The sequence below is a fragment of the Perissodus microlepis genome, chromosome 2, assembly GCF_051167445.1.
Source record: "Perissodus microlepis isolate ML-2025 ecotype Zambia chromosome 2, ASM5116744v1, whole genome shotgun sequence".
NCBI lineage: Eukaryota > Metazoa > Chordata > Actinopteri > Cichliformes > Cichlidae > Perissodus > Perissodus microlepis.
Window position 1 is genome coordinate 31,919,140 of NC_140462.1, and position 71,746 is coordinate 31,990,885.

At 38.9% G+C, this 71,746-nt stretch overlaps 5 protein-coding genes across 5 annotated transcripts; 2 read left to right on the forward strand and 3 right to left on the reverse strand.

The window, feature by feature from the left end:
• Nucleotides 1–5,594: 5,594 nt before the first annotated feature.
• LOC146392962 (uncharacterized) lies at nucleotides 5,595–6,997 on the forward strand. The gene is made up of 5 exons (XM_084939107.1): nucleotides 5,595–5,760; nucleotides 5,850–6,209; nucleotides 6,308–6,424; nucleotides 6,713–6,762; nucleotides 6,865–6,997. The coding sequence occupies exons 1-5, from the start codon at nucleotides 5,694–5,696 to the stop codon at nucleotides 6,967–6,969; spliced, it is 699 nt and encodes a 232-aa protein (XP_084795233.1). The 5' UTR covers nucleotides 5,595–5,693; the 3' UTR covers nucleotides 6,970–6,997.
• Nucleotides 6,998–15,326: 8,329 nt separating this feature from the next.
• Nucleotides 15,327–17,018, forward strand: LOC146392963 (signal-regulatory protein beta-2-like). The gene is made up of 6 exons (XM_084938426.1): nucleotides 15,327–15,354; nucleotides 15,557–15,880; nucleotides 15,965–16,315; nucleotides 16,402–16,524; nucleotides 16,764–16,807; nucleotides 16,908–17,018. Exons 1-6 carry the CDS (start codon nucleotides 15,327–15,329, stop codon nucleotides 17,016–17,018), a joined length of 981 nt encoding a protein of 326 aa, XP_084794552.1.
• Nucleotides 17,019–17,504: 486 nt separating this feature from the next.
• LOC146392964 (uncharacterized) lies at nucleotides 17,505–23,543 on the reverse strand. Its single transcript, XM_084908113.1, has 6 exons — nucleotides 23,462–23,543; nucleotides 22,968–23,312; nucleotides 22,533–22,871; nucleotides 21,020–21,136; nucleotides 18,328–18,401; nucleotides 17,505–17,840 (listed from the first exon to the last, which is right to left on the reverse strand). Exons 1-6 carry the CDS (start codon nucleotides 23,502–23,504, stop codon nucleotides 17,775–17,777), a joined length of 984 nt encoding a protein of 327 aa, XP_084764239.1. The 5' UTR covers nucleotides 23,505–23,543; the 3' UTR covers nucleotides 17,505–17,774.
• An 18,778-nt stretch (nucleotides 23,544–42,321) lies between these two features.
• LOC146392965 (uncharacterized) lies at nucleotides 42,322–45,770 on the reverse strand. The gene is made up of 6 exons (XM_084938437.1): nucleotides 45,728–45,770; nucleotides 45,271–45,609; nucleotides 44,841–45,179; nucleotides 44,389–44,499; nucleotides 43,054–43,118; nucleotides 42,322–42,447 (listed from the first exon to the last, which is right to left on the reverse strand). The coding sequence occupies exons 1-6, from the start codon at nucleotides 45,768–45,770 to the stop codon at nucleotides 42,322–42,324; spliced, it is 1,023 nt and encodes a 340-aa protein (XP_084794563.1).
• A 4,646-nt stretch (nucleotides 45,771–50,416) lies between these two features.
• LOC146392966 (uncharacterized) lies at nucleotides 50,417–51,859 on the reverse strand. Its single transcript, XM_084939121.1, has one exon. The coding sequence runs from the start codon at nucleotides 51,857–51,859 to the stop codon at nucleotides 50,417–50,419; it is 1,443 nt and encodes a 480-aa protein (XP_084795247.1).
• Between the last annotated feature and the right edge of the window lie 19,887 nt (nucleotides 51,860–71,746).

The window sequence follows — 71,746 nt, forward strand, 5'->3', positions numbered from 1 at the left end:
TGACTTAAAATAGTTCTTAGCTCATTTTAAGCTCAGAAGTAACTATTTGATTTGATATCACCTGGCACTTTCCCATTAAATTGATAAAATCTTCCACTACTGGTGCACACCAGTTCATGTTTGCAGAATTTGACTTGACCCAGCAAGTTTGATAAACTACCAGGTCCCAGTCACTCCTGTCCATGTGTACAGGGACAATTTTGATCCCTCATTCTGAATCATTCATTTACTCACATGTGTGGACAAAATATAACTCCAAACTTAAAGTCTTTCCAGTTCTGAAAAAATTGGGACACTGTGTAAAAAGTAAATAACATGTAAATAACACTTCATGCAATGCTTTCCAAACCTCATACACTCAGGGCCATGAGTACACCACTGAGTAGCATCCCCTGTTCTTTTAAGTTTGTAAACATCTGGCCTTAACATGTTGGCCTTTGTTTGTCCGATATAGGATTTTAGCTGTTCAACAGTCCGTTGTCATCTCTTTCAGAGCCAAAGGTGTCATAGTCCTGACTCAGTTTACCCAGTGTTTTGAGTTTTCTTGTGTCTTTTGTCATTTTGTATTACTTTATGTTTAGGTCCGCTGTGTTAGTCTGGGGTTTATTCTATAAGACCTGGGTTGGTCTGTTTAGATTTGTTTATTAGATTTCCCCTTGTGTCCTTACCCTCGGTCTCCCGCTGTGTGTCTGTTTACAGTTGTATGAGTTCTTGTGTCTTGTTTCACCTCCCCGTGTTTTATTCCATCATGTTGATGTATGTTTCCCCGGCCCGTCATGTCTGCTCTCTCCCTCGTACTCCCTCACTCCCTCTCATCTGCCTCTCCTCCACTCGTGCATCATGTTCCTCTGTTTCCTGTTTTATCCTTTTTCCTGTGAAGGTCTCGTGTTTCCATGTTTGTTCTGTTCAGTTTTGCTTCCCCTGTCTCATTATGATTATTCATGTCAGCTGTGCTCCTCGTATGTTCTCATTTTTTCGTTATCTTTCTGTGTATTTATGTCAGCATCTCCCTCAGTCCCTGATAGTTGCGTGTGATTCTCCATCTATTTCCTAGTGTGATCAGTTCTTTAGATTTCCCAGTTTAGTGTTGAACTGTTTATTCATTCAGCAAATAAAGCTGTGGGCTTTTTTGTTTTGTTTTTTTGAGTTTTTGTTTCACCTCAGTAAGTCTGTGTTTCTGTCACGGTTTGCGAGGCAAGCCGTGTGGAAACACGGGATGATAAACAGGGAAACGCAGACGGACCAACGACGAGCACAGGAGGAAACTGCACACAGAAGGGAGAGATGGCTGAACCTAATTAACCACGACGAGCCGGGGAGGAAACAAAACAAAATACAAGATATGGACATTCAAAGTAAAACAGTAAACACAGAACACGGGAAGCCAGATAACAAAACCTAAAACTAGAACTCAGGAAATGCTAAAGAGCTAAGGAGCTAGACATACTGATAAAGAAACCAAAACACTACCATGATCAACCATGGTGGAATCAAAAACTAAAAGTACAAAAAAACACTGGGTCACCAACCTAGCACCATCACAGTTTTGGTCCTATCCTGCCTGCACACAGCTGTTTTATGACAAAAGGTAGTTTTACTACCACCCAAATCTTTTGTCAGTCACCTGTCAAAATGCACTGTGTTATCAAAAATGTAAGTGCAAATGCCTGTCAGCTTATCAAGCTCTAACCTTTGGTAATGAGACATGAAAATCCCCATTAAAATCCCAGAAAATATAGATCCCAGTGGATTGGGGCCAAACTGACTTTCAAAGACAATAAGCAGCTGTCACCAAAAGATGTCAGTAATATACAGGAAGGTTGCAAACAGGCTACATGCAATTCTTTAAAGAACAGAAAGGCATTCTGGTAGAGATTCTGAGATTGTGTTCACTTTGATATGTTTTATCAATGTATATTTTTAGGTTGCACTTTGCTTTAACTGACCAAACACTCATAAAGAACTGGTACCCCCAAGTTTGAGGCCCTGCTTTTCAGCTGAAAAGGGGTCAAATGCTGACTCTGTCATGAACCGAAGTTCAGTACACAAGCTGGACCCAGAAGCAGAGACAACACGCACAGGAGTACGAAAAATAAACTTTATTTCAACTAAAGGTGTCCCGGAAGGGTCAAAGGAAAACACGCGAGAAACTAGAAAAACCAAGGGACCGGGGGATGAGTTACGCAGGAACGCCGTAATCGGGACTGTGGGAGGCTGCAACAGAAAGAGGAAGAGAGTTACTGGGGAGCGGGGAAATAGCAGCATACGTGGGGGAGAGTATGAGTCTTACAGTCAAAGCGGGGCCGTGGGAGCCAGAGGGAGGGGTGAGGGTCCGCGGGGGAGCTCCAGGAAAGTAGAGGTGATTGGTACCGGAGGCGATCCAAACTCCAGACGGGCAGGTGGCTCAAAAACACGTTACCTGAGCGCAAAGGAAAAGATTAGCATTTGTTCAGGTAAATGAGGGTTTTCACAACCGCCTTCCCGTGGGTGTACGTTACCGCTGTGAGACGACTAACGGACTGGTGTGGAGCAGCTGGCTGGGCTGGATCAAATAGTCCACCTGATAATCGCCTGAGATGGGATGCAGGTGTGGAGTTAACAGCCACACCCGTGGGCGTGGGCATCCCATCAGCTCCTCGGACACCGGGCCGCGGACCATGACAGTCTCCAGGTTGGAGAACCGTTTGTTCACAAGTGTGTGGAAGACTGGAGGAGAGACTAACAAATGGATTGGAGTAGAGTCGTATGCTTTACTGGACTGCTATGTTGAAGAGGGAAATTAGCTGTCCTGCAAAGCTGTTAATTTAGTAACTGACAGACTGAGGTGACTGTATAGATAGATTATCATGAGAAATCATTGTCTGCTGCTCATAATTTACAGTTACACTGTTTGCAGTAAGTCCAGGTTGTTTGGAAGAAAATTTAAACTATTTCTCAGTCGCTTACTTGGTGTTTGCACAGAACCTGGCCTTAAAACTACAGTAAGCAAATTTGTTTTAGGTTATTTAAAGAATAAAAGAATATCATACTTATGAATATACATTGATCAGTGTGTAATTATGTCTTCCAACAAATTGTATTCTTATAAATTAAGAATGAATACATTAAAAATCCATAGGACTGGGTGTTGATTTCTGGAAACCGCCATGTTGCCCCCCATCATGAATACAATGGCCGAGATGGCCTTTGCCACTCCTCCTAATCACATTTTAACTATGTGGCTAGAAACAAGCATCATATGTAGTACACCTATAAGTTACTTTTCATTTTAAAATCATAAATACTGCTTTTAAATTCAACAAGTGCCTTGAGGCAGCTGTTGTTGTTATTTGGCGCTGTATAAATAAAATTGATTTGAATTAAATTATGTATGACTATCTAACATTTGTACATGTATATTATCATGGCTGAGATGGTTTAACTGGAAAACTCCAAGTTGATCAGTGTTACAGCCCCTGGCCTCGGGGGAAGTGAGCTGGCCTTCAAGGAAATCCAAGCGTGCCAGGACCCACAGACGATTGGCTGGCTGGGGACCCTTGGGTGGCACCTCCGGGGAAAGGTGGCTCAAGAGTTGACAGTTCATCTTGTAATTGGAAGGTTGCCGGTTCGAGCCCCGGCTCGGACAGTCTCGGTCATTGTGTCCTTGGGCAAGACACTTCACCTACCGCCTATAGGCGGTATACTGGTGATGGCCAGAGGGGCCGATGGCGTGATATGGCAGCCTCGTTTCTGTCAGTCTGCCCCAGGGCAGCTGTGGCTACAACTGTACGTGCCTCCACCAGTGTTGAGAGTGGATAGTGGAATTGTAAAGTGCTTTAAGGGTCTTGAAAAGCGCTATATAAATGCACTCCATTATTATTATAAAGGGACCAATCAGCCACTGATTGTACTCGCCTGTGCTCTACAAATGGCTGTTGAGAATTTATTCGGGGGCTGCTTTGAACTGAATGTGCAGTTTACCTCACATGCTTCTGTCTGTGAGACTTTCTTGTGAAACTCTGTTTGAGGTGTGGAATTTGTTTGAATAGCGTCTAGTTCTACTGCCCTTGAGGCTAGTTTTATTTTCTACTCGTACGTGAACCTGTTATTTTTGTGTTGGGTATTTGCCGGTTTTTTAGTTCTAAGTTCTTTTTCTGTGAATAAAACTGTGCCTTAACTGGTCTCCTTCGTGTGGGGATCCCCTGTCCCATAGCAGAGCCGAGTCTTAACAATCAGTAGTTCCTGAAATACTCAAATCAAAGTATCTAATCTGATTTCCTGACTAGATACTTTGGTTAAGGAGCTACACATGCACATACACGCACGCATATAAAATGCTAACAATAACTTGAATTAAACAGGTGCAACTGATAATATGAGCAGTGACTGTAGTGTATTGTGCTATTACTTTAGCTTAAAAATGTTTTCCATTAGTAAATAAAGATGATCCTATGCAGTTACACATTACACAAAATGTTGTATAATGTGCAAAACGTACATGTTGAATTGCCATGGAAACCTAAATGTATTCAGTTCATGATGCAGAAATACCAAATGTGCTTTAGGGATTTGTCCTAATTTTCTTTAAAGTTCTTTTTGTACTGCTGATATTAAAAAGTGAAAGAAGAGAGAAAGAAGGAAAACTGATTAGACTGTCGGTTCTGCAGATAATAGTAGATAAAAGTATCAAATCATTCATGTTTAAGTCGAGTGGGCTAAACATGAATGATTGAATGAGACAATAGAAAGTGTTAAAAAGTGGGTAATTGAGTTCTGTTGAATGGTTTTGCTCCACAAATTACACATTAGTTTTGTTTTTTCAAGAAGCTAAACCATGCATATGCATCGCTGTTCAGTCTGCTTTTCAGCTCTTCTGAAGAACAAAATGTCATGGCGCCTCATCAATGAAACATACAGCTTGCAAATTTCTTTTGAAGTGCTGAGTTTGATGTATTTTAGGTATTTCTTGCAGTACACACCACAACCAGTCGTAGAAGTCATGCATTATATGTTTTCTGTTCTGAACATTTGAGAACGTGAATTATAATCAGACAGAAATAGTCAAAAATTAACAGTAAATAATAAGACAAATTGCAACGGGAGATTAAACAGAGATAATATGTGTTAGAAAATGCTGAAGAGAGACCAATGTGACAGGAAGTGTATTTTAAGTCTTTTCTGTGTTAACCAATCGGATGCATTTTATGGTCTGACCCAGTGTGCTCATTTCCCCTTTGTAACTTACTGAAAAACCCTAAGGTGCATTCTCAAGATGGTCGTCTTATGGATTACATTGCTTTTTCTTCATCAAGGAAGTAAGGGGGGATTTGTTTCTGTTTGTTTTTGTTTTATCTGACCATCTGACCAAACTGAACGTATTATTTATGTTGAATAGATTCATATATAGATAGACATAGAGATAATAAGAGAGATAATAACATAAAAACTGAACGTTTTCTTTTACCGCAGATTCTCTGGTTCCAGTGAAAATAGCTCATGTTGGTGAAACAGCAACATTAACATGTGTTTTACTAAATGAAGAGCTCGGAAGCAGAAAGGTTCAGTGGTACAAGCAGAGAGTCGGGGATACTCTTAAATTATTAGTGTCACTTTCTGGAAAACCTTCAGTGTTTCTTCAGTCAAGATTTTCTGCACATAATAGTAAAGATTTTAGCAACCTGACCATTTGGAATGTAGTCCAAGAGGATGAGGGAATGTATCACTGTGGAATAGACACCTGGATTAAACTTGAATGGAGTGGGACATATTTGTTAGTAAAAGGTAATGAACTGACCAACTTTTACAAAATTTTTAAATGCCTCTGAGAATGTGGTGAATAATTTACTTGTATTACATTTTGTATTACACAGGAAACACTGAAAGGACATCAAACTATATTGTTGTACAGCAGCTGACAGAATCAAATCCACTCCGTCCAGGAGACACAGCAACTCTTCAGTGTTCAGTTCTGACAAATTCTGAGAAAAACACATGTTCAGGACATCATAATGTTTTCTGGTTCAGAGATGGATCTAATAAATCTCTTCCAAACATCATCTACACTCATGGAAATAGAACTGATCAGTGTGAGAAAAGATCTGACCCTCAGGATGGATGTGTTTATCGCTTCTCTAAGAACGTCAGCTCCTCTGATGCTGGGACTTACTACTGTGCTGTGGCCACATGTGGGGAGATATTATTTGGAAATGGAACTACACTGGATGTTCAAGGTATCTGTGCCTGATTTTGTCTAAAGTACTTTTCAGTTTGTACTTAAAACATGCTCATATCAAGATCAGCAATAAAACCTTTTTTGTTTGTTTTGTAGAGAAAACAACACGACTGGTATTTATTGGAATGGTAATATTAATAACCTGTTTTGCCATTTCGGTCACTGGAAATCTTTTCTTCATCTGCAACCGAAGAGTATGCAAAAAATGTAAAGGTAAGTGTTGTCAGTAGCTTAACATTTATGTATAAAATCATAAAAACAAATTTGCTGTAAAACTGTAAGGAGGCATGTTTAAGCGCTCCATAATGGTTGTTATTTCTTTGTGTACCTCATTAAACAATCTAACTTCTCATTAACTTAACTTATCACTTCACTTGAATGATACATTTATGTAAGTAAGACTTTTGTAAAAAAAAAAAAAAAAAAAACATCAGAGGAGAAATGTCACATTAAGTGCATTTCACTATCATATATTTATTGTTATTATTTTGTTTATCTTAGAAATAAAAAGTGATACAACAGAAGTACAAACTGACAACTTGTACCAACCAGTAAGTAATCAAACAGATTTTGTGTAGGTTAAATATGTATGCACAGTTCCACATCCTCTTCTACATGTTTGTGTACTGTATACTCTTTCTGTTATTACACAGACTGAAGCTGATGATGATATAAACTACGCTGCACTCAGTTTCTCTGAAAGAAAAACACGAGGAAGAAGGACAAGAGAGCATACCGAGGACGCTGTTTTCTCTTAAATGTTGAGTTAAATGAATATGACATTGTTGAGCATCTCCTTAATATTAAAATAAACCTTAAATTAAGTTTGGGCCTTTTATTTGTCACTCTTTGGCACCCTTTGTTTTCTTATTTCTTTTCGAATTTTTCCATCTTTGTTAAAAACTAACCCCCACAGCCCCCCACTCCAAGAAAAACAAATCTAGTGTTTATTTGTACGACAGTGCAGGAAAGGAAAGCATGTTACTTAATTTGCTTTGAAATTGTCTTAATGTAAGTGCATTTTCAATCTTTAATTATAATTGAACCTTTTTTCATACAGGTAGTCCTATTGAGACTCGGTGTCTCATTTACAACAGGGGCTTGTTTCAGACAAACAAAGACTGATATCTAATCCTACATTTTTACCAAGTAATGTCACTCCGCAGATCAGTTGCAAATGTAAACATTTGACCCAAAAACTTCTTTTTATAAGAAACTTGTTTTTTTCTGGTTCTGTATGCTGTGTTGTATTATTTTAAGAGTGAAACACAGTCATTCTTGTAATGTTGAAAAAGAAATATTACCATACCTCCACAGAGACTATAATACAACTTTTATCCAAAACTTTGTCCTCCAAATTATCATAACAATCCAGGCAGTTTGAATGTATAGGATTCACCTGTTGTTCAATTCAGTTTATTTTTTATTTTATTTTTTATAATATCTTGAACTGCAAGATATTAGCTGTAGTTAGAAGAAGATATTTAGCTCTGGTGACTACAAATAGAAAAACGTAATAAGTTCCGTAGTGATAAAATATATATCATTGTGCATTGCTAAACAGATTGTGCAACAAACATGCACTGCATGTGCATATAACACTATCTATTAATCAGGAGAGAGACTGAAAATGAGAATCCTGTCAAAATAATAATTAAGGACCTTGCAAAAATCACTGCAGAATCGGAATTTTGCTTGTGTTTTGAAACCTTCTTTGCACCAGACTAAGCACAAAATCTTAATATGTTACCATTTTTCCATGTTGTGACAAAGCTCCAAATCATTTTAAGGATACTTTAGAGTTTAATAGCACTTCAAAATCAATTTCAAAGTATAGGTTCAGAAACTCAAGACAGTAGAAAGAACAGTGAAACATCTGTCATCATCATACTGGAGAATCCCACAAGTAACACCCTGCAAGTTCTTACAATTCACACCATGTAGCTAAGTTTTCGCTTTATTCTAAAGTAAACAATTTGTCAAGCTGAAATAATTAACACATTAAATTGTGTCTTTTGGATTGATTATCAAACACCTATATACATAAAGTGGTTCGTGCTGTCATGGTCCGTGCGAGTATCCGGTGTATTTTTCCACTGTGGTTCTGCCACCCTCACCTCTTGCTCCACCGCTCTCCTGTCACCGGTTCCATCTCCCTGGCAAATAAGCATTCACTTTGATTCATCGCCTGTCAGTTACTCTCTGCCTTACACTAACCCCTCTTTCCCTGTGTTTGCAGTGGCTTCAACACCTGACTGACTCTCACTCAGATGTCCCTAAATTAAATAAACTTTTCTTGATCAGTAAATCAGTCTGTTTACTGATTCTGCTTCTGGGTCCAATCCACGTACAGCACATACAGCACAAAGGGGAATAAAAGATTCTCTTTTGAATGATAGTAAATTGGTGTTGACATTTACTTCTGGTCTGCCTGACCAGCACAGACCAGGTCAGTGTCATATATTTGGACAGTTTTCAGCATACGGAAGCATTTTTAAGTTTGTTCTTAGGAAGTAAGGAATCTTTTCAGCAAAAGCTCAAATCAAAAACATTCAGGACTGCAACAACTCCATCTCCTAGATGTGCTTTATCTTTGTGATAAAGTTTGCTATTTTTTTATGGATCCATGAATCTTTTACTAAGCACAACTTTAAAAAACTTTTTAAAAAAAATGTAAAAAACTGTGCTGCATACTGCAGCTTATGACAAAAAGCCTGCAGTCGGCATGTTTCTCCATCAACCTCACAACAAAAATCAGCATGTAACCTGCGTAAGACAACGCGAGCAGCTGAAACTCAGGTGCCTTTATGTAACAGAGAACACCACAGGAAATGAGAAGAAAACAGAGAAAGAACAAAGAGGGCAAATGTCACAGACTCAGCCAAATGCCACCTGTGAAATCATCAACTCATGTAGGCTAAAAATCAAAAGCAGTTTATATAAGATCAGTCTAACTTGAATGATCTGGGTATAATTTACTGTGACAGTAAAACAACAAGAAAACAACTTCTTTGCTTACATCTCTTATAGTCAGAGAATACATCTTACCCACTTTTGTGGCTTTGAACCTTTGAACCTTTTGTCTTTTTTTAAACCTTCCCTGAAGTGATATTTAGTCAAACTTTCCTCAAACAATTATTTGAGTAATATTTTGAAGATTCAATTTATACCAGTAAGCAGCACATCATCCCTAAAGACATTATATGATAGAGTCACACCATCTCTAAGGTTAGCCTCAGTCAAAGACATTTAATACAGAACCTCATTCATTTTGCTCAAAGCTGAAGAAAAAATAAAGGCAAAAAAGGCAACATAGTGTCTTGAGTTAACTGTTGGTGTGATTTGGTGCTGTAGAAAGAAAATTCAAATGAATTAAACTGAGTTGAAGACAAAGCAATTTAAAGAGGTATAATCATCACACAGTCTAAAATGTTACATAACATTGAAATGTTCAGTTTTACATTGTATACAATCGTACATCCTACAGTGCGGAAGAAGAAAACTCACACAATGTACTTTGAGAGATCAAAGAAACTAATAGTTGTGGTACCTCAACCTTCTCTTGCACAACTGAGCTATTAGCTCTATCTATCTATCTGGAGCTGTTACCTTTATTAATCATGAAGACAAAACAGTAACTTGTAGTAAGATAGTCCTGCACTAAAGTAGTTAAGCCATCTAAAGGATATGTGTAAAATACGAGATTAAAACTAGTGCTCAAGAGAGTCATGTTTAGACGATAATGTAGTGGACATCCAGTGGTGCATGAGTCAGTTGTTGTAGTTTGATTCTGAGTGTGTTGAAACTGATTTGTGTCCTTTAATTCATGCCAATTAAACTGATAATAGAGCTAGAACCGTACTTGGAAGAAAACTTTATCTGACTTATACTTCTGCTGAGCTACATTTCAGTAAGATCTGATTGCAATGCATGGTTTTCACTTCTATCTAACTTTTCATTATTATCACATTTCATTGTTTTATTGAGAAATTGTCTGAGAGGTGAGATATAATGTGGGAAATTGTAAACAATGGCCACAACAGACATATGCTGACTGGCTTGATAAGAAAATCTGAATGCAGCAAGATGGTGCAGTCTGAAACTATGATACATGTTAGTTTTTTTGTTTTCTTTTAGTGCCATAACTATGTTTTGCAATTCTTGCACCCCAAATTGGAATCACATTTTCCATAATTTATGTTTTATGCAAGCAAATCCCACTTCATGTCACATACTTAGACTTTTCATACTTGAATTTGTTGTCAGGACTGATTCTGATTGACTGTGATTCACAAACTCATGGCTATATCAGGAAACACCTATACAGTTGAGTTTGTGAATCACAATGAATCAGAATTAAAGCCTGAGCTGTCCCTCTGTAATTAAAAAACAAAACAAAACATCAGCACTCATCTCATGGAGTAAAACCGTAGTAAAACAGCTCTGTAATGCTTTGCTTTTGTTTCTTCGGGGATCAAAATGAGTGTAAGAACAGCTCATTTGACCTTTTCGGCTACTGGTGGCTTCCTGCAACTCTGTGTCTCACACAGACAAGCCCAGCTGTTTCTGTCCCTTCTTTATGTAATTTATTAGCCATGCTATCAACTGGATCGAAAAAAATGTAGTGGATACAAATATGTGCACTGACACAAATTAATATGTTAAAGTTTATGTTCACAAAAAAGGGAACAAAAATCATTGGATTAAACTTTGTTTTGCACTACCAGTCTCAAGATTGTGTCGTAACTCCAGATGTACTAAATCAAAAGCTTAGTAGACTCCCACTCACAAACAAATACGTAGTGAACTGAAACCTATTGAACAAGAGTCTTTGTTGTGGTGGGGGCAATGTTTTAGCACACTTTCAGTATTTTCGAGAAATCTGTTTTAACTTAGATCGGGGGTCTCAAACTCGCGGCCCACGCACCACTTACGGCCCACGTCACCTCTGTTTGTGGCCCGCATATTGAAGTGAGGAAATATTTTTAAAAATTATTATTGAAAAGATGATTTAATGTTAGTCGATATGAGCAGAGTGCTACAGGCATAGCCCTTTAAGAATGTAGCCTCATGGGCAGTGTATTCTGTGCTGCAGGGAGAATATGTGGGACTGCCCCTCCCATTGTGTGTGGGTGTGTGTGTGTGTGTGTGTGTGTGTGTGTGTGTGTGTGTGTGTGTGTGGGCGGGAGGGAGGGAGGGAGAAAAAGGAGATTCAAAAAGTATGAGTTGCTACTGACAAGAAACAGAAGATGAAAGCCTGTAAATATAATAATAACCACTGCAGCCAAAAAGAGTGCCTGACCAGCCCAGTTGTAAGTAAGCTGTTAAGACTCGACTGTACACTGTGTTCGCCGCCTCCGAAACAATAAAGTTCAGTTGGAGCAGCCTTTAAACGCCTCTCTCTGTCTCTCGCTAGCAAAGTTGACCCAGACAGTAAAGCTATTTACTGTCTACAAGCCAGACACGGAAAGCGCAGTATTAGTCAGAGGTCCTGTTACCACGGACAGAGCTGCGGACATGGCCCAGGTAACAAGAGAGTACAAACATGTTGATATTTTGGCTGTGTTAGTTCAATGATAGATTTAATTAGGTAAGAAAACACTTTTGCTAGGGGTCAAAAACTAATGTCTACACTTATGTCTGCATTTTGATTTTGTTAAATACAAACTGAATTATAGTAGAAGAGCTGCCACGTGTCTGGCCAGAAAGAGAGTACCAATATGTTTATTGAAAGCCTTCAGTTAGTTAAGCGTGAGAGAAAAAAATGCATTCATGTTTGCAGTTTTGTCTTGTCATACAATATTTGAAATTTTAAAAAACAAACAAAATACTACATTTTAGTGGGTGTTTTCTTGTTTTTGTTTGTTTTTTGTACTTGTTGAACCCTAAAGTGGCCCACCAATGAGATGAAAGTGCCAGCATTGGCCCATGGCTCAGTTGAGTTTGAGACCCCTGACTTAGATGCTTTAAATTAAGTTATCCTTTTCTCTTGCAAGCTATGTGTGAATTTTCAGGGAGACTGTTAAGAAAACTTTTTAAAAAATTCAAAAACTCATTTTGAGTAATTGCAAAAATGCCATTGTACAAATCAATCACTTTACATCCAAACAACAGAAAAGATTAAACTTTCTGAAAAACAGAGTGAAAAATTAACATATGAATTGGGGGGTAGGCCTCACCACTTCAGACCAGCCAGGGGTGTGAAACATAAGCCTGGAGGAAAGCCAACCCTGCAAAGACTCTAAATGACCCATTGGATGGCAAACAACGAGTGTTTGCTGTGTAGCAAACACAACAAATAAATCATAAATAAATACAGTTTTAAACAGTGGTTAACACAGTAAACTGAACCTGTCGCATAGCCTGTGGCGTTGCTGCTTTGACAGTGACCAGTCATATAGTATAATGACTTTATTTTCTTGTTCATATTTTGTATTAACTAATTAAGTATTTAATTAAGTTTACACATTTGACTACAAAAATCCCAAAACTACATTTCCTTTTCTTAGAAATAATGTCTGTTTCTACCATTTAGTTTCTTTTTTTATCATAAAAGATATGTGATAGTGTTAAAGTGCAGAGGCTTCACCCTTTTATGGAAGCCCGTTTTTCCTGTAGCTGTAGCTAGCAACCAGAAAACTCATGCCCCCCCCCCCACACACACACACACACACACACATACACACAGACTATGGCATTTACATACAACAAGACTACTAAATCAGTTGCACAGACAAAGGAAGTCACTCAGATCTGGATCTATTGTTCCATATGTGTTATCATTGCTTAATCAAGACAGTAAAGGACTTCTAAGAGTTAAAGAAATTTCCACGACAGCTGCATAAACAAGAGCTGTTTATGTGTGAAAAAAATAAGCGTTGCACTACTTAGGTGCATGTAAACTAGTTAACACTGGCTAGTGAGCATGCAACAGCGCAGAAATAGTTTGCCTGAATCAACAAGTCTTGTACTTTTTTATTTCAAAGAATTGTGGTATGTGTATGGTGACGGTGTCTGTAAAAGAATACTCAAAGCCACATGTGGCAGCTGAAGTGTGAGATTCAGGCTGTGGCTGGCCACGTCTCTGTTTCCGACATCCCCTCAAACCTGTTTACTTTTGTTGTACAAAACTAATTATTTTCAGTCACACAAACGCCACACACCTGTGCTTACATTTTAAAATGTAATAGTCGACTTTCGTCAGGTAAAATCTTTCATGCACTCATGATGTTAAATATGTAGCACTTAAGGCTTATTTGATCAGAGGTCAAATTAAATCTCATCGGTATCTCAGAACGAAGTTTGCCGACCACCAGGTGATTTGCATGTGACTGAAAAGAAAGACATGACAGATATTAGAAGCCTGACCTCAATTCAGTTTCAAATGCAACACTGGAAGCATTGCATTGTATCAGTGTAGTTTTGTTGAAATCCAAATATCAACAGATGTTGTTTTGTTTTCTTAAGCATACTTGTGTTTTTAGCTATTGTGTTGAGAACTATATTGAGTCACAGACTGCTTTAAGGTCAGAAAAAGAAGTGCGTGAGGGGAAGATCAGCTGTTTCAGCCCCCGAGACTTTCTACAAACATTAAAGCGAGACCAGTGACTAATTAAGGAAATCACATTGTTGAAATGGAAATTCTCATTGAACAATTGTTCTTATCAAGTGCTTGATATGCTGCAAACTGCTATTGTTTAAAACCTTCTTATTTTTATCTGGCATGTCCTGTGAAAAAGGATAGAAAAACATTAGCCCCCTACACAGAAACTAAAAATAAAAAAGCAAGAGAGAGAAAAAATCCCCCCTGTGGATTCACACCAGATAACCACCGCTGAATTTTCCATGCATCGTTCGTTTCTCACTGCTTGTGAAACATGAACCGAAGAGTTTTTACAAGAAGCTGATCAGAGAGTGGATGTGACAGCAGAACGCATGAGCCAAAACTGTTTAGCCCTTTGTTTCATTATGAATGGTCGACGTTATTAAGGTCAACAGACAACACGTACAAAATCGAATTTAAGTTTGCCACGCAAGTACTACAAAAACTGTTGAAGTGCTAAAGTTAAAATTCATAAAAGTAATGATGACTGGTGTTATTGCCTGAGATTAATTAATTTAGTTTCAGATGCACTGATAGGAGGAGCAGGAACCTTGCAGGCCCCACATGTTAATGATGTGATGACAAATACTCTGTTGCCACCTGCTGATGAGTTCTTAAATCCTTTAAATGTAATTCCCCGGTGATTATTAAAGAAAAAAGTTAATGGGGTTAAAAAAAATTATAAAAAATATTGAATTGCATGTCAGTCTTAATGGAAAATTTGCACAGAGCCTGATTAAGAAAAACTGTCTTTGACAATAGAAAACTTAATTTCATCTCTACTGACCCCAGAACATACTGATGTTCTAGGGTCTGTTGTTAAAGAGGTCTGGTATCCTAGTGCAAAGCGAGGTGCTGAGGCCCAGGTTGCTCTGCTTTGAAACCACTCTGTGTGGCAATACTGTATTAAGGGGAGAGCATCCTCACATGGGTGTTGCTGTTGTCCAGGCATGTGATGGTTGAGATCTTGCACTTGGCATGATTCTGGCTTTACCTATAGCTCCACCATAGGGATAATTTATATGATATTAACCAAAATATCTGCTGCTGCTTTTCGTGTAATTTCGTCCACAAATTGCACATTAACTGTGTTTTTTGAAGAAGCTAAACCGTATAGTATTTGTTCATCCTGCTCTTCAGATCTTATGACGAACAAAATGTTATTGAAAAAATACAGATAGTAAACTTCCTCTGTAGTGCAGAGTTTGATGTATTTGAGGTATTTCTTGCAGCACGTATTACAACCCGGAGTAGAATTGCCATTTGCTTTTCCTGTGCTTAACATCTGACAACATGAACTACTATCAGACAGACATCTGAAACACTGCAGAAGAAGATGAAAAAGAGGCAAAAAATGTTAAGATCAGTGTGACAGGAAGTGTACTTTTAAGTCTGTTCTGTGTTAACCAATCAGATGCTTCAACCAATCAGATGGTCTAACAAACAAGCACATGTCACCTCTTAAACCTACTGAAATGCCTCAACAAGGAGCAGTGTCAAGATGGTCATATGATGGTATTGGTTTTTCTCCATGAAGGCTGTAAGGGCTTTTTTATTTTTTACTCTGATCATGTCTGAAATATAATTATTTATGGTGAATAGATGTGTGTGTGTGTGTGTGTGTGTGTGTGTGTGTGTGTGTGTGTGTGTGTGTGTGTGTGTGATAACACACATTGGAATATTGGAATATTTTGGAATATTTCCCCTCATGATTCTTTTTCCTATGTTTTGTTTTCACTCAGATTCTCTGGTTCCAGTGAAAACCGCTCATCTTGGTGAAGCAGCAACTTTAACATGTGCTAGAACTACTAAAGAGATCAGCAGTAGAGTCCAGTGGTACAAGCAGAGTGTCGGAGATACTCTTAAATTAGTTGTTACATTTTATGGAACTACACAACCTGTTTATACTCCAGAGTTTTCTGAATCAAGATTTGAGGCAAAAATTGATAAAAATTTTGTCAACCTGACTATTGTGAAGACAGTCCAAGAAGATGAGGCCTACTATCACTGTGAGCAAGGCAGTTGTGTTTGTAGTGAATGGAGCGGGATGTATTTGTTAGTAAAAGGTATGCAACTGTTCTACTTTTACAAACATTTTGAACTTCTCTGAGCATGTTTTGAAGAATGTCTTTGTGTTTTGTATTACACAGGAAACACTCCGAGGTCATCAAACTATATCGTTGTCCAAAAGCAGATGGAATCAAATCCAGTCTATTCAGGAGACACAGCGACTCTCGAGTGTTCAGTCTTCTCTGATTCTGAGAACAAGACGTGTCCAGGAGATCATAATGTTTTCTGGTTCAGAGCGGGATCTCATCCAAACATCATCTACACTGACGGGAAAAGACATAATGAATATGAGAACAGATCTAACCCTCAGAAAAGATGTGTTTATCGCTTTTCTAAGAACGTCAGCTCCTCTGATGCTGGGACTTACTACTGCGCTGTGGCCGCATGTGGGGAAATAATATCTGGAAATGGAACTATACTTGATATTCAAGGTACCTGTACCTGATTTTGTCTCCCGTACTGGAAGTTATACTCAAAACATGTTTTTAAGAACTGATTTTTTTTGTTTGTTTTGTAGAGCAAACAACACAACCAGTATTTATTCAAATGACAATATTAATAGCCTGTTTGGCCGTTTCTGTTATTGGAAACGTTTTCTTCATCTGCAACCGAAGGATATGTAAAAAATGTAAAGGTAAGCGTTAACAGTGGTTTAACATTCATGCATTTTAAAAACATAAAACCAATTCAACTTTAAAATTATAAGGAAAAAATTATTGAACCGATTGATGATAATTTTTTTATGGATTATGCTCCAGAGTGGGTATCATATCTTTGTGAAACTTCAGTAACTGCAGTAAATTGAGAAGGCAATGTCTCATTAAGTGTATTTCACTATCATATATTTATCATGATACTATTTTTTTATTTCAGGAATAGGAAATGCTGTATCGAAAGTACAAACTGACAACTTACACCAACCAGTAAGTAATGAAAATGATGCTATAATTTAGTTTAAATATGTCCAAAGATTTTTGTATCTTCATCTAAACTACTTTTTATATGCTTTTTGTTACTACGCAGACTGACACTGGTGATGATATAAACTATGCTGCACTGAATTTTTCTGCTAGAGAAACAAGAGTAAGAAGGGCAGAGTTTGCTGAGAACCGTGTGCTCTCTATGTTGAGTTGAATGCTAAAGGAAATGTTGAGCATGTCCTGAATTTTAAAATAAACCTCACATTGTGTTACAGATCCCATGCCTGTGACTGCTTTCTGTTTTGTTTTTTTATAAATTAACATAATTAGTAATATGATTACGTGTTTATGTGTATTATGTGTATTGTTAAACGTAAATTTAAAAGTATAGGTTCAGGAAACATGAGCTTTGTTTTACTCTAAAGCAGGGGTCTCAAACTCGCGGCCCACGTGCCATTTGCAGCCCACGTCACCTCTACTTGCGGCCCGCATATTGATGTGAAGAAATTATTATTTTTTTAATTATTATACGAAAAATGATTTAATATGACGGCAGAGTGTAACAGGCATGGCCCTTTAAGTGGCCACTTTAAAGTGGCCCTCCAATGAGATGACAGTGCCAGAAGTGGCCCACGGCTCATTTGAGTTTGAGACCCCTGCTCTAAAGGATAATTTCTGTGAAGTTGAAATAAGGAATAAAAACAATATACTGTGACTTGTCTTTGTCAAATACATGAATCATGAACACATGAGGTACATATAACATAGTTTTAATGACAGCAGATTATTTATTGGTATTTATCCATTTGAGTGGTTAATCAATATTGCATGCATACAATATTAACACAGTAAATATGTAATATATATATATATATATATATATATTCTTCTTCAAAGGGGAAAGAGATTTACTAGTAGTCTCTTATTCCAGAGTACATGCTGTGTCATCCGGTAACTCCCTGTTATTCTTTCATCTTTTAGCTGTTCTTGAGGGAAAATCAAGTGCCGCATAGTTTACTCCCGCTTCTTCACCCTCCTGCAAATTAGTAAGAGCAAACTGTAATTGAACAATCAATTTCAAGCCTGGTTACGATTTACATTATACGGTTAAAAACACACAGAACATAGTCACAATTAACTGCAAATACCTCACAAACGCTGCTTCCTATAAGAATAACCATATAAATTAATAACCATAACCAAAGTATGTTTTTAGTGTTAAATTTTTTTTAAAAAATGGAAAATGAAAAAAAACAAAGAGTATAGTTGAAAATTGAAAATTAACGAGTGTCTCTCTGTGTCAAAGTTCAATTTTTGTTGACTCATCAGTCCAATCCAACCCCCTCTCTTACAGCTTTTGTTGGGATGCCAGTGGTGATCGATGACTACACTGTAATTTTACACTTCAGCTTCAGATTCATTTGACAATTTTCATGTATTTCACATGATAAAAGTGTTTTTCTTAAAGAAAATTTTGAGCTTACTGGTTCTGTGTTCGTCTGAAAATCTAATATTTTATATACCACATTATTCAGCTGATCCACAGTCGATCTCTCCTGTTGACTGACTGGAGATTGATTGGAGGCTGTAACTTTTCCTGTTAATAAAAAGAAGACATTACCATTGGCAGAAGACCTAAAAAGGAGATGTTAACAGTGATAAAAATATATGGTATTTGATGTAAATGTTTACCAGGTCGGAACCAAGAATCTAATCATCGAGACTAAATTAATACTGCATAGGGACTCAGTTAGCTGTCATGTTAGCTTCAGTTCTTTTTACTATAAATATTATGATGGATACATTCATTTCATAGTTTAGTCTACTCTAGCTGTCACCAGAAGATTCATACTCTGAACACCCTGTTTTTTTTACATCAAGAAATAAAATCTGTCTACCACAATGGCTGCATTAGTCTATGGAGTCACTATCATGGTCATAAAACGAAGCGTGATATGACTTCTGCTTTGCTTTCTGTATCCGTGACTCATCCAGGAAGTGGGCTTCTGAGGTTTGGTGTTTGAAAATGCACAAGACAGATTTGATAGATCTATAGTGTTTATGTCTAATTCTGACTGAAATCTATCACATCATGCATTATTAGTGAGGATTTCCCCAATGTCACCTCAAATTTTTGTCATTGCTATAAAAGGCTCAGCTGAAGCTCTTCTGTTTATGTACTCTATGGGAAGTTGGGACATAATTCATTTCTGACATTCATAATTTGTAAAAAACTATGGTGGTGAAAATACAAACAACATGTTTGGGGTATACTGCCGAGAAAACTTGAACTAATAGTACCTGATATGACATTTGAATTTCTACTAGTTCAGAAACTTCGCAGTTCATGAACTGGCAACTTTGTTCTCCTTCTTTTTTTTCCCCTCAGAGGACCATCCACTAAATAAACCAAAACTGGAACCTTTCCAGGGCTCTAGAGTGCGACCAATTTGGTCGCAAATACGACCAAATTTTTCAGTGGTGCAACTAAAAAAAAATATTTGGTTGCACCTGTGCGACCAACTGTTCGGGTAGCGAAAAAAAAAAAATCTGCAACCTTCCCTGTGGTCAACAACAGACACACATTATGCCCCTATCGTGGACTAAACCAATCAGAGATAGTAAGGGGCGGGACCTCTCTGATTGGCCGTGGTCCAGTTGAAAGTGCAGGTGGAAGTGGGAGGTGAGTAGCTTGAATAAAGCGATATCAATTCATTAAATCCTGAATCGACTTTTAAATATAACTGCGTTTTGCCAGAAACGCCAGATTCTCAGATTAAAGCTCACAAAACCATTTCAACAACAACCAAACAGCAAATGAGAGCAGGCACACGGATTCCACACAAAGACGTAAACACGGAGCGGAACCGACGCATCAGAATCAACTTTGTCTTTCTCGGCTTTCTCACCCGACGGCCCGTAGACGGACACGCTGTCGGAGCTTAGCGATTCTGATGCGTCCGGTCCGCGCTGTGTTTACGTCTTTTTGCGCTGATTCTGAGCTGCAGGTTTTGTCTCTCTCCAACCAAAATTCACCGAGCCAGCAGCAAAAGAAGCAGCAAACTGCGCTTCACATTTGATCAATGTCGTCATGAATTTTGCTGTTTTGCTTCCACAACTATTAAAATCACACTTCATGCACAGCTAGCTCTCTCTATCTCTCTCTGTACTTCAAGAACAGTTTCCCGTCTCCAATCTCTGTTTTCTGTATTATTCATTCGCTTATTACCCACCAGTCTACCGTTGTTTACAGCGCTGTCGGCTGCTGTCTTTTTCTTTTCTTTTTCTTTTTTCACTTAAATGACCTCGGACAAGAAAGCCTATTTTTTCTGTTGTTCAATACTGAAGAAATTTAAACTTTATATGCAGAACATTGTAGAATATTTTTAAGGTTATCTGCTATAAAAAGCCAGACCAGGAAAATCTCCTTCATGTTTTTCTGTGTTTTATTCTCAGTTACTTTCACACAAAGGCATCTGCTGTGATGTTCACAATTCTGATGAAGTCTCACATGTATCAGTACTGATAAATGATCAGAATTATAATATTTCTGACTGTCTGAGGCTAAGTTGAATCGAATCGGGACTTTGAAAACCGGAATCGAACGGATTATAGAAATCAGTGATGATACCCAGCCCTAGTGAGCAGCCTAGGCATGACAGAAGTGGATGTAGCTGTAATAGGAAAAGAACTATTGCTAACTTTTCTGTTAAGTTAAGGCCTGATCCTTCTGAAATTCATAGCCAGTGCTCTGACACGGTGTCATCAATCTTTGAATGCTGAAAAAGCACAGTGTATCCAGAAAAACACATTATATTATATAAATTATTATAAAATTTGTGTGCGCCTAACTTTTGTGCCGGTACGCCTAACTTTAAAAAGTTAGGCGTACCGGCACGCCCATGGCAAAAAGTTAGTCTAGAGCCCTGCTTTCACGCAAAGTGCTGAAAGATGTAATTTTGTAGACATGGCCAATCACGAGCATGACCAAACAGCAGTGAAAACAGTAACTCAAAAAAACACTCATTATAATCAAGGGATCTGGAAGAGAATCTCTGAATTTTGAGCAGAACCTTGAAGCAGATGAGCAAGAGCAGCAGAAGGCGACACCCGATGTTACTCGCGCGCGTGTGTGTGTACGTGTGTGTACGTGTGTGCGTACGTGTGTGTGTGTGCACATGCGTACATATGTGTATGCATGTGTCAGTAACCTACCTCTGCTGTGTTTCCAATCTGGTTTTTGTTTTTGTTTTCTGGTGAGAATCAGTGCAATATTCACAACCACAGAGCAGGTCAGCAGTATCACAAGCACAGTAACCAGCGGGAACCCCTCTGGAATGAGAAAACATCCCAGACATTTAACATCTCATTTACAAGTCTGTGTAACAGTGCACGTCTACATACAGATCAGTTCTATGTTAAGTACGTATAATAATTATTTTCACATTTAGGACTTTAAGACTCTTTTCACAAAAGCTAGAAACAAAAAACATTCTGGACTCCAACCACTTTATTGACTCATTTTCCTACATGTGCAGTAATAAATTATCATAATAGTTCAGACATTCATTCATGATTTTTATGTATATGTTCAACTTTTACCAAGCACTACTTCAGAACAATTATATTAAAAAAAACTTGCCCCATCCTGAAGTTCATGACATGCCTGCAGACAACCTTTTTCTCCTCAACCTCAAGAGCACTTTTTGTTCCCTACATTACAAAGTAACAGCTGTACAACAAAGCCAGATTAATGGGCTAGTGAACTATGTTTAGCTTAGTTCAATTTTCACTTTCACAAAGGTGACACTCTTTGAATCTGGCAAAATGAATGTTGTACCTCGTGTTGAATGCATTCATTTATTCACTCATTGCATTTACTCACCATTGGATTGTACAATATAAATAAAAAATAATACAGATAAATTACTATTTCATGGAAATTTGTCCATATACGGGAAAGAAAAGAGAGTGGTGCAGAAAGAGTTCACAAATACAGTTGTAGCCTTTTTTAATATGAATAACTGTTCAAGTTTTCCCTTAATTTTTTTGTACAGATATATTTATCTTACTCATCAGTGGGTTTGTCATGATCAAATCACAAGATTAATGATTTTCTGCAGCGAAAGATGAAAATGAGACCAATCATCTCTTACTGCATTTTAGATTTTGTCACAAAGAGCCCAGCTATGCTCTGCTAAACATCAGCACATTCATATTTGGGAGAGTTTAAACACAGTTGAAAAAATAAAACAAAACTAATTCATTAACATGCCTGTAAACTTCATGTGACATATTCTTATTATAAAATTTTCTTATTGGATTGTGGTGTATTTTAAGTGTTCATATTAACAACACTGATCTAACATAGTCACAACAAAAATCATCATGTGAAGTACACAAGACAACATGAGCAGCTGAAATAGAGGGGCCTTTACGAGAACACTGCAGGAAATGGGGATAAAACACATACACAGAAAAGTACAGAGAAAAAAGAAGCAAAGGTCACAGAGGCAGCTAAATGCCACCTGTGAATTTATCAACTCATGTGGGCTGCAAACTGAAAAACTACTTCATAGGTGGCATTGAAACCAGTGAGGCTTAAGAACATTATAATGTTTATATAAGATCGATCAAACTTAAATTGCTCTCTTACATGCTCACAAAATCAGTGCAGCAACAACTAGTACAGATAAGCAAATATTAAAATAATACTTCAAAAACATACCTATCTCCACTTCAGTTCCTTCACCAAACAGGATCTGTCCACATGTCACCACAGCACAGTAGTACGTCCCAGCATCAGATGAGTTTGTTACAGTTTTGGACAGACTGTAGTCACATCTCCCTTCCTCTTTATTTCTGAGACTGCCGCGGTAAATGACGCCTGGATGGGATTCTGATGCACCTTTAAACCAGTGCACTTTGTCTTCATCTGGACACTGATCTGTGTCATTTTTGCTCTCAGAGAGGAGCAAACACTGCAGAGTCATTGTATCTCCCAAATGTACTGACTCCACGTCTGAAGTTTGTTTCACGGTGACAGATTTCTGCAGCGTTTTTGTATCTGTGTGAATCATAAAAAGTCATGAAATAGCATTAACTGTAATTATTTGGGTTTAGAAGCAGATATGACAAAAACAGTCAAATTAAAATACGTTACCATCCACGACCAAAAGCGTGCTATTAAAAAATTCCATTATGTATGCCGTTCCTCCTTGGCATAAGTATGTTGCTTCATCTTCTTTGGTTGCATTTGTTATGGTAAGAGAATGCATATTACCCACTTTTGTGGCATTGAATCTTGAGTTGGTAAATTGTCCCTTAAGTGATATTTTGTCAAAACTTCCTGAGGCAATTGTTTCAATCATGTTTCCAAAATTCAGCTTATACCAGTAAGACAACCCAACATCATCGCTAGGGATTTTACATGTCAGAGTCACATTATCTCCAAGTTTAGTCACAGTTATAGAGCTCTGGAAAGGACCCTCATTCCCTTCGGTCAAAGCTAAAAACAAAACAAAACAAAAATTGGTTAGAACATGACAGGACAAAGCACCTTAAAAAGGTATCATCTATGTATAAACATTACTCAACCTTACAGATTTTTGTTTTATATTGTTTACAATGTCAGATGTTTCAGTGAAGTCAACTTACACAATGTACTTAGAAGAATCAAAGAAAGCAGTCTTCTGATCATTGTGGTACCTCAGCCTTCTCTCGCACAACTGATGTCTTCCCACTCAAAGGAAGATTTAGTCACAAGATGATCAAGGTTTACCAAGTGGAAATCACTGTGATTGGCTGAAGCACAGAAAATGTACTTCCTGTAAAATTCAAACCATTTACAGTGAATCTACACTGTACAGGTTGTTGTCGCTGCTGATTCTGCAGGAATAACTTTGATTGGTCATTGCTTTTATTAATCTTGTATAACTGAAGAATAACAATAACAACTAATTCCTACAGTTATAACCAGGCAGCATAGGTCAAAGTATGAATTAAAAGAATAAAATTTTCAGTGTTCACAAACTGCACACTTATTTATGAGATGGCCAGTACAATCCAGTGGTGCACGACTCAAGTGCTGCAGTTTTGTTTTGACTGCACACAAACTGATTTGTGTCTTTTTTTTTCCAGTCAAAGTCGTAATCAAGCTAGCAAGGAATTTGGAAGAAAAACATTCTGATATTTAGAAGAAAATCGTTACAAACATAGATAGATAGATCAAAGCACATTTTAATACAACAGGGATCAGCTCTTAGCCCTTTCTTGTTTTTAATGGTGATTGACTGGTGGACAGATAAAATCAGGCAGGAGTCTCCATAGACTGTGATATTTAAACATTATTTACCGTGAAGGTAGGGAGGCAGTGGAAGACAGCCTGGAGACTAAAGGTACTGGAGAGAAAAAAATGAAAGTCAAAAGAAGCAAAACAGAATTTCTCGGGATTGTACTTGTATCAGGATTTTACTGATTTACAAGTTACAGAATAATACTTTATGCATCTAAATCCCAACATTTTGGTAAAAGGTTTCAAATAATTATTTTAAATGCAATGCACAGATCAATGCATGTTTAATCTATTGGGTTTTTCTGGTTATCTTCAGTTATTAAAGAATGTGTGAGTTTAAAAAAAAAACAATCATACTTTTACAGTGTGGTAAAATTTCAAATGGGACCAGAAAACTTTCAGCATTGCTAAAAGCATGAATGTATTCTGATCACTGTTAAAAGTCTTGCTCATGATTCTAAAAACAAAACAGCAGCAACAACAAAAACCTGTATTCTGATTCTATTTCTGGTCAAAGTGAAAGTGTGAAAGTAAAACTATACAGCAAATTATATCAATACTGTGAACAGTTATTTCAGAGGCTAGAATTATCCTGACAGCCTTAAATGTCAGTGACCAAAATTGTTTTTTGTTAATCTGACATGATATAATAAGAAACTACTTACAGTTGAAGAAGCCACAGCACATTGAGCAATTCTCTGCGAGGTGAGAAATGATTGTGGGGGGGAGTTTAAAAGAGGCCACCACACAAGTACTTGACTGCAGCAAGTGCATGGTGCAACTCATATTTTCCATAATACAAGCAAAGCAATCCCCATTTCACATAGCTACAACGTATGTACTTAAAATTTGGTGTTGTGACTTTAAAATGATAATCTGAAGAAAGTTACAGAAAACAAATAGATAATAAGTAAAAGTATATTAAAACAAAGTTAATAATAATATGTTCATTGGTCATTGCCCAAAAAAGCAGAAAAAACAGAGTCTTCTTTTTCTGTATGTAAATAGTCTGCAAACTAACAAACCCTCTGCAACCTGTAAATCTGTGGTTCTTTGAATTCACTATACAAGCAGCTATCCACTCATCTGGATAGCTGCTTTCTGAGGCATCCAAAATACTACACATAGTTGAACAAAACATTAAAGTAGCTCTTTATTAGGCAGTTTCTTCCCCCACTGAAGAACAAATTTGGTTTTAGTCTTTTTTTTTTATTGAATTTTTTTTACATGCATACTTGAAACAGCCAAACATGAGCTGAAACAGAAGGATATCAGTACTCCTTTTATACAATAACGCAATAAGAGGGCTTTTTAATGGTTACTTTTGTTTCTTTTGGGATCAAAAATGTATGTACGCACTTTCTCAACTTATCTCTGTAGATCTACTGGATGCTTCCTGCAACTATGTGTCTCATTCACATGGTCCAGCCTAGTTTAGTGTGTCCCCTATATGTGTGAATTATTAATCTTTCTATCAACTGGACAGGAAGAATTTTATGTTCTAGCAAACCCAGATTTTATTTCCCTCCATGCTGCCTTAGTCTATTGGCAAACCATGAAATAGTAATTTATCTGTATATTTACATGGACATAAATTGTCCTTTTGTTTCTCTCAAGTTAGAATGACTTTTACTTAGCTTAAGTCTCAAGAACAGACATGACTTCTCATATATCACAAGTTATGATCTTTCTATAACACTAGCAAGTTATAGGGTTAGGTTATTCTTGCATAAACCCACCCAAACACTCATGAAAAAAACAAGTATAAAAGTAGTATAAAAAGGCATTGCATGGTGTCTCCATAGTTAAGTTTAACTGCTGTTTCTGAATGAATTACATCTCTACCAACCCTCCAACCTATGGAATTTTTCTCTTTTAAAAACTGGAAACACATGTATCACTGGATTCAAATTTGTTTACAATAACTATCTTGAAACTGTTGTCAGTGCAGATGCACTAAATTAGCTGCCTTGTGCAACCAAAGTTTACTGGACTCCCACTAACAAATATGTAGTGAACTGAAACCTACTGAACAGGAGTCTTTGTTGTGGTGAGGGGTTCTGTTATGACATACTTTCAGTATTTTCAAGGCTTCTGTTTTAACTTAGTTGCAATTATGTACACTGTAAAGAATGAATTGAAATTGTTTTTTAAATATATTGGTTATTTTCTGCCATCACATTATTTGTTTTACACACATATCTCTGAATGGTAAATGGTAAAATCCAATTGGTGGTTAAAAGACAGAAAGATATCCTTAAAACAATGCTGTATTTCTAAAGCTTATATTTTACAGTGTATGTATAATGACTGAATTTTGTTCTTTTGGTCAAAAACAAATAAATAAACAAACAAACAAACAAATAAGAATTGCTTCTACAAGCGTTTATAAAAGAATAGCTTGCTTTGAACAGCTCAGTGAACTCCAGCGTGGTATCCTGATAGGCAATGTTCCCTCTAAGCTGCGCACGTGTGCAATTGCGCACTGCTGGCACGGTCTCTGCGCAGAAAAAAACTGCGTTGCACACAAAAAAAATCTAACCTGAATTGAAATTAAAGTAAATATGTTAATAATTCTGTTTTGCGGTGTTAGTCAGTAAGTGACTGGCTGCTCCCGTATGGGATTAGAACGATGCCACCTTATCCCATAGTCCAGCCAATGATGCGATTCACATTCGTATATACGCAGCCAATCAACGTCATTGACAGTCTATGACAGCGTCCTTATGTGCCGACACCGGTGTTTTAGCGAGCAAAGCGGCTGATGTGGAGTGAAGCCACGTTAATGACAACGTGTACAACCATTGGAGATGTGAGCAGGACAGACAGAAAAAGTGTGAACTTTATACCAGTTTTTAAATTGTGTTGATCGGCCACGTAAAACCAGAGTTATGATAAAAAAAAATATGCAATGTTTGGTTTTCTTCCTGAATACTGTCGTTGTTTATATTTACTGCGGGGAGAAACGGTGAAAACAGCGTTTTATAAGGAAAGCGCTGGAAAGTCTGTGAGAAAAAACAAAACCAAAAAACCCCGCCCTTTCCTATTGGTCGAAAAATGTACCATGTCGACCAATCAAAACATGGCATTTGTTGTTTAGGGAGGGGGAAGTGAGAGATTTGCGACGTTTAGCGCAAATCTTGTGTAGTTAGTGTGTAGCGTAGTCAATAGTTTCGTTGTGTGTGTCAGAACAATGAGGCGACTGCTGAATGTTACAGGTGTTACAGCAGTGACACATCTGCTGTTGTCAGGCCTGCAGGTATCAGGCTGTTGTTCTCCTTCATCTCATAGTGGACAGAAATTATTTTTTGGAGTGGCACAAATAATTTGTGTGGCATCAGATTTGATGCAGAACAGCTGATTGTTCTGTAAATAGTTTGAAATGTTTATTTAAAAAAACGCCTTGGCTGCACTTTGTTGTTTGCATAAGTCAGTTACTTTTTTCAAGAAGTAACTATATAATTAATTGCCCAACATTGGTCATTATATACTGTATTTTGCAGAAGAGTTACAGGACTCTCTCCCAGACCACAGACTCAGACTCATAATACAAGTCAGAGCTTTATTTTAAAAAAAGAAAAGAAAGAAAGTTGTGTTTTCAAAAGTTATTTTTACTTCCAATAGTGTTAACATACTACACAGGTCATGAACAAGATTTTTGTTTTAATTTTCATTGTAAGTGGGCTAATTAAAAGTAGTCTAACATAAATGTAAATGTTGTAATTTGATTATTTTAATAAACATGTAACTTGGATGGATTCGATGCTGGCGTGACCACAGTGCACACGTCTGCGGTCGCTCACAGTGGTCCAAGGGATCGCTCCGGAGGTTTGTGCGTTCGCTCAGACACATGAAAAATTAGAGGGAACATTGGTGGTAGGATGTCACATTTGTTACTAAATGGTTCACAGTCAACTGTGAGTGGTATTATAACAAAGCGGAAGCAAATAGGAATGACAGCAACTCCACCATGAAGTGGTAGGCCATGTAAGGGGGAGTTATGGTATGGCATTATTTTTCAGGAAGTAAGCCTGGCCCTTTAGTTCCAGTGGAAGAAATTCTTAATACTTCAGCATAAAAAGACATTTTGGGCAATTTCATGCTGCCAACTTTGTGAGAACAGTTTGGGGATGGCCCCTTTCCTGTTCCTATATGACAGAGCAAGGTCCATAAAGACAGATGAGTGAGTTTGGTGTGAAAGACGTTGACTGGCCTGCAAAGAGTCCTGACTTCAACGTCATGGAGTAACTTTAGGATACAGGGCAGAGTCTAACGTAACATATGGAAGAATGGTCAAAAATTCCCATAAACACATTCCTAAACCTTGTGAAAACCCTTCCCGGAAGAACTGAAGCTGTGACAGCTCTGAACACATCAGAATTCATTTGGCTGCTTCTGCCCTGTGTCTCATCATCAATCCTGGGAGCCATGCATGCTCAAGCCATGTTTTATAAATGATGTGCTATGCTTTGGATCATTCTTCTGGATCAGCCCTATCCATACTTTTTCCTTACCAACATTCTGGTAGCTGATTGTGGTTTCAACTGTCCAAAGAATGTTTTTACAGAAGTAACTATCTTGAGACTATTGTCAGATGCACTAAATTAGCTGTCTCGTGCAAAGTTTACTGGACTCCCACTCACAAATAACTATGTAGTGAACTGAAACCTACTGAACAAGAGTCTTTGTTGTGGTGCATAAGATAAGATAAGATAAGATCAGATAAGATAAGATAAGATAAGATAAGATAAGATGACCTTTATTAGTCCCACAGGTGGGAAATTTGTTTTGTTACAGCAAAAGTGCAAAGTTATGTAGCAGAAATTAGAAAACACTGGAATGCAATAAAATAAAATACAATAAAATACTATATACAATAGAATAAAATAGAATAGAATAGAATAATATATACAATATAATAAAATAGAAATACAAATGTATATACAACTGAGTAAGAAAATACAAAAGTACAACTTCGTCAGAAGAAGAATTGTACAAGAACTGCACATATAGCAGTCTTATTGCACGTGTGAGGGTTTGATCAGCTGCATCTTTGTATTAGTACACTTTCAGTATTTTCAAGACTTCTGTTTTAACTTAGATGCTTTTTTTTAACACTAAAAATATAATTAAAAAATTAAAACAGGAAAAAAGAGATTAGTGGTGATTTTCTCCCATTAAATTAACTTTTTGTTTTGTTTGTTTTGTTTTTTGTACCTAAATTTCAGGAAATGGTAAGATTTTAAATTGTGTGGTAAAGTGCGGTTAAATATTTTTGTTTGTATTTTTGTTTGGGGTTTTTTTTTTCACCATATATATATAAAATATTTCAAATTCTTTTCTCTTTTGCAAGCTATGTGTTAATTTTTTTGTAGTGTGTAATTTGTAATCTGATCATTCAAAAGCTGCACCACATAGTGACTAAATAAAAAATCAACAGATCAACACAATTACCATATGATACAATAGTTCTTCCTTGGTGCAAAAAGCAGATCAGGTGCTTTGATGATTAAAGGTCACTGTACGTTTGCTGGTTGGTGAGCCTTGCCACTTCAGAGCAGACTTGTAATCCTCTTATCTCATGAACTGTGATATGACACTTTCTCTGAGTGCTATGCAAACAGAGATGGGCTAAACACTTTATTTGTTGTTGTATGTATTGTTATGTAAACCAAAACAAAATATACAACAAAATTATTCCCCCTGACTCTTTTACATTATCAAAGCAACATAATGTAAAATAAGATAAATATTAGGATTCCCTAATTAGGGAATATTCGGATTCCCTAATCCTAATATTAATATATTAGGATAATACTGCACAATTAGTGAGATAACTCCATTACATTTCAGAAATCCTGTTTTTCGTGGATGCCTGGATGTTAAACTTAATTGTAGAGCAGCCACACTGATCATGAAATAATTTAGACAGTTTTTAAACTCTCACTGACGCCGCAGTGTGTCTTTGACTTTGCGACCTGAAGCGGAGTTTGGACCCGGACCCAGCTAATGACGTCAGACTTAAAGACCGGATAGCAATAGCGCCAGGCGGCCCATGATGTAATCAGTATGCTACAAAAACCCCACAACAAAGGAGGATGTGAAGTCAGTGATATACCTGCTGCTTGGTCTGTGGCTTTTTCTCAAGCTTGCAGTTGTTTGTAGCCTTTCTCCTCGTTGCCAGGTTTAAAAAAATAGCGGCTGATTGTCACAACTCATTGAGTGACATTGGGTGATCTGCCAGTCAATTGCATGCAGTCTGTGGATGTCACATTATCGAATTTCTTGAAACCCCAGTGGAGTAGATACTAAAAAAGTACCTGTTACAGCTACAATTGCCTAATAGACTAGGCAATACTACTGCTAATGCCGCTGTACTTTAACTGATGTTAGGAAAGCATGTTAGGTTAAAGACTATTACGGTTCAAAAGCAAATTAACACTACACTCTGCCAGATAACTAAATTATCTTTACTGTCTCTGTCTCATTTCCCTCCCTGGGTATCAGACAGTTTTGGTTTTAATGTTTTTTGGGGGTTTTTTTTCGTTGTCTCTTTTTCCTGTCCTGCAGTATCACGGTCTGAAAGCTTTGTTGTGCCAAACACATTTTCTTTCCTAAGAGGAGCACCTTGGACTCTCTGTAGGATCAACTTTATATCTTTGATTTTATTATTCATATTATTATCTGTGTGGCTATTATGATGACGCAGACAGGGGGTGAACAGCATGAGAACAAAGCAGAGGACAAGAAAAGAAAGGGGGTGCGATGAAACAGGTAGGTATGCTGGGTCTCCAACTGCTGCAACTGTAACAGCTGTAACAAACTCAAACAATACACAGCACCTGAAAGACAAGACAAAGGGAGGTACACAAATTAACATTGCATTTGCTCTTTGTGTGTGTGTGTGTGTGTGTGTGCGCGTGTGTGTGCACGTGTGTGCGTGTGTGTGTATCCGTCCATGTGAAAGAGATGTTAGCACAGGCAGTGGGGGGGGCAACAACCAGTGAGGAGCAGCAGGGAGGGGAATCCTAGTACTCTTACAATTTCCCAGAGGGACTAAGGCTCAGTAAGCCCCAGAACCAGGCCTAGCCACACACACACAAACACACAAACTATGCCACCCTCTGAAGTACTGACGGATTGGTGTCCCCTAGAGTCAGCAGTGTCCCCGGGATGTAGTTAAAATCCCTCCAAATCAACAGCCAACCCCAGCCATACTTGCCAACCTTGACACCTCAGAATTAGGGGGACATTCAAATATACATATACATATACAAAAAAAACTTCAATTTCACAGTGTTTAATTATTTAAAATTATTTATTTAAAGTAATTAAATTGTCACCGTTATTACTGTCCCCCAGCCGGGGCTGTCGAAATTCAGACACTGCATCCACCTGAGGACCTCCGAAAGCCAGGTAGGCCGGAAGTGAGTGATTGTACATCACGAGCTCTCTCGGTGGAGGGAAACTCTGCCGCCTGCTCCTTGCTATCTAAAATATAACAGGACACTGGCGTAAATTCTCAACCATCTCACACTTCTGTTTAATCAGTTTTCTGTTTGACGTTTATTCAGCTGTGTGAAAACCCTCCCGAGGGATTAATAAAGTTTTATTTAATCTAATCTAATCTAATAACTTTGATCTCAGCCAAAACGATTTACTCAGTAACAAATAAAACACGGAAAAAAGTCAAACAATCACGTTTTAGATTATCTAAGTTACTTATATATCATGTTTAACCTGAGTAGCGAAAGACCGCAGGGGTTTGAAAACGATGTGTCGGTAGGCTCAGATATTTGAAGTTTACACAGGTTCATTCTCGCCTGAAAATCTGCTAAAAGTTTATTTTGTGACACAGAAAGAGCAATAAGAGCAATATTAAAACTAAGTAGCTGCCGCCATTGTTGGAAACTGGAATTGGCTGGGCCGCGCTATGAATTCTGGGATATGGTTTTTCAATTTTGTTGTCCGGGTGGAAAATCGGGAGAAATCTGGGAGAATAGTGGCTCCCAGAGATTTTCGGGAGGGGCACTGAAATTCGTGATTCTCCCGGAAAAATCGGGAGGGTTGGCATGTATGACCCCAGCCCCAGATAGGTGTAGGATATTGTGGTGTAAAAAAATCCGCCGGCCCCCCTCCCTACTTATCTGTGTGAAAAGTGGTCTGCTGGATGCGTGTATGGGTGCAGCTCAGTGCATTAGGGGTAAATAGTGAGAGTGACTGTGTGAAAACTAAGCACTATTAAAATTGAGGGGACAAATGCAGCATGAGATTGCTGCAGAGGAAAGTATTATTATAACAATTTAATAGAGACTTTACTAGACAGTTAAATTAATATTTATGCACATTCTAATACTTTTACAGAGAAGTTCTTAAAAGTATTGCTGCATACTTCTGATAACTGAAAGATTTTGGTGCAACAGCGCCAAAACCAGAAATATTTATGTATGGAAACAATGAACATTGCACTCATTAGATGCACATGTTTTAGCACCAGTGCACCTGCACCTGTGCCAAATCACAACAAAAGTTTTGCATGTTTGTCTTTCAAAGAATGTTGCTACGTATTCGTCAGTGGCTGTGAAAGAACAAGCAAAGCCACATGTGGCAGGCGAACTGTGAGATGCAAGCTGTGGCTGGCTACTTCTCTGCTGCCGACACCCCGCCAATCCTGTTTACTCAGAATGCACATGATATTTGGTATCGACAGGATATGTAGCTCGTTGACAAGAAGCCTCCCCAGGCTATTTTTAGCTTAAACCGTTAGACAGATTTCAGTTTTCAGCCTTCCTGGATATGGCCTTGATTATTATAAGGCCAAAACGAATTACTCTAAACACCGAACAACTGCAAGTGTGCTTAAGTTAAAAAAAATTAATTTCGGTAAACTTCTGAGAGTTAAACTCTTTCATTAGTTAATGAGGTTTGCGGACCTTGTTGTGACCTTGACTTGCGTAAAATTGTGGAGAGAGGAAAAAAGAAAAGACATATATTAGAAACGAGGATGAATATTGTCTGGTTTCTTATGAGGCAGGGGGACTAAAAACAATCTTAAGAGCCATCACATAACACCCAGTCCACATTGTGTAATGTTGCTTTGTCAGCATTATTTGCTGTATTCCTGTTGCATGTCTTTCAGTGCTAGTACACTGACTCTCCTGTCAGAGATTTGCTGGCCCCTGACAACACCCACATTTAACAAATCTGTAGAGTCCTCATTAGAAGGCTGGAGGGGTGATAGTCAGGATTGGTTCAATTTGGACAGGGGTGGCTAACTCCAGGCCTGGAGAGTCAGTTAGATGTGTCATTGAGCCATCACTAGATTACCTTCTCAATATTTCTTGAAGTTCTCCCGAGGCCTGGTAATGAACTAATCATTTGATTAAGGTGTGGTGACCTAGAAGTTTGTGTTTTTCACTTTTTTCTTCTCCCTTTTCATCTTCATTTCTACTCAGTTTGGTTTAGGAACTACATTAATATATGTGTGACTGACCTCTCAATTATGGCCTGACAAATATTCATTGCAGCACACACGTCAAAGGACACGTTGTATGTAAATTAGCCACATTAGTAGCTTCGAAAAAGTGATACTTATTGGATAGTCTGGGGATGAGAATGAGCTGCACTAAATGAAAACTCAGACATGATACTAAGAAGGTGCAAAAGCATGGGGATGATATGACAGATGCACTGGAGAACAGCAGCAAAGTTTTTCTATTTAAATGCTTCATTACATCAATTTTGACATTATTAGCTTCGAAATAATGATGACAAGGGACACAGTTCCCTTTTTCAGCCATTGTGATAAGTTTACTATAAGCTCACTATTTATTGGCACAATGCATAAAGGTAAGAAAAAGAGGCATGTGAAGGGAAGATCAGCTGTCTCTGCCGCTTTCACTTTGAACAAACATTAAAATGTACCGGGTGACTAAGTAGCACATTTTCTTTTCAAAACAAAAAATCATGATAACCACATTTATGCAATAGAAATTCTCACAGCACAACTGTTGTATTTTACAGTACAAATGTGTAAATACTATGTATATGAACTGCTGCCGTTAAAAAAACAAAGTGGGAAAAGTTCAGGAAAAAAAAGCCTTCTGTGGATTCACACCACACAACCACATCACTGCTTAATTTTCCATTCATTGTTCATGCTGCTGCATGTGAAACATCAACTACAACCAAAGAATCATGTATAAATGAATCATTTACAAGCTACTTATTTTTAAGTTTTGCGTAAGTTAAATCAACTCAGTGCAAACACGCAGGTAGATCATTGAAACTCTGATCATTACAAATCTTGTTTGATGACCACAAAGTGAATGTGATGCTGTGTTGCATGAGCCCACCAATTTCCCAGTATGTTTATTTTTAAAATGAACACTAATTGCAGATTTTTCTCTTGTAAATGGTTGACGTTACTAAGGTCAAGCCCCTTTCATGACTACATTCCAGAGTAAAAAGTCAAACACAAAGTAAGGCCACATTTAGTCCTGCTATTACTACAAAAACTTTTGCTACAATTTCAGTCTTATTGTCTTATGGAAGTAAACTGAAATCATTTAACTTCCGATGCATTACAGTTTTTTCTGATTGCTTAAGCACATTTTTTGTAACTATTGGCTATTTTTGCAAAACTCTACACACAAATAAGAAAACCTGTCACCCAATTATCAAAACATTGTAGTTCTCTTGCAAAAGCGAACACAGCTAGATTAACTCTTCACACCTTCGTAAAAATGGTGTTTTCGTATCAAACAGTACACACAAGCCATCATCTACTAAGCACACAATGCGCCAACTGCACACTGATGGTATGAATACAAAACACATCTGGCTTTTGCTTACTCTGTGCACAAGGTAGGCCATGTCAGTTTGAGCTCATACTTTTGTCATAGATCCATAAGCATAGAGGGATCCAAACTTCAAGTACTGGTGTTTATTCACACACATCAACACAAACACAAGTGTTTATTTCCAAGTATAGGATTATTTGCAATCGCCATAATGACTATATGGGTTTCTTGGTCTGCAGTGAACATGCTTCCTCTGCCCCCAGCATCTGGTCATCTAGCAATTCTGTAACGTAACAATTTCAGTATTTTTACATCTATGGTATTGTTGTGTTTCTCATTGGCATATGGCAGTGCTACAGATCTGTGTGCAAAGTGACTGTGCTAACCGATTCCCATTTCAAAATGTCCTTATGACGCTTGCTACAGTGTAGCGGCTCGAGTTAGGCTGGACCCGTTGGCCAGCTTCCCTCAGGGTCATTCCACAGTTGATTACATGGTCCACTATTGTAGCTCTGATGTCATCAGCAATTCTATTTCTTACTCTTCTTACCCTTCCTATCCCCCCTCCTCATCCTCCTATCCCCCCCTCCTCGTCCTCCTCTCCCCCCTCCTCGTCCTCCTCTTGCTCCTCCTTGTCCTTGTCGTCCTCTTCGTCCTACTTCTTCACCTCCACGTCCTCTTCCTCGGCCTCCTGTACTTCTCACTCTTCTCACTCTTACTGCTCCTTCCATTGTACTCCACATAGACAGCTTACCTGTGGCCTGTTTATAGTGCTTAGGCTGATTGCAAAGTGGACTACTTATCTAACACAGTTTTCACATGTGTAAGTGTGCCAGACAGTTGGCAAAATAGTGTTACAGTTTTTCTCAAATGTTAAAACACAAAAGCCAATCCTGTAACCCAAATGACCAGTAGTCTAAACACATTTACTAAATGTAGCCACCATATTCCAGTACCATAAACACATGTCACATGAAGACACAATTCACAAAACACAACCCTCTGTACTCATAAATCTAAACACATTTTTCCTTGCTAAAACACATGTTGCAAAACAACTCTGCTCATATTCTCAAATGAAAGCCCATGTGATGCAAAATGCTTGCCACAGTCACCAATCTTTGAACACAGGGAACACACCTGGCGTCAGTCACTACACACAGCGACTCAAAATTGAAGACACCTGTTGCTAATGATGTGACCCCACCTATAAAAGCATAGTTTGGTGAAGATGCCAAACAATCACAATGGATGAAGGCATTCGAGCGTGCGGAAGGAGAAGAGCTGCAGGCCAAAGAGGAAGAGGGGTTGAGATCAGAGGAGGAAGAGGTGAAGGCCTAAGAAGAAGAGGAGTTCGGAGTAGAGGAGGAAGAGAAGGAGGCCAACAAGAGAGAGGAGAAGGTCCAGGTGGGAGAAGAAGACAACCTCGCACCATCATAACAGATGATATGCGAGCAACAGTAATTGATCATGTCATTGGCCATGGCATGACAATGGCTGAAGCGGGACGAAGAGTACATCCAAACCTGAGTAGGTTCACCGTGGCCACCATTATCAAGGCATTTAGACAACACAACAGGTATAGTACGCTATTGCTTTCTTTGTCTCACTACAGTTTTACAGGCCTGTGAAAGTGGTCTGTTACTTTACATGTAGTTTTACATATAAATCAGTCAATTGACAACACATGTTTCTTTCTTTAGAGCTGAAAGGATGCCACATAGAGGTGGGAGGGTTGCCATATTCACAGCGGCACAAGAAACCCTCATTGCAGATATGGTCCGTGAGAACAACTGCATTAGACTCCGAGAGATCAGAGACAAAGTCATTGCAGATAATGTAAACTTTGAGAACATTGATGCTGTCAGCGTGTCCACAATAGACCGAGTTCTCCGGCGCCAACAGATGAGGATGAAACAGGTCTACAGGGTTCCCTTTGAGCGCAACTCTGCGCGACACATAGAACAACGTTACGAGTATGTGCAAGTACGTATACATCCATGTCCACAGTACAGTTAGTGGACATACTGTGTTGCTTAGTGGCCTACATTACTTCTGGACAATACTGTGCTACCTGATTGACCGTTCTGAACACCTGTACGCTTTTCCATGTTCACAGAGGATAATGCAGTTGGACGCGATGGCCAGACCCCATGAGTACCTCTTCCTGGATGAGGCTGGCTTCAACCTCCAGAAACGAAGGCGAAGAGGCCGTAACATCATTGGCCAAAGAGCCATCACTGAGGTTCCTGGCCAACGGGGGGTAATATTACTCTTTGTGCAGCTATGGGTACGGAGGGGCTTGTCCACCGGCATGCTGTCCTTGGGTCTTACAACACCCAACGTCTCCTCACCTTCCTAGAGGAGCTAAAAGACATCCTCCTGGACCGTCAACAACACCATCCTAGGCTAGCACATCACATGTATGTGATCATTTGGGACAACGTCCGCTTCCACAAAACACACCAAATCAGAGAGTGGTTCACCACCAACAGTGACCACTTTTTAAACGTCTGTCTGCCACCCTACTCCCCTTTCCTGAACCCTATAGAGGAGTTCTTCTCATCATGGAGATGGAAGGTGTATGACAGACAGCCATACACGAGAGAACCTCGTACGGGCAATGGAGCTGGCCTGTGCTGACATCCCAGTGGAGGCCTTCCAGGGATGGATTCGCCATTCCAGGGCGTTTTTCCCGCGGTGCCTAGCAAGGGACAATATAGCCTGTGATGTGGATGAGGTGATGTGGCCCAATGCAGCTCGGCGACATGATGCCGCACAGTGACTGTGTGTAATACTGTAAAAAGACCGTGTAGACAATAAAAAAGACTTCACACCCTGATCATGTTTCCGAGAGTACTGTTGTGTGCGATAGATTCTGTTTTTGCATTGAGTTGTGTTACAGTAGTGTACGTACATGCAGGATGTTTTTATAGATTTATAGTCTTCATGTGAAACTCACAAATCTAAATGCCTAATCCTCTGCAGGGTTCTATGACGATCCGTTACTGTACAGTTTATAAAAATATGCATTGGCAGTTATGAACCAAAGAACCTTCTCACAAATTGAGCATTGTGTTTTCAATTGTTTTGCTGTAGTGTGTAATGCTGTGTATAGTGTTTACAGTTTTGACAGCTTCGAGCTGCTCTCTTGGTGTGGGAGTTTGAGTTTTGCAGTGGGAAGGTGTGGTTGTGTTTATGTAGCTTTAGAGAAGGGTGTTGTGTTTGGACACTGGGGGACCTGGTGGTAACGTTTGTGACATGTGTTTTAGCATTTGAGAAAAACTGTAATGATAGCCATACATGTGTATAATTTTGCTAGGAGTGTGTTGGAAATGTGGTAATTGAGTGCTGTGCAGTGAGTTGTGCCTACAGTTTTGCAAAGTGTGTGTTACAAAATTGCAAACTGAGTGCAAAGCAGTGTTTGTGCTTTTAGTTTTGCACACTCAGTGAGTGGTTTTACTATAACTATTAATAGTTTTAGAAATTGTGCTACAAGAATCACAGTTAGGGTTTAAGCATTCAGTAAAAACTGTAAGAAGAAGAATTGTAGGCCCAAAATGTTAAATGAGTGGCAGCAGATGCTCTGCTGCCACCTGCTGGTGAGTTGTGAAATTCTTTTCCAATGCCCTAGTGATTATAGAAGACAAAAATGTTACTACACTATGTTTTGTATAAAGTGGAAATGTTAATTATTACTTAAATCTACATTTTACAAATAGCATGAAATGCCATACAAATATTCATTTGTCAGTTTATCAATTTAATTGAATGACGGACATTTTTGGTTGGTGATGTAAATCCTAAAAGCTTGTGTTTGACATTTAGAGGATTTAAGGTATTTATTGTTTGTTTATTCTAAGTTCTGTTAATAAAATTGTGAACATTTAAGATTTTTGTCATGACGTTTGTTTCTCATTCTCCTCAAATGAAATTCAAGTGGGAAAATTTATAGTAGCTGGGTTGCCAGATGGCTTAAAATAACTGAAATTTACCGTCACCTAAATATTACTGAAATTTTTCATAATCAAAATACAGAAAATCTGTCTATTATATTTGAGTACTTGCAAAATTGCATTTCAATACACATTCACCTGACTACAGGTGCAGCTGAGGTTCGAAGTATAATGCCCGACCTCAAGGAAAGGTGGTCAAAGACCATTGTTCTGTTTATCCCTGCTTTTGTTCTAGTTTTGCTCTTTGCTACTGTTTTGTCACTACTGATAACATGAGATGTGCCATTGCCAGAAGGCTTGCTGTATCTCTCAGCAGAGTCTCCAGAGGGCAGGAGGAGAGGGCTGTAGAAGGACATCATCCCGGCCACAGGATCAGTATCTGCATCAGTATCTGCCTCTTTGTGCAAGAAAAAACATCACAAACACTGCCAGTCACATAAAATGACCTCCAGCAGATCACATGTGTACATTTTTGGCCAAATTTTAAGAAACAGGCTGCATGGGCGTGGCATGAGATGCCAGCATCCATTAATATGAGCTGTGTTAATAGCCCAATACCATGCAGATTGAAAAGAGTGGGTTAACACATTTTTTTCAATCAGGGAAAGACTGACAGCAAGCAACCTGCTAGTTACTTGCTAGTTAAATACAAAAAAAATCACGTTGCTCTATAAATGATCCCTGGGGGGGAAAAAACTAAACACACACACATCTGAGACTTGTACATTGTAACAACAGGCACTTTGGTAATGTGCCTCATTTTGTATAGGCCTTGATGATGTTTAAATAACCTTTTAGGGTTTTCACAGAAACGCCACAGCTATGAAAAGTGTAATATTTAAACATCCTTAACATGCTTATGTTGCAGACTCAATCCATTCATTTAAAACACCGTTATCCACAGGCAAGGTATATAATGAGTCTGCTGAGCACGAGATAAAGTCTGTGAGTCCCTAAATGTGCCTAAATCCAATAAAGCATGTCTACTGAACTCTACCTATTACCCAGGAAATATGCCCCCTATGTGCTCATATCTAGGCACTGCGGGCAGACCAACATGTCCCACTCGTCTACTGTGGGCCCACATGGGGCCATCCACACAAGTCAGTAGGGCAGCCCACACCTAGATTTTGACCATTCTGTGGTATGGTGTGGGCCCAGAATGGGCATCACCACATGTCGGCATCATACCCACAGGATGCCCACAATGTAGATCTGGGGTTACCTACTGGTATCCATGTGACCCACATTTCATGCCAGTACAGTACAGGGCTGCCCACCCAGGTTCAAATGTGCAGTACCACTCACTTCACACTGGTACATGAGTCCATAATTTCAAAGAAACAGTGGACTGCCCAATACAGGTTGCACACAGGAAACCAACACGGAGGGCTCCGAGAGGTAAAACTACTGTGGTATATTAGCAAGATAATGCTACTGAGCTTGAGTCTGGAATACTTATCTTGCAAATATATTGTGTATTGTTGAGTTCTCTGCTCTGTGAGATGACCTTTTTTTCTCCTTTACTTAGCTTCTGTTGTTCTTACAATAAAAATTGAGTGTGCCCTTTGGGAAGTACCAGCGCTATGTTTGGTGGAACTAGTGTAACAGACACACCGGTCCACTGTGTCCATTTCATGCTTTGCTTCTCCAAATCATGAAAAGTGCATGCAGCAGTTGCAGTAAGCAAAACTTTATTCTGTATTCTAGCTTTAAGTTAAGAATGAAAATTGGGTTATGGTGATATTTCTGCTCATGTACTCTTCCAGAAGGCCATATGTCCATGTGATACTTCAGGTAGGGGAAAACATACATGATTGAGGTATTTTAGTGAGCAAAACTTAAATAAAGAATCACTTACTGCAGGTTTAACTTTTTGTTTCTAGGAGATATTCAAATAAGTGTGAAAAAAAAGACTAAAGCTCTATTTTACTTAATGTGATTATAACCGTATCACCACTGATTCTAGCTCACCTACAGTTATCTATGACTCACAATAAGGCTCGTCCAGGCAGGGCTGTTTCTAGCTTTTTAGGGGTCCTGTGCAAGATTCTGTTTTGAACCACTAGGGGGAGTTCAAACACTTTGGTAATGCATCAATTAGCTGGACATTGAGAAAAAAACAGCTTATATTAAGAATCTTTGAGCCAAGAAATTGAAATGTAGGATTGCAATTCATTAAAAGACACTGACGGTCACTACAGCATGTGGAGCATAATGTTTATACTGAAATATGTATGTATAAGATGTGCGCAACACTGCATCCTCCTGAGGTTGTGTTTTCCTCTGAAGACTGATATGTGGCTGTCAATAGATGTCACTCGTTGCACAACAACACAAGCCACAATGCCTCTATCATGGCAGCTTAGTTTTGTTTGCAGTACTGTTTTTAGTCACCCTCATTCATTTTTATTTTGCTTCCATTTTGCTTGTCCTTTTTAAAGTGGTTTTATTGTTCTCCAGGTTTTGTAAAGTTTGTTTTTCTGATGTGTGGGTTTTTTTGTTTGTGCGTTTGTTTTTTCTGGTATGTGGATAGCCAGGTTTCTTCATTTATCCACAAGAAATAAAAAAAAACCTTTGTATTGTCGGCTTTGTGTTTATGCTCAAACACTAAAAGAGAGATCAAACAGTACGCATGTTCTCATGACGGACATACAGACATAGATTTGTGTCAGTGTGTGGCTCTGTAGCCTACAGTTTATGTAGTTAAACTGTGACAATGTAGTTCAGTTCATGTGATGGAGTGTACCAAATCACTTTCTCTGGGGCATAATTAAGTAATATCTGGATTACTTTTAAGAATTAAACAGAGTAATGCATTACTTTTTGAATAAAAACCCCATTCTAAGAATAAATGTGAAATTTTGAGATTAAAGTCGAGAATCTATTTTAAGAAAAAATAGAGGTGAAAACAGTTGTTGTTTCAAGACAAACTTCCATGTTTGTATACTCACGTTATTCAAAACTCACAACAGTACAGAGTCCATTCTTTTGTGGTTTGTAACGACATATTAGCAGTTGATTCTGTGACTGCGTGCTACTCGTGCTTTTAGACTTAACAGCTGCTTTTGATACTGTGGACCATGATATCCTCATAAGCACTCCATTTGTTTAAGTCCTAACCCTGCTTTTTCCAACTGAGGCAACTGTGTAACAATTCAGGCCAAACACAACCTTGAAACATGAATATATGCTTTTATATACAATGTTTATCTGGTGCGAGCAAGCAAGAGCACTTTACTCCAGTTTTAGCTTCCCTTCACTGGCTTCCAGTTCATTTATGAATCCATTTGTCTTTAAGTATCTTAATGGTTGTGCCCCATTTTACCTGTCTAATCCTGACAGAATATCTTCATTAAGGCGGTTAAAAGAATCCATCTTACAAAAGAATCTGTCTTTGTCATTGTAATTTCCTTTTTCATCTACCCAGAGGAATGGCATCTGCATCAGCCTTAAATCTGCCTTTTACTGTCCCTCTCTGATGCCAGAGTATATGGTGCTCTCTGGTGACTCCTTCCTACTCTTCCATCTTGAAGATTTTCTTGAGGGGAAATCCAGAGCCACATAGTTCAGACCTGCTTCTTCACTGTCCTGTAAATTATTAACAAAAATATAAAAAATTTAAAATAATAAATACACATGCAACACATAAATACACAAAGAGAGAACATCGCATAGCCATTGTTTGTTTGTTTGTCCTCAGATGGCAGTCTAACATAAGATGACTTCATGTTTCAGGGTAATGGCAACTGCAAGTGTTTCAAAGTGAGTCACAAATTACCATCATGAAAACACATATCTAAAGTACACATATTACAATAAAGTGTGACCTAATCAAACATGTCATCATTTACAATAAAGGACTTCTAGGAGGATGTCAGATGCGACTGATTACTGATTACATTTGACATCTAAGTTTCAGGGCAAATGTAGTTTTTTGATCTTTTCTGTCTGTACTTTCTTGTATTTCACATCAAAATGCTTCCTGTTTCTTATACAAAATGTTTAGCTTACTTGTTTTGTGTGTTTCAACCTTAAAAATAAGAAGTCACTTTGTCATCAGTAGTGCAGAATATCATTATTATGATGAAAGTCTAGTCACGTATTTTATAATAGCTAGATAGCTATAAATATAATGTGTGTGTGTGTGTGTGTGTGTGTGTGTGTGTGTGTGTGTGTGTGTGTGTGTGTGTGTACCTCGTTACTCATTTGATCCCCAGATGATTTTTCCTGTTTGACATCAGTAAAGACTTCTACTTTTCCTGTTCATAAAAAGAAAAGATTAGCAGTGAAATATTATTTATTTTAAGTGCTTGTCTGGTCAGAATCAAGAACCAATCGTTTGAGATTGTAGAAAAACTTTATAAGGCCTCCATTTGCTCTCGCAGCAGCTTTAGTTTGTTGTGCTATATACATGATGAGAATATCACATCCAGAAATCTGGATCTATTAGATTAAAATGTGTCTACTGGAACCAGTTTGAAACCACTTCTGCTTCACTATCTGCATTTGTCACTTCATCTATTAAGTAGCAATTTCAGCTGTAGTAAAGTAGGGATATAATTATGTGCTACGAACGATAGAAAGATCGGTGCACTTAGCAAATAATCCTGACCCTTTGCATGCCTCAGAAGCAACTGAAATGTATCGCTTCATGTATGATTGGTGAGCATTTTGCCATTTTTTGTTTTTGTTTATTTCTGTATATTAATTTCTCTACTAACTGTGATGGAAATGCTAAAAAAAAGTTTGTTAATTTTGTTAAAAATGACAGATCGCTTTAAGATAATAAATAATCATTTATCCAAAAATCTATTTGTCAAGTCTGTTTATATAGTAAAATACGATAATTGATGAAAGGATCAATCTGAAAATCTCAATTAGTGAAGATTCGAATTCTGGAATGTACTGACAATGTAATACTTTTCCTAACTAAAGTTAGCAAATATTTACCAAAAAACAAACAAACAAAAACACGCCAATAATAAATTAAACCCAAATATTTTAAAAGACTGGGATGACAGCTTTGTTTTTATGGGTATGATTCACAAGTTTTGTGAAATGAAAATGTAAATAAATGACGAGCTCTGAGCTGTACAAACGGCAGTCAGGGGAAAAGGCGATATCATCATTACTGCCAGGTAACCAACAAGGCACCATTTTTACAATATTTGAAGATATTCTTTTGTATAAATAATGCCTGGTATTTGTATTAGCTTTTAATGTTTTACCATGTTAATGGTTCTGCATTTAATTGACCTTTTTACTGTTATCCTCTGGCCACGTGTGAGCACATGAATCAATAGTTAATGCAACAATTTTAAGTAATATCGACCATACTGAGTACCACGCCTGTCAGCTAAGAACAGGAAACTGAGGTTATAGTTTAGTAAAAAGTAAAATAAGGAAACTTTGTATTCATATTAATTATTAATAATTATTGATTACTAATAATTATTAATTATTAATATGTATAGTAATTATTGATATTAATTATATGTACACAGTATGTTATACATTTGATTCATTTACCTTTGCGGTGTTTACGAGGTTGGATTTTTTTTCTGGAGAGAATCAGTGCAAAATTCAAAAGCACAGAGCAGGTCAGCAGTGCCCCAAGCACAGTAACGAGCGGGAACTCCTCTGGAATGAGAAAACATCCCAGCAGACAATTAACGTTCTGATTATATAATAGTATAATACTGTACATTACTCACTCAGTTAATCCACAGTAATAACATTTCATATAGATGGTTTAAATTAACTCAATCTCCAAGGTATGCAGTATCTCAGTAAAAATTATCATAAAAGTTAGTTTGGATGTTAATTTTCATGCATCCAGTAACAGTTTACTTACCAATGGTCAAAGTATAAAAGTATTAAAGGCCTGAGAATATCTCTTGCTTATTCACGCACAAATCATCAGGAATCAGGAACAACTAGTACAGATAAGCAAATATTAAAATAATACTTCAAAAACATACCTATCTCCACTTTAGTTCCTTTACCAAACAGGATCTCTCCACATGTCACCACAGCACAGTAGTACGTCCCAGCATCAGATGAGTTTGTTATAGTTTTGGACAGACTGTAGTCACATCTCCCGTCCTCTTTATTTCTAATACTGCCGTGGTAAATGATGCCTGGATGGACGTCTGATGCACCTTTAAACCAGTGCACTTTGTCTTCATCTGGACACTGATCTGTGTCATTTTTGCTCTCAGAGAGGAGCGAACACTGCAGAGTCATTGTATCTCCCAGATGGACTGAATTCACATCTGGAGTTTGTTTTACTGTGAAAAATTTATGCTGGGTTTTAGGATCTGTAGGAATTAGAAAAAGACATGAAATTCACTGTACTTGTTTAGGGTTCGACCCACCCTTATCAAAGACAACCAAATGAATATACTTTACCATTCACTGCCAAAATTGTGCTATTAATAAAGATAATACTGTATTGTGATCCCGCTTGACAGAAGTATGTTGCTTCATCTTCTTTGCTTACGTTTCTTATGGTAAGAGAAAGCACATTACCCACTTTTGTGACACTGAATCTTGAGTTGTTAATTTGAAATAATATGTTGCCAAAATTTCCTTTAGTAACTGTTTGAACCATATATCCATAATTCAGCTTATACCAATAAAATAACTCTTTATCACTTCCAGAGAGCGCACATGTCAGAGTCACATTATCTCCAAGTTTAGCCACAGTTACAGAGATCTGCTGAGGAACCTCATTCATTTCAGTCACAGCTAAAGAAAAGAGACAAACAGTAACAGTTAGAATGTAGAATATTACAAAGCCTAATATATATTTTGTTTTATATTTTTTACAATGATACATCTGGCAGTGTAGAAGAAGTAAACTCACACAGTGTACTTAGAAGAATCAAAGAAGCCAGTCTTCCGATCATTGTGTTACCTCAGCCTTCTCTTGCACAACTGATGTCTACCCACTCAAAGGAAGATTTTGTGACAAGCTGATTGCAGTTTGCAAAGTCGACATCATAGTGATTGGCTGACGCAAAAAAAATGCACTTCCTGTAAAATTTCCCAAACCATTTACAGTGAATCTAGGCGCTAATCATCAAACAATTTTAGTTTGTTTGTAATGTCAAATTTGTCATTTTAAGCACATGATGCTAAATACAGTTCACGTTTAGCACGACTCCATCAGTATATAAAAGAAAAGTCAAATAATCTTGTATAATTAAGGTAAACCAATAATTAACTCATACTTTAATAGAAAACTTTTTTTATACTAAAACACTATTCAGCACAGTGCTTTTACTAACATAAATATAAAAGTAAATTTTTTACTAAAATAACGTTGTTATATGTTGGTACATTTCATTTACCAACATATAACTGATATGTTGGAGGCAAATTGTGCGAAGAGAGTGACACAGAGGGAAATGGAGCAGAGGTGCGAACCAACAGCGAATCGTTTATTTAGCTCCTGAATGATTACAGGAACAAAACTGAACTGTGACTTGACTCGAACTGAGATATCAAACTATGATACTATACTACTGTGGCTATGACTAAGGGAGAGAGCATAAGCAGACCACCAGACAACTAACAGTAAGAGACACAAGACCTAAATACACTGGAGGGTAACTGGGAAAGTGAACACACATGGGAAAACAGCTGCCACAACAGGCAAGTGGAAACAAAACACATAGAAATGTGGCAACAAGACCTTCAAAATAAACCGGAGCTAAACTTAAGAACTAGAATTTATAGAACAGAGAAAAATTTGAGTGCTGGAAGTACAAAACAGAAACATTACACTAGAAGTCATAACGATAAATAAACCCAGAATTAATAATAGTCATAATCAATGAGATGAGATGAACAAACACTATTTTTTGGGGGGTTTTGTTTGTTTGTTTTATGACATGACATTGAAGGCAAGTACTCACAGCAGAAGAACATGCCGCTTTCTGAGTAATTTTCTGCAAGGTGAGAAATAATGAGGGGAAACATGAAAAGAGGCCACAACAGACACATACTCATTGTCTTGATAAAAACTGACAGCAAGAAGTATATGCTGTGTGCAGATTAACATCCTACAAATCAGATTTCTTTAATTAGTGCTACATATTTTCCAAGTTACCGTGACCTGTTATTGACAGATTTTTTTCAATGCATAGCTGAAATTGTGTGATTCTGACAGCAAAGCCTGGATTTTCTCTCTGTAATAGAAAAATATTGCATTCCTCTCACGAAGCAATGCATTACAACAGATTTCTGAGGCTTTACTTCTTGTTTCCATGGCGATCAATATACGGGTAAGAAACTGATAACTGATCTATATTTTTTGTTTCTGTGCTGGCCTTGTTTGATGTAAAACATGAAATAGGGATTTATATCCCATTGCTCTTAAAATGACTTTTAATCAAAGTGTATAATTTGGATGATCCAAATTATATGCTGCTCCAGGTGCGATTGACCCATCTGAGCAGCATCTGCAATCACGCCTCGCCGCCTTAAAAGTTTAGAGTTTTTGGCGAATTTGGTTGCTATTATGTTGAGCTGGCAGCGGGAGAGCTGTAGCTCTGTGTGTGTGTACGGCAACTGGTAAAATAAAGATGATCAAAATGCCACTGGGTCTGCCGTGTATGTTTACAGTATTATTGATACTGCTAAGTATAAGTGTATGAAAAAGTATATTATCCTCATATTACTAAATATAAAAGGTATAAAGAAAATACTATTATTTCAATCGTATGAGCAATATCGTGCATTAGAAAGTTCTAAACAGCCCTGCGGGGAATTAAAGCTGTGTATTATGTGAACACAACTGAACTTGTGAACACAACTGAGACCACTGCAGGCAGAGCTGGTGCAAAGTACATACTGAGCCAGAAACAAGAGTCATGGAGACATCCCAAAATCTTTCCTGCATGTAATTCTGTGTCCAATACTGGCATGCAAGTGCAAAAGTATTCTAGCATCAAAGTGTGTTTTTTAAAAATGAAAGATAAAAAGCCCAGAAATATTGGAAACACTACAGATTTTGTAACAGCACAATCTGATCGTGACCTGACCTAAGATTTTATGTGTGGAAGCAGTGATCATTAAAAGCGATCACATTGGCGGTGCGCAGGCAGCCGTGTAAAAATAGTTTGACTGAATCAGCAGGAGTCCTGTACTTTTTCATTTTCAAGTATTGCGGTATGTGCCAGTATCAGTGTTCGTGAAAAAACAAGCACAGCCACATGTGGACCGCAAGATGCAAGCTGTGACTGGCTACTTCGGTGCTTCCCACACCCAACAAGCCTGTTCATTCAGAATGCATATGCATCTGGGCATCAACAGGACATGAATCTAGTTCATAAGAACTCACCACAGGCTCTTTTTAGCTAAAGCTGTCGATAGTTCTAGACCTTCCTTCCTGAATATGGCCTCATTTTGTTTCAAGTAATGTAACGTTGTACAAAAACACTTTTTAGGCACACAACTACAACTGTTTCAAAGTTAAAAATAATTCTCCGTTGAGGGAAAGTTTTTATGATTCATGAGGTTAAATATGTTATATTTAGATTCGTGTGATTTAATCTTACTGTCACTTTCTCTGAATGAGGTTTACAGACCACCAGATATTTGACTTGTGTGACTGAGGAGCTAAGAAAAAAGACATGTCAAGTATTAGAAACCACGATGAATGTTGTTTGGTTTCCTTTAAGGTGAGTGTGGGGGACTAAAAAGAATATTCAGACCTAACAACCACACAGGAGGTTAAACTGTACAACCTTTGATTTCTACACACAATTTAAGTTAAACCAAGTCAGAGATGGCAATTTAAACTTACCACAAATGTCCTTGAGGTCCTTAGACTCTTGACTTTGATAAGCAAAAAACTTGACGACAATGTGGAGGATAGCGCAATCACATTTCTTCCCTTGTACAAACAATGAAGGAAACCACATTGCTACAATGGAAATTCTCATAGACCAACTTTTATTTCAGAAGTGAAATATTTCTGATACCTGCTAGTGTTAAAAAAATAAACGTAGACTTGCTCTGTGGGAAGGGTTCAAAATGTTAGCTCCCCACACAGAAACTAAAAATAAAAAGCAAACGTGAAAAAGATACCTCCTGTGGATTTACATCTCATTTGGATTATACAAACACATTACTGAATTTTATGTGCATTTTTTAATTTGTAATTTATCATTTTACTTACAAAAATGTTGACTCAATTTAATGTATGTCAGAAGTGTTAGTCCACCAGTTACCCACAGTTTTTACATTTAAATTGAACACTATTATTTGTTTACAGCACTCTGGTACTGTCACGGACCCGGTTCCGGGGACTTGGGGTCCGTGAGCAGTGTGGACCTGTAGTATTACTATTGCTGTTATTATTATTATTATTATTGTTATTATTGTATTGGATGTATGTTTGCTGCACTGTGCTCTTGTGTGTGAAGGCGCCAAAAAAAGCTCCAGCCGATTCAAGAGAGAAGGACAACCGCTGACAAAGCAAAAACCTGTAGCGATCCCACATGTGTCAAGAGTATCGGAACAGTTGAGACACATTTTTCTAAACACCGGGTCTCTGTGGCTTTTAAACGCCAAAAGACACTGCGCCAAAAATTGGTCCACCCCAAGGATCGTGTCCCCCAACATAAACAGAGTAACATAATGTACACTGTTAAGTGCAGGAGGATTGCCAGGATTTATACATCAGGGAAACCAAACAACCTCTGGCGAAGCGCATGGCACCACAATGAAGAGCTACCTCGTCAGGCCAGGAGTCTGCAGTCTATTCACACCTACAGGCCAGTGGACACTCATGATGAGGTTGTACACATACTGGACAGGGAGGAACGCTGGTTTGAGCGCAGAGTCAAGGAGGCCATTTACATGAAAAGGGAAAGACCATCTCTGAATTGAGGAGGGGGCCTAAGGGTACATTTTTCACCATCTTACAATGCTGTGATTGTAGCCATTCTCCAACTCCTTGTGAATGGTTCTGCTAACAAAGCCAGCAGGCCAACATACATCCTGAATTACCATCCGGATTTTTCTGATATTTGTTTTGATATTTGAATGAAATCTCAGTTCTGAAAAAAAATCAGCTGATGATCTAGTAAAGACACTCTGAGCAAACTTGACTGAACAAAGCAGAGATTTTATTGAGGACTGACAGAAAAGTGCATCAAGCATGAGACGATTTCATGTGGATGAACAGAATATAGAGAATTTGAACAAATGAAGTCCAACATGAAAGAATCCAAATGTTTCCACTTGGCTTGAAGCACAGCTATCAGCTGACTCCCCGCTTACTCCACATTTTAACAGTACACTGTGGATTTCATGTATTCTAAATTCTAAAGTTCTACGTTTCTATGAGTAAATTATATAAGATAAAATAACATTTTTTAAAGGACATATTTAGCTTTACACATTTGAGAAAATTCTTTCTCCAGCAAATTTTTCTGACAGTATTAAAATAATCTTACATCAAATACAACAAAATAAGTTTTTCATGTTCATAGAGTCAGAATAATTTTTTTTCATCTCTTCACTCCTCTCAAATGTTATTAGTTTATTTCAGAGCTCCTCTGGTTCCTTCATCCACTCTTCTTCTCATCTCCTCCAGTTTCTGGACCTTGTCTGTGTCTCCTTTCTCCTTCATCTTCTCAATCAGGAAGTCCAGGTAGTGGACAGTAGTGGACTCTGAATCAATTTTCAGAGCTAGTTCATCCAGTCTGAGGAAATGTTGGTAGGACTCATCCAGTAACTGTGACTTCTCTGCTGTCAGTCGGCTCATTTCCTTTTCAAGATTTTCCAAAAGGCTTTGCTTGTTCTGACTTTCGTTTTTATTTGTCTCATACTTCACTTTCATTTCTTCGATCGTCTTCTTAACATTTTTGGTCTTGTTCACATATCTCCACTTTTCTTTCACATGTTTTGATGCAGGACACTTCCTGATACAAACAGTGCAGCTGTCATCTTTAATGACCTCACAGTGTGAAGGATACCAAGACACACTGCATCCAGGATAGTGACAGTTCTCCATACAGACTGTACAGCACAGGGCTCCCTCATAAAAAAACCCCCACATCCCACCTTTGATAGTTTCTTTTTCTGTGTAGACCTCATCAACTTCAACAGTGAAGTTCTCGTTCGCATTCATGGTTTCTTTATGTTTCTTCAGACCTTCTTGAATCTGTCTGATTTCTCTCTGTTTCAGTTCAATCAGGTTGATTCTCTCTTTCAGGTTTTGGATGCTGGCTTTCAGTTTGATGCGTTTCTTCAACACTTTTTTGGTTTTCATCAGTCTTTCAGGTCCACAACTTGTAAGAAAAGTTAAAAAATCCCCCATTTGTTTCTTTGTTAAGTCCCATGACTTTATTAAAGAATTCTCATATGATTCCCTTCTCTCTTTGCTCTGTTGGTTATCAAACAGAAAGTGAACAGGCTCATTCTTCTCATTTCTGGCACATTCAATGCTTGCAGCTTCAAGCGCTTCAAGAGCATTTTCAGGTGGCATACCATCTGAGTGTGTGATCAGAGCTACGATGCTTTTCTCCACATTTTTTCCAAACAGAGAAATCACTGAGTTAAAGATATAACTCTGCCGGTCACTCAGTCGATTATCTGTCGCCTTCATCACCAGACCCACTGAATTAATTTCATGAACTCCATCCTCTGACCGAAACAAGTCCAATAATCTTTCACCAATGATGTTATCATGATCAGTCCCTCTGGTGTCTCCATATCCAGGAGTATCGATGATGGTCAGAGAGTATGGCAGAATTTGATTTTCAAAACCAAAGATCTCGTACACGATCACATCTGATGTCTGACTTTCTGCCTGACTTTTCTTCTCTTCCTCTACGATCTGAAACCAGACTTCATCCTCCCACTTCACTCCCATGGTGTAGTTGATCAAAGTGTTGATCAGAGTGGATTTCCCCCCTCCTGTTTCACCCACAAGTAGGATGGTTTTATTTATCTTATTAAAATCTTTTTCACCAAGAGTCATTCTTGTCAGAGTTCCAAACTTCTGCTTTTTTGGCCTTAGCTGGTAGACAGCAGGAGGTCCTGAATAGATCAGAAAGCTGTCTGATGAAATATCCTCATATGGTGGTGAGATTAGATTGATCCTGTAAGAGAAAGTACAGATTTTTCTGTTTCTTATTTTCATATGATGCATTAATTAATTGATCACTTACTGTAAAATGAAACTATTTTATTGCCAATTTGAGCTCATTTTTATACTCTCACAACCACTCATTTGGAAATCTTATTTTCTGTTATGTGTCATGTTGTGACATATGTACACATATGGAACAATGTGATTTTGCACGTGCCTTTGTATTGATTTTGTATTGTTGTCTGTATTATTGTAAGGTCTTTACCTTACAATATTAAGCACCTTGAGGCAACAGTTTTTGTGATTTATTTCTATATAACTAAAATGTAATTGCATTAAATTGAAGTTGATTTGATTTGATTTTGTCATCACAATGGTGAAAAAAGTTGTTGGATGGTAGGAATGATGAAAATGTAACATGTCAAAGATCTAACAGCAGTGGTTAATAAACAGAGAAACAGATCCATTCCGGAACACATGCCGACTAATCACCAGTGTAGAAGATACTACAAAGAAGTGATAGCATTGTAACTAGCTAATAACTAATGGTCTCAGAAGTTAAGCTGGACCAGTGATATCATCAGAAAAACAAGAGTCCTGCCATGCTAATATTTGCCAGAAAGTCTCATTGCTGGATTAAGTTAAAGTGGCTGATACTGGCACTGAGATTTGGTATATGCTAATGGAGTGGAAGCACATACTGTACTGATTCCAGCTTCTGTAACTGGGATGTATAAGTGCCTTTAATTTAGATGAAAAACAATGAAATGAAAAATAAAATCTGATGATAGATATAAATACAGATGTGGCTTTACATGTTGGTTTTTCCTTTGGTTTCTTTGGCACAACAAACTTGAAAACCACAGGTCTAGGATCAGATTACAGCTGAGCAACAGATGAGGGGGGACACTATCAATATTATTATTTTGTCAAACTTTTAAAAGTACATGTGTTTAATAGAGCTGGGCGATATAAGATTTTTTCATATCACGATATGTTTTTTTCATTTTAGCCCGATTTTATCTCACTCTGAACTGGACATTGCTATACATGCATTTATTTCGTCACGCTTGGATTATTGTAATTCGCTGTTTATGTGTCTAAGCAAAGGTTCTCTGGATCGTCTGCAGGTTGTGCAAAACGCTGCAGCTAGGCTTTTGACAAAATCCTCCAAGTACTCACATGTGACACCATTGTTATCTCAGTTACACTGGCTTCCTGTTAAATTTAGAGTTGATTTTAAGATCCTGGTCTTGACCTACAGAGCTGTGCACGGACTGGCACCTGCCTACATCTTTGATCTGCTACAGCCCGATGTCCCCAGCAGGTCTTTGAGGTCATCTGATCAGGGCTTACTTGCTATAAAAAATACTAAGAGGAGGACTAAGGGTGACAGAGCTTTTGCCACTGTGGCCCCGAGACTGTGGAACTCTCTCCCCCAAACATTAAGAACTGTGGACTCAGTAGCTGTTTATAAAAAACAACTCAAAACTCACCTTTTTAAAACTGCTTTTGGTTAATTTTTTGCCTGTTTTATTTTCTCTTTTTAAATCTTTTTTGTGACTTGTAATCTTATGTGCAGCACTTTGTGATTCTGTCTTGAAAGGTGCTATATAAATAAAAATTTATTTATTTATTATTTATTTATTTATTTCAGGCGATAACGATATATATCACGATATAAGCCAAATAACTATATATGTAAGATTTAAATGTGCTGTTGCTCACAAGTAAAATGTGAAATAATCAGCAGCTTGTTTTGATTTAAATATTTATTTCCCATAATAAGTTCAACAGGGCAGATGTACTTAAAATAAGGCTTCAGTTTAGGCAAAGTAAAGGCAAATATTGCAAACTACACAAAAGGCAGCCGCTAAAGCATTTAAGTTTCAAAATAGAACAAACAAAACAGACTACTAAATTGTCAGTTCCACTTAGAAACAAAATATTAATTCTAAAAATAAATCTTAGTTTATTTTGAAGAAGAAGAGACAAAATTGACTAACGTATATAATATTGCTTTGGAAGCGCTGTCTGAGAGAAATGTTTATGTCCAGGGAGTTGGTAATGAGGATCCATTACCTTAATTATGTCTGTGAAGGTTCTCATTACCTTAATTAGCTGCTTGAATCCTTCTTTTTCGACCGTGTTTATTGGTAGCATGTCTTTAGCAAGACAGTAGGCTATGGCATTCGTTATGTTGCTATGTCTCTTAGCTTTTTTGTCATATGGTAAGACGCTGGAGAAAGCCCACTCAATTGACTGTTGCTGCTTCGCAGGGATTCCCCTGGTTGTTTTCGACAGCGAATTAATTCAATTAAATTTCAATTCAATTTTATTTATATAGCGCCAAATCACAACAAAAGTCATCTCAAGGCGCTTCATAGATACAGAGAAAAACCCAACAATCATATGACCCCCTATGAGCAAGCACTTTGGCGACAGTGGGAAGGAAAAACTCCCTTTTAACAGGAAGAAACCTCCGGCAGAACCAGGCTCAGGGAGGGGCGGGGCCATCTGCTGCGACCGGTTGGGGTGAGAGAAGGAAGACAGGATAAAAGAAATGCTGTGGAAGAGAGACAGAGATTAATAACAGATATGATTCAATGCAGAGAGGTCTATTAATACATAGTGAGTGAGAAAGGTGACTGGAAAGGAAGAACTCAATGCATCTTGGGAATCCCCCGGCAGCCTACGTCTATTGCAGCATAACTAAGGGAGGATTCAGGGTCACCTGGTCCAGCCCTAACTATATGCTTTAGCAAAAAGGAAAGTTTTAAGCCTAATCTTAAAAGTAGAGATAGTTTCTGTCTCCCGAATCCAAACTGGAAGCTGGTTCCACAGAAGAGGGGCCTGAAAACTGAAGGCTCTGCCTCCCATTCTACTTTTAAATACTCTAGGAACAACAAGTAGGCCTGCAGAGCGAGAGCGAAGTGCTCTAATAGGGTGATATGGTACTACAAGGTCATTAAGATAAGATGGGGCCTGATTATTTAAGACCTTGTATGTGAGGAGCAGGATTTTGAATTCAATTCTGGATTTAACAGGAAGCCAATGAAGGGAAGCCAAAACAGGAGAAATATGCTCTCTCCTTCTAGTCCCTGTCAGTACTCTTACTGCAGCATTTTGGATTAGCTGAAGGCTTTTCACTGAGTTTTTTGGACATCCTAATAATAATGAATTACAGTAGTCCAGCCTGGAAGTAATAAATGCATGAACTAGTTTTTCAGCGTCACTCTGAGACAGGATATTTCTAATTTTAGAGATGTTGTGCAAATGGAAGAAAGCAGTCTTACATATTTGTTTAATATGTGCGTTGAAGGACATGCCCTGGTCAAAAATGACTCCAAGGTTCCTCACAGCGTTACTGGAGGCCAAGGTAATGCCATCCAGAGTATGAATCTGGTTAGATACCATATTTCTAAGATTTTCAGGGCCGAGTACAATAACCTCAGTTTTATCTGAATTAAGAAGCAGAAAGTTAGCGGCCATCCAGGTCTTTATGTCTTTAAGACATTCCTGCAGTTTAACTAATTGGTGTGTGTTATCTGGCTTCATGGACAGATAGAGCTGGGTGTCATCTGCATAGCAGTGAAAATGTATGCTATGTCTTCTAATGATGCTGCCTAAGGGAAGCATGTATAATGTAAACAGAATTGGTCCTAGCACTGAACCCTGTGGAACTCCATAATTAACCTCAGTGTGTGAAGAGGACTCTCCATTTACATGCACAAATTGGAGTCTATTAGATAGATATGATACAAACCACTGCAGTGCAGTACCTGTAATACCTACAGCATGTTCTAATCGCTCTAATAGGATATTATGGTCGACAGTATCGAACGCTGCACTGAGGTCTAGCAGGACAAGCACAGAGATGAGTCCACTGTCAGAGGCCATAAGAAGATCATTTGTAACCTTCACTAAAGCTGTTTCTGTGCTGTGATGAGCTCTGAAACCTGACTGAAACTCTTCAAATAAACCATTCCTCTGCAGATGATCTGTTAGCTGTTTGACAACTACTCTTAACACATACATATACATATAAGACCTTGGGGGTGGGCACGCTACACGGCATCCAGAAGACCATCAGGGTATACCCTCACCCCTGGCGCTGTTGCCCACCTCTCATTTTTAAATACACGTAGACACTGAGCGCTATCAGGAGGGGCTATGCGCTTACCTGCTGCTCTCTGGCAGGTAGCTCCATGCCCTCCTGGGTTTTAAATGCTCCTTAGAACACACATGCATCAACACTAGATATGAGCGGGCGGAGGGAGGTTTGGAGTCTTCACACACCCCTGTTCTGTGTTGCCTATTGGGGCGGGGGGGGGCTGGGAGGAGGAGTTGGCCGTCCGATTGGGGTCTGGAATGTGGGGCCTCCCTGCTGCTGCGGAGTCAGGGCGGTCTTCTTTTCTCAAATCAAATCAAATCCAATCAAATCACTTTTATTGTCACATCACATGTGCAGGTACACTGGTACAGTACATGTGAGGGAAATCCTTGTGTGCGAGCTTCACAAGCAACAGAGTTGTGCAAAAATACAATAACGTAAAACAAGCAAAATATAAGAATGGCTAAATCTGAGACTAATAAATATATGTACAATATATAATAGTATATGCATTACAAGATGTGTATACTAAATATGTTTTTCTACGTGTGTGTGTGTGTATACATATTTTACAAATTAAATAGAGTAAGCAATAAAATAAAATATATAAAAATATACAGAGTTGGTTGAGACATGTGCAAAACAGAGGCATTTATATACAGTGTGGTGCTCCACCCCAGGGAAGAAGGTAACACTACCTGGGTGGAGTTTCCCCCTCCAGGGGCAAGGGTACCTAGACCTGGGGTATAGAGTACGCTTGGGGAGTGTGATTGTGTGTACAGTTTCTATTTATGTCTGTCTCCACGTTGGGTGAGTGCTGAGTAATTGCATATGAGAGCATGAGGGTGGGAATGGATGTTTGTATCTGTGTGTGCCTGTTTGTTTGTGTCTATATGTCAGGTTGGGTATCAGACGCCACCTCTCTGGGGACATCTCAGGCCCTCCAAGGTATGGAGGCCTATCTCCCCCCACCACTCCCCCTGCCAGTGGCAGACGCCCTCAGACATCGGTGCGTTGGTGGTTCTTTGTGTCCGGGGATGGGCGTCCAGGTACACACCGGCTCACTCCTGGTGGCTGCTTGTAAGGGCCTGGAGCCTGGGGCTCGCTCGGGCCCCTTCGGGGGTGGGGTACCCTCGGCCTCTCGGCCTGGGGCTCGGTCACTCTGGCACAGCTGGCTGCCGGCAGAGCTCACGGGCACGTCACTGCAACTTCAGATATGTGAAGCTGGCAACCTTTTAAGTTCATTCATTTCTCTTTCGAAATTTTTGACTGACCGGGGAAGCCGCACAAAAGCTAGCAAGCCACCGCTTTTCCCACTGATGTACAAATACCTTTCTGCTCTTATGCATGTTGTCATATCGAAATATATGTTATTGTTTATTAATAAACAGCACACAGTGGTCCCGCTGTTCATCCGTCACTGCCTCGCTTTTTCGCAGATTTTTTTATTGCACAGTTCAACTGTCAACAATGCGCATTGCATTCTGCAGCCTGATTGACAAATCTCCTTCGTGTCGTGTCTCCTGCGCTAGCCAAATTTGTCATGTTTGGTTTTCATAACCATCACGTCCAATAAAAAAAACAGCACAAAAACACCCATAACTATGACCCTCATTCGGAAATAGGCACCTGCACCGGGAGGGAAAAAGGCGCACGAAAGTGGCAGGCAGATGAAGACAAAACGCGGCATAATAATACTTTTACGTTTTGAAATCTACAAAGGTTTGCACTTTGAGAATCAACTTGTGAGAACTGTGAGTAATATTCATGTGTGTGTGAAAAAAAGTGTATAAAGTGCGTGGCGAGGGCCTAGTTATTCTGAGAACCCCTGCTGCAATAAATAAGGGACCACTGTATATACTTTCTCTTTAACTATTGTTTAAAACCTGTTAACATTTAATATTGTCTTGAAAGAGTCAAGACGATATTCTGCAGCAGAGCATCCCCTGTTGCTTCTCCTGGCTCCCCAGTCCCTGGTCCCTCTGCTCCTGCTGCTGCAACCACAGGTATGTAATTGTAGCATCAGATGTACAGCAAGCACTGATAACTTTTTAGTCGCTTGGATTCCCTTGTGATTACCTTTACTAAATATCTACAGCCAATCTGTTTATATCCTGTTTTTTTCAATGTTGAAAATGAAAATCTAGTAGCAGCCTTCTCATTTCTTTCTGGTGTTTTGTGCTGTGTTTTACAGGCCCACAGAGGAGGACAGCTCCGAGGCGGACGAGGGACGGGTCCCAGGACGGTCCATTGGCGGTGGAACTGGCCATCCTGGAGTCCCTGAAGAGGCCACGCCAGTCTCCAATGGAGCATTCCCTCCTCAGCCTTGTTCCTGCTCTGGAGAGCATGCCGCCTCACACGAGAGAATTTGTAAAACATCAAATTTCTAAATTAGTTTTTGAAAACAGCACAGCTGTGTTAAATTTGGAAACATTGGACCCTAGCAATCAGTAGTTTTCTGATAAGGCAGCAGCTCTCCAGGGCAGAAACAATGTTCTTATTTTTCTCCTCCTTCTCCCTGAGGCTCTTCCACTTTAAGCTGGGTCCTTTTTATTCCTGTCTCTCTGTAAATAGTTATATTTTATATATTTATGTTTAATGTTATTCTGTTTGAGAATTTTAATATTATTTGAAATAAATTTTTGTAATAACTAATGTCTCAGTTCTACTACACAGCAAATATTGGCACACAACTTGACACATGTACGCTGTCTTGGTGAAATAAAGCGTTTTTCATCAACTTCATAAAGATAGCTAAAACTTTTGATAGAAGACACACATATTTATGGCTTTTCCTTATAGAATTCAGCATCTCCGTGCTGGGGGAAAAGGTTTTGCACCTGCAGAGCGCCTGTTCATCTGCCTGAGGTTAGTAAAAGTGTTTAATACGGTAGTCCTTTGTTGATACCTGTGTTAATATATGCTAAACTAACCGTTTGTACACTGCTAACATGGATGTGGTAGGGTATCAGTAAATGCTGTCGGTGTTTACTGATAGCAAACCGTGGTATGGAGACGACTGTTTATAATATTTCTAGTGATACTCAAAAGGTCTCATCAAGTCCTGATTTAATTCGATTTTTGTGATATAGATTTTTAGATAAATGATTTCTAACTGTATGCCATAAATGATATCTAACTGTATGCTATAAATGATTTCTAACTGTATGCTATAAATGATATCTAACTGTATGCTATCAATGATTTCTAACTGTATGCTAAAAATGATATCTAACTGTATGCTATCAATGATTTCTAACTGTATGCTATAAATGATTTCTAACTTTATGCCATAAATGATTTCAAACTGATAGGTGAGGCTGACAGATAAAATTAATTCAAGATGAGAGCCAGGCGCCAGGACTGCCAAAATGAAATAAATAAATATATAATTAAATAATTAATTAAATGTGTCAATAATTAATTAAAATGTGAAATACATAAATAATTAATTAAATGTGTCAATAACTAATTAATTAAATGTGTCAATAATTAATTAAAATGTGAAATACATAAATAATTAATTAAATGTGTCAATAATTAATTAATTACATGTGTCATAACTATTTATTTAATTAATTAATTCCAATTTTAATTAATTATTGCCACATTTAATTAATTATTTAATGGTGTATTTAATTAATTCATTATGGCAGTCCTGGCGTTCCATAGAAGCGGGCTTTGTGCGAGCCTTGTGCTTTACGCTGGGAAGAGGGGGGAGGGGCGGTAGTTACACTCAGTACAGTGTTGCCAACTTAGTGACTTTGTCGCTATATTTAGCGAGTTTTCAGACCCCTTAGCGACTTTGTTTCTAAAAAAAGTAGCTAAAAAAAGACGTGAAAGCGGGTATCGCTTTTACTCTCAACAAGCAGCGGTGCTGTAACGCAGTCAGTTCTTCTTTTACTCTTTTACTCTTATGCTGTTTTGTGGATCACAAGGTTTAAAACTACTTATAAACACACACACAAAGTAACTCCACCAGAGTGCCTATTTCGGGTCACTTTTGCCGGTCCAAGCCCGGGTAAAGGAGCAGGGTTGGAATTGTGACATTAAAAAAAACAATAATTGCTAAAAGAAATTTAATTTGTAGTTCTAAATAAATTCTAACTGCATTTAGGACGTTTTTTACTCACTTTATGTCTCTTCCACGATGTTATTTCTCTCCCCAACAACATAGGTTACAATTAGATTAGCATGACCAATTATGCAAATTAGGCGATGACGTCATTTAGCGACTTTTAGGACAACCAATAGCGATTTTCCTTACTGAGGAGTTGGCAACACTGACTCAGTAGCACAGGAACAGAGCAGGAGGAAGAGAGAGAGAAAGAGAGCCAGGGACATTAGAAAGGTATAGTAATCATCCACAACTATTTTCAGTTGCAGATGATAAAGGATTCAGAAAGTTTATTCATGCAGGTCCATATGACAGAGAATGTGCATGTTCTTTTTGTTTTCATATTATAATTTATATTTAATTGTGTTGTGGTTTGCAGTGTTTTGTGCTGTTTCACTTTAAATTTGTAAAAGGAAAAAGCTGAAAATTTAAATAGTTAAAAGTTGAAATGTGAATAGTTGATTTTTGTATTATATGATTTATTTATTACATTTTATATGGAGTGAATAAATAAAAGTATATTTACGGTGGCCCCTACAGACAAAGCACATACAAACTTCAAATCACGTACAAACTTCAAATCACGTACGAACTCTGAAGCACGTACAAACCCTGAAGCACGCACAAACTCCAAAACACGCAAAAACTCCAAAACACGTAAAAACTCAGAAGCACATAAAAACTCAAAACACGTACAAAAGACAACAGAAGTGCTCCAGGATGCTAGGCACAGTGTTGAGCTTTTGTTACCTAGTGGCTACACGAACCAGCAAGTACCAACGACCGGATTTGGTGTGTGGTAGTAACAGGTAAATGAACTTTTTTTTTTTATTATTATTTGACTGTATATGAATGCTTGTGTATAAATACACAAACAATACACATATGCTTTCATGCTTTCAATTGTGTAATTTAAGTGATCTAGGTAGCTCTGTTTTGGAAGTTCAGTTCATGCTAGAAATGTGTTTTGGAGTTTGCACGTGCTTTGTCTCTAGGGGCCACCGCATATATTTACATATATATTTATATAAATAAAACCACTTTTTTTTTTTACATTAGTAATTCCTTTTGTGCATAATTTAAAATTATTGTTAATAATAAATTAATTAAAGCAACAAAACAACCTGAAAGAGCCGGTTCGGAGCCGAAAGAGCCGGCTCTTTTTAGTGAGCCAAACCGAAAGAGCCGGTTCTCTAAAAAGAGCGGGAAATCGAACAATACAAAATTTTTAATTTATTTTATCAACTTTCCTTCTGACGATGCTGTCTGTGTTGAGCGCTCAGTGGATCTGCGCTCGACAGTGCAGCCTAGGCGGAGTAGTCGAACGCAGATTCACTGAGCGCAGAGCAAGCTAGCAAGACAGAAGTTAAGCTCTCCTTGCAACATGGCAAATTGAACCTCCCCCACCCTCATTCAGATCTGGCCTTTGGAACTATTTTGGTTTTCATGTGACGTGTGAAGGTAAGCGCGTCATGGACAAAAGTAAAACAGTATGTTGGATGTGCCACGCAATGCTCAATTACATTGGTGGGAACTAGTGCGTTAGCGCAGTTTGCTCGTTAACGGAGATTTGCCGTGTTGTGGCGTTAACGTCATTTTAACGAGATTAAGGCTGACAGCACTAGTGGGAACACAACGAATATGACTGCACATTTACTCCAACATCATCCTAGTGCAAAGACAAGTGGAAGCAGACAAAAACAACAAGCACGCATGCTACAAACTTTACCCGAGTCATTTAGACAGCCGTTAGCACAGGATTCTCCTTATGGGGACCTGATATGTTTAATATGCTGCTGAGAATATACCCCAGAAGAAGCGTATAGTATAGCTTTTATTTTGGAAAGAGACATTTCTCTGTAATAAACTCTCTTTTCCAAAGATGAGTGATTTCTCGATCAGATAGATTTATTTTTTTATTACTTTGTTGTTTCAGCAACATTAAATTTAAAAACTGTACTTTTGAGTTAAAATGTATATTTATAATTTTAATAAATGACAAATTAAAAAGGCATGAACATTTTTTTAGAGCCAAGTAGAGCCGCTGCTGCTCCACATCGAAAGGAGCCAGCTGAGGTGGTTCGGGCATCTGACAAGGATGCCCCCTGGGCGCCTCCTGGGTGAGGTGTTCCGGGCACGTCCCACCGGGAGGAGGCCCCGGGGCAGACCCAGGACACGCTGGAGAGATTATATCTCTCGGCTGGCCTGGGAACGCCTTGGTGTTCCCCCGGATAAGCTGGAGGAGGTGGCTGGGGAGAGGGAGGTCTGGGCCTCTTTGCTTAGGCTGCTGCCCCCGCGACCCGGCCTCGGATAAAGCGGATGAAGATGGATGGATGGAACATTTTTTTTTGTATTGAAAAAATATCAAACCGTGACACCAAAGTATTGAACCGAACCGTGAATTTTGTGTATCGTTGCACCCCTAATATTTATATATAAACATATATAAATAAAACCACTTTTTTTTTTTTACATTAGTAATTCCTTTTCTGCATAATTTTATATTGTTGTTAATAATAAATTAATTAAAGCAACAAAACAACCTGAAGAGCCGGTTTGGAGCTGAAAGAGCCGGTTCTCTAAAAAGAGCCAGAAATCCTATCACTACTCCCTTCACCTCTGGTGTCCACCATTTGGTTCGGGGATTAGAACCACGTCAGGCACCAACCACCTTGCGGCCGCAGCTCAATGCAGCAGCTTCAGCAATGGAGATGCTGAACATGGTCCGTTCGGACTCATGTTCAGCAATGGAGATGCTGAACATGGTCCGTTCGGACTCAATGTCCCCCCTCCCCCCTCTCCCTCGGAATGCTGTTGAAGCCCTGCCGGAGGTGTGCGTTGAAGATCTCGCGTACTGGGGCCTCTGCTAGACATTCCCAGCACACCCTCACTACGCGTTTAGGTGCACCGGGTCTGTCCAGCATCCTCCCCCGCCACCTGATCCAAGTGATCAGTTGATAGCTCAGCCCCTCTCTTTACCCAAGTGTCCAGAACATATGGTCGCAGGTCTTTTGATACAATTACAAAATCGATCATCAACCTTCCTGATTTATAATCAGCTCACAATAAAATCTATGTCTTCTGTGTGACTCTGTGGACAGTAATGTAATTACAGGTATCCTTGGACTGTAAACATTTACTGTATATTACTGTAGGAATCACTGTTTATATAAACATCTGTGTAACACTAGACAGAACACACAGATCAACGATCAATTTTTTGTGGTGTAATTGGTCTCACTGCTGGAAACATGTCTATCGTGGTTGGTTCGAGAACACAAGGTCTGTGATATAAAGGTTTTAAGTCCTCGAGTTTTTAATTATTACAATGTTATTAAGGTGGTGTGTACGGTGGCCTTGATAGGTCAAATGCACTGCAACTCAAGAAAAAAAAGACAAGCAAATAGAAAAATGTTACAAAAGCAGACAAAGCAAAAAGGAAGTTGAATAAAACAACGGTAACCAAAAAGTTAAAACAGAAAACAGCACTTGTATATAAATTTAAGAGTTTAATCATGTATTTTATTTTAATCAGTGTTGTATGTCTTTTTAATATTTTATGCTTTACAAATAGGCTTTTAACATTTTCTGTCACGGGTTGCTTGGAGGATCCACTCGCAGGACTCCTGGGTAGCGTTCAAACAGAGATTGTTTATTACAGATCTTCACCAAGTGTATGTACAGACAGTGCGAGGTTAGTGCTATATACAAGACATGAGGGGCAGGGGTCCAGGGCTCCAGGGAAAACGGGGAAATCACACACGCGCTCAGAACAGCCTCTCTCCACTCCGCTAGCGACCTGTCACTCCTTCCACACTCCACACAGGGAAACACGGGGACGGGTCCGGGGAATCCAGGAACAAAGGAACACGTTAAGTCTCTGAGACAGAGGCACGGGAAACTTGAGCTAGGTGTGTACTGACAAGAGCCTTCACAACAATCCAGCGTTGAACAGCTGATCTCCTCCTTCTAATATACCAGCTGGTCTGATGAGGCCCAGGTGTGCACGATCCGGGAAGGCGTGGACCGAGGGCGTGAACCCGCCATGAGTTCCGCCCGGCAAAACAGGGGAGAGGGAGAGAGAGAGGAAAAAGAGAAGAGAAGGGGGGCTAGGAGTGGAGAGATGCTGATCAGCGCCTTGCCGATCCCGCAGGTCGTGACATTTTCAGTATTACTACCACACACCAAATCCGGTCGTTGGTACTTGGTGGCTTGTGTAGCCACTAGGTAACAAAAGCTCAACACTGCCCCTAGCATCCTGGAGCACTTCTGTTGTCTTTTGTACGTGTTTTGAGTTTTTACGTGTTTTGGAGTTTTTACGTGTTTTGGAGTTTGTACGTGTTTTTACGTGTTTTGGAGTTTTTACATGTTTTTACGTGTTTTTTATGTGTTTTGGAGTTTGTACGTGTTTTGGAGTTTGTACGTGCTTTGTCTCTAGGGGCCACCGTAAATATACTTTTATTTATTCACTCCACATAAAATGTAATAAATAAATCATCTAATACAAAAATCAACTATTCACATTTCAACTTTTAACTATTTAAATTTTCAGCTTTTTCCTTTTACAAATTTAAAGTGAAACAACACAAAACACTGCAAACCACAACACAATTAAATATAAATTATAATATGAAAACAAAAAGAAGACCTACGCTGTTGGAGAGAGAAATAACATCGTGGAAGAGACATAAAGTGAGTAAAAAACGTCCTAAATGCAGTTAGAATTTATTTAGAACTACAAATTAAATTTCTTTTAGCAATTATTGTTTTTTAATGTCACAATTCCAACCCTGCTCCTTTATACAGGCCTGGACCGGCAAAAGTGACCCGAAATTGGTACTCTGGTGGAGTTACTTTGTGTGTGAGAGTGTGTGTTTATAAGTAGTTTTAAACCTCGTGATCCACAAAACAGCATAACAGTAAAGCAAGAATTGACTGCGTTACAGTCAGTGCGGGAGCAGCGGCTTCGCTCATGCGCGATTCATTTGCCGTTTGGACGCACAGGTGTGAACGTCTCCTGTAGTGATGGGATTTCCCGCTCTTTTTAGAGAACCGGCTCTTCAGGTTGTTTTGTTGCTTTAATTAATTTATTATTAACAATAATATAAAGTTATGCACAAAAGGAATTACTAATGTAAAAAAAAAGTGGTTTTATTTATATATGTTTATATATAAATATATGCGGTGGCCCCTAGAGACAAAACACTACAAACTCCAAAACACATTTCTAGCATGAACTGAACTTCCAAAACTGAGCTACCTAGATCACTTAAATTACACAATTGAAAGCATGAAAGCATATGTGTATTGTTTGTGTATTTATACACAAGCATTCATATACAGTCAAATAATTAAAAAAAAAAAAAAGTTCATTTACCTGTTACTACCACACACCAAATCCGGTCGTTGGTACTTGCTGGCTTGTGTAGCCACTAGGTAACAAAAGTTCAACACTGCCCCCTAGCATCCTGGAGCACTTCTGTTGTCTTTTGTACGTGTTTTGAGTTTTTATATGCTTCTGAGTTTTTACGTGTTTTGGAGTTTTTGCGTGTTTTGGAGTTTGTACGTGCTTCAGGGTTTGTACGTGATTTGAAGTTTGTATGTGCTTTGTCTGTAGGGGCCACCGTAAATATACTTTTATTTATTCACTCCACATAAAATGTAATAAATAAATCATATAATACAAAAATCAACTATTCACATATCAACTTTTAACTATTTAAATTTTCAGCTTTTTCCTTTTAAACAAATTTAAAGTGAAACAACACAAAACACTGCAAACCACAACACAATTAAATATAAATTATAATATGAAAACAAAAAGAACATGCACATTCTCTGTCATATGGACCTGCATGAATAAACTTTCTGAATCCTTTATCATCTGCAACTGAAAATAGTTGTGGATGATTACTATACCTTTCTAATGTCCCTGGCTCTCTTTCTCTCTCTCTCCCTCCTGCTCTGTTCCTGTGCTACTGAGTGTAACTACCGCCCCTCCCCCCTCTGCACAGCGTAAAGCACAAGGCTCGCATGCTGAGTGAAGCGGGAAAAAAGTGCGAGAGAGAGAGAGGGTGAGAGAAAGAAAAAAAAAAAACAGCTCACGATAAGTAGCCGGCTCGTCGTTCACGTCAAAGACCCGGCTCTAAGAGCCATTTCGTTGGCGACCGACCCATCACTACTAGACCCGCTCCTGCACAGTTACCAGCTGTCAGCTACTTAGAAAAGGATCCTGGTGTTATTTGTCTCTCAGAAACAGTTCATAACTTCCCTTCAACTCATTCATGTCACCTAAAAGGTAAACCTGTTTCTCCATCACCTGTTCAGCTCGATGATTCAGTAAGGACATCTCCTAGTTTCATCTTCATGTTTCCCTCTCACCACATATCCAAACCGACATCATGACCAGCAGCTTTTACAGCTGTGGCTCCAGCAAACATCAGCTGATCCTAGAAAGTAATATTAAATACATTAAAGCTGATCAAGCTTAAACGTGCAGCTGTTGTTTAGAGCGACATCCGCTGGTTTCCTCTTTCTGGCGCAAAGTGGCAGATAAACAAACAAGAGAGGAAAGCCAATCAGCTGATCATTGATCAGTTTCATGATTGAAGTAGTAACAGGAGAGGGAGGGGGAGAGAATGGTAAATGGCCTGTATTTGTATAGCGCTTTACTTAGTACCTATGGACTCAAAAGCGCTTTACACTACATTCAGTCATTCACACATTTTAGTATCAAATCCGGTTCTTTTAAATTATTTTACTGACAGAGAAAACCCCCGACTCAGTGTGGTCAAAATAATTATTATTTTATTCAAGCATTACTTTCCGGAAAGGGATGTGCACAGGCTAAATCCTGAGCAGATCTGAAGCATTAGAAGCCAAAACGAGCATAACATAAACAGTCGTACGTCACACATAGTCACACATAGTTTTGATATAAACAACTCTGCAGTACACTCTGCCTAGTTTTACTTCCTGTCTAAATCTTGTTCTTTTGCTTCGGTGCACAAAGCGTCTCCTGCAGTTTCCTGTCTTACACAGTACTCTGTGACCTTTAGCACACATTATAACTCAAAGTGGCGTTTTACTACACCGGCCAAGATGAAACAACATAAACAGAAAATAAGCACTAAGAATATATATTTATTCCGTAACAGTAGCCACAGCTGCCCTGGGGCCCTCACAGAGGCGAGGTTGCCAGACACTGGCGCCACGGGGCCCTCTGGCCAACACCAGTAGGCAATGGGTGAAGTGTCTCGCCCAAGGACCCAACGACCAAGACTGTCGGAGCCGGGGCCTGAACCGGCAATCTTCCAATTACAAGACAAACTGTCACCTCTTGAGCCACGATCAACCCATGAAGAAGAGAGAATGAAGATGAGAAGAAGAGGCGGCTGTGCGGCATAAAAACACAGAGTAACTCCAGCTGTGTCTTTATTTCATTCTAGCTGAAGTACATTCCTTTCACCTCGACACGGATACCTCAGTACCATTTTCATCTGTTTGTCTGTGATAAGATTGCTTTCAGAGGGAGGGTGCGTCCGACCTCCTCGGCTGTGATTGGTCCAGCCCAGAGTTGATCATGACCAATCCCCAATACACCACCTTTCATTTTTTATACTGTTAAAAAAAACAAAACTCAGTGCACTGTGAAAGTAAAAAATAAGAAAGCCTAGTTAAGTCATGTCTAAGCATGCTCTTCATCTTAGAAGGGTAAATCATACCAAAACTAATTGGCAGGTTCAACTTGGTACCAAAAGAAATACATCAACCAATTAAATCCCCCAAACCTAACCCCCATCTCCTTTTAAGGTAGTGTCCGATTGCCCTTTGTCTGCCCCTCACCCTCAGTAACTCTTGCTTCCTGCCCTGGGGGTGGGGGTTGATTGTCCTCCTGCCCTGCATCCCAGTTCTTTGTTCCCATTCCAGGCCTATTTTCTATTTTGTATTCTTACACCCATCAACCACCATATTGTAATATTGCAAGCAATCCCAAACTATAGTCTCTTTAACTCTGATGTAATCTATTATTCTTAACAGTAGAAACATTGAAACAAGAAAATAGAAACAACATGATGAACACGATGACCTAGAGCAGGGGTGTCGAACTCCAGGCCTCGAGGGCTGGTATCCTGCAGGTTTTAGCTCTTACCCTGGGTCAACACACCTGAATCAAATGATTAGTTCATTACCAGGCCTCTGGAGAACTTCAAGACATGTTGAGGAGGTAATTTAGCCTTTAAATCAGCTGTCTTGTATCAAGGTTACATCTAAAACCTGCAGGACACCGGCCCTTGAGGCCTGGAGTTTGACACCTGTGACCTAGAGACTCAAACAACTGCAGTGTCACACACTGACACTGTCACCACAGAAAAGCGGTCTGGGTCTACCCCAACCATGAAACCCTGGATGACAAGTAAGGTTCAGGCATTGTTAAAGGCATGCAACTCTATGTACAAATCTGGGGACCAGGACATGTAGAGCAGAGCAAGAGCAGACCTTAAAAAGGCATCAGAGCAGCAAAACTGGACTTCTCAAACAAGCTATTAGATCACCACTCTGATAACAACTCCAGAAAGGTATAGGAGGTCCTGAAACACATCACCAATTACAAAGACAACGGGACAAATACAGAAAATGTGGACTTATGTACTGCTTCAGGGCACTTCTGTCTTTGCCTGCTACCATGCTTCCTCTCCCTCTGCCTTACCTCCAGGTTACAGGCTGCCTCAGTGGAACTGGAGACCCCAGTTTCTTCTTCTTCAACATCATCAACACTGCACACGGAAGAAGTTATCCATTGTGTTCTGTTCAGCGCAAGAGTGATATAATAATAATAATAGTGATGCATATTTGCAGTTGATTTTTTCCTGCATTTCTCTAACTCAAACAAACAATGTTAATGAATATATGCATACATTTCATGGCAAAGATCTATCCCTTCAGTGAAGTTGGCAGAACCCAGACCAGATGAGTGGTTCAAAGCTTTGTGCAAAGTGTACTGTTTGGCAGATCTGGGTTTTGTGCAATCATCAGGTCAGTGAATTTCTTCTCTCATCTTTTGTTTTTCCTCCTTTCCTTTCTCTTCTTCATCTTCCTTTCTTTGAGTGTCTGTTTGCTTTGAGGCTTTTCACTTCTTCCTTCGGAGCATTTGTTTCCTGACTTTGTTCCTGCTGCTTTTAGTGGATGCAAGCTGTTCTGTAGAAAGAAACACAATGGATATTATATTCCAACAAACAGTGAATCACTCTGAAACAAGTTATTAGGACCATACCTGACATCACTGTAAGGTATAATGATCAGTCAAGGCAGCATACCTGCAGCTGGTTGCTGATGAGTTTGAGCCCCTATGAGCAAGCATTTGGTGACAGTGGGAAGGAAAAAGGGGAGGAAGACGGGCAAACCATATTAATGATAATAGGAAGGCCCCAACCCCGCCTTCTTAATGTGGGAGCCGACCAATAGGACCACTCCCTCCATAACTGCGACCAGTAAGAGCACGATCATCACCACCTAACAAGGTACCAGTGGTATGAAACACACACTTGTTGCATTCCACTTGTATGCACAATCATAGTGGGTCACAGGCTGAACAGATATCCACAGGCGGTACGTGGCAGTCAGGTGAACAGGTCGCTGGAGGCAGGAAACTAAGTCAGTGCGTCAGAGGGGGGAAAGCCCCTCTGACGCAAGATTCAGTTTGTTAGGATGGGGGACCGTGGGTTTGGAGGATGGGTGCAACACTGAGTGTCCAGGAGCTAATTTCAGTGTTTGGATTGTTTTCTGGGTCTCCCATCTTCCTCTTCATCATCCTCCTCCTCCCTTGGCTCCATCATCATCACTGTCGTTGTCGTCAGTGTCACTGTGATCGGCGTCACTGTCAGGACCACTCTCAGGGACACTGTCACTCTCAGCCTCCTCGTTATCCCAGAACCACCTCATGTCTTCAGCTATGGGATCTTCTGCTTGCTGGGCCGCGTTTATTTCCATTTCTCCTGCTGGGATCTCTGCTCTGTTATTGGGTCCTTCTACTTGAGGTGGATTTATTTGTGTGCCTGCTGCTGGAACAGCAGCCTCTTCCTCATCAGCCTCATCAGCCTCTTCCTCAGCATTCTGAAGATTGTCCTCCTCAACATCATGTTGTTGCTGTTGATTAATAAACTTGGCCCAGAACACGGAGATTTTCTTAAGTCAAGAGGCCGCGCAGCAGACCGATTTGAAGCCAGTGGACCATCGGGGGAACTGCTTCAAAATCTTCACTGTACTTGTACTCTGGATATTGTTCCATCTCATTTACTAAAAGATGTTATGACACTGTGGGTATGAGTTTGCTGTCTATTGTCAATAGCAGTCTTCAGTCTGGGTGTATCCCTGCTGACTTTAAACATGCTGTGGTCCAGACCTTTCTAGATAAAAATGGCATTAGTGAAGCATTTCAGTCTGGTTTTAAAGCCCACCACAGCCCTGAAACTGCTTTTTTAAAAGGTTTTAATGACCTTTTCACTTTTACTGACTTGGGAGATTCTGCCATTTTAATACTACTAGACCTCAGTGCTGCCTTTGATACCGTAGATCATAGGATTCTTATCTCTCAGCTTGAACACTGTCGGAGTCAAAGGGACTGCATTGGAGTGGTTTAAATCTTATCTGTCCAACCAAAGCTTTTCTGTTAGATTGGGGGATACGTCATCCTCAAAAACCTCACTCACTTGTGGGGTCCCCTAGGGGTCCATTCTTGGCCCAGTTCTCTTTTCAATTTATATGCTCCCTATGCGTTCACTTTTTAAAAAACATGGCATCTCATTTCATTGTTATGCAGACGACTCACAGATTTAGCTGCCACTGAAACGTACTGACAGGGACTAGAAGGAGAGAGCATGTTTCTCCTGTTTTGGCTTCCCTTCATTGGCTTCCTGTTAAGTCCAGAATTGAATTCAAAATCCTGCTCCTCACATACAAGGTCTTAAATAATCAGGCCCCATCTTATTTTAATGACCTTGTAGTACCATATCACCCTATTAGAGCACTTCGCTCTCGCTCTGCAGGCCTACTTGTTGTTCCTAGAGTATTTAAAAGTAGAATGGGAGGCAGAGCCTTCAGTTTTCAGGCCCCTCTTCTGTGGAACCAGCTTCCAGTTTGGATTCAGGAGACAGAAACTATCTCTACTTTTAAGATTAGGCTTAAAACTTTCCTTTTTGCTAAAGCATATAGTTAGGGCTGGACCAGGTGACCCTGAATCCTCCCTTAGTTATGCTGCAATAGACGTAGGCTGCCGGGGGATTCCCATGATGCATTGAGTTTTTCCTTTCCAGTCACCTTTCTCACTCACTATGTATTAATAGACCTCTCTGCATTGAATCATATCTGTTATTAACCTCTGTCTCTCTTCCACAGCATGTCTTTTATCCTGTCTTCCTTCTCTCACCCCAACCAGTCGCAGCAGATGGCCCCGCCCCTCCCTGAGCCTGGTTCTGCCGGAGGTTTCTTCCTGTTAAAAGGGAGTTTTTCCTTCCCACTGTCGCCAAAGTGCTTGCTCATAGGGGGT

What these genes read in the sequence shown, in the direction of transcription:
- LOC146392962 (XM_084939107.1), top strand. Translation starts at nt 5,694, where the DNA reads ATGTATCACTGTGGAATAGACACCTGGATTAAACTTGAATGGAGTGGG. An exon ending in AACTACACTGGATGTTCAAG is followed by an intron (nt 6,210 to 6,307) that starts GTATCTGTGCCT and finishes TTTGTTTTGTAG; the next exon opens with AGAAAACAACACGACTGGTA. An exon ending in AGTATGCAAAAAATGTAAAG is followed by an intron (nt 6,425 to 6,712) that starts GTAAGTGTTGTC and finishes TGTTTATCTTAG; the next exon opens with AAATAAAAAGTGATACAACA.
- LOC146392963 (XM_084938426.1), top strand. Translation starts at nt 15,327, where the DNA reads ATGGTATTGGTTTTTCTCCATGAAGGCT. An exon ending in GGTTTTTCTCCATGAAGGCT is followed by an intron (nt 15,355 to 15,556) that starts GTAAGGGCTTTT and finishes GTTTTCACTCAG; the next exon opens with ATTCTCTGGTTCCAGTGAAA. An exon ending in CTGACAACTTACACCAACCA is followed by an intron (nt 16,808 to 16,907) that starts GTAAGTAATGAA and finishes GTTACTACGCAG; the next exon opens with ACTGACACTGGTGATGATAT.
- LOC146392964 (XM_084908113.1), bottom strand. Translation starts at nt 23,504, where the DNA reads ATGATCAGAAGACTGCTTTCTTTGATTCTTCTAAGTACATTGT. An exon ending in CACGCTTTTGGTCGTGGATG is followed by an intron (nt 22,872 to 22,967) that starts GTAACGTATTTT and finishes TGATTCACACAG; the next exon opens with ATACAAAAACGCTGCAGAAA. An exon ending in TGGATCAGCTGAATAATGTG is followed by an intron (nt 17,841 to 18,327) that starts GTATATAAAATA and finishes ACTAATTTGCAG; the next exon opens with GAGGGTGAAGAAGCGGGAGT.
- LOC146392965 (XM_084938437.1), bottom strand. Translation starts at nt 45,770, where the DNA reads ATGATCGGAAGACTGGCTTCTTTGATTCTTCTAAGTACACTGT. An exon ending in GATTCTTCTAAGTACACTGT is followed by an intron (nt 45,610 to 45,727) that starts GTGAGTTTACTT and finishes TCTTTTCTTTAG; the next exon opens with CTGTGACTGAAATGAATGAG. An exon ending in AGGAACTAAAGTGGAGATAG is followed by an intron (nt 44,500 to 44,840) that starts GTATGTTTTTGA and finishes TTCTCATTCCAG; the next exon opens with AGGAGTTCCCGCTCGTTACT.
- LOC146392966 (XM_084939121.1), bottom strand. Translation starts at nt 51,859, where the DNA reads ATGACTCTTGGTGAAAAAGATTTTAATAAGATAAATAAAACCATCCTA.